A 72,089-nucleotide genomic window follows, 5' to 3' on the forward strand; every position below is an offset into this window, starting at 1 on the left:
GCAACTTTGAAAATTTTATAAGCTTTCAAAAGTGTTTTTTTTTTTACATTTTATTTATGATACATATTTGAATATTATCTATGCGTATTTCATTCTTTTATGCTGCATATGACTGTAAAAAAGATATTTTTTTACTACTTTAATGCAGATTGAATATCTATGAATATATACTTAAAATGGCAGTGCAAATTATTTTTCCAAAAACCATTTATTTCTACATTAGTCCTTAAGAAATAATCGACTACACAAAAAAAATAAGGTACATTTATTACTTATTACTTAATTAGTTTATTACCTAGACATGCATATTTTATAATTTTAAAACTGATTGTACGTGCAAATAAACACTACGATGTAGAAAAACGATCGATGTTAATTTCATTGAGAATTATTATACTCACCTAAGTTTGGATTCAAAAATTTTGAAAAATCATCAAAATATGCTAATGAAATAAATAGTTCATATAGTTAAATAAATATTATGTTTCTTATGTTTTAAATTAATTCAGCTAATAAGCTTAATAATATTTTACTCGAGTTACCAATACTGACCATAATATCGTATAAAATAACTTACTATATTTAAATGACGGAACTAAATTAAAAAATAAATATATATATATTTATACATAGGTACAATATATTATATGTATAATTCTTTTATACTTAATATTAAAAATTCATCATTTAAAAATCTCCACAAACGTCACATCAACATTGTTCATGAGCGGGTAGTGGACCAATGTTTTACAGGATTCTCCTGTAGTCCTGTGCCAAACTTTAAATACTTATAACTAGTAATAACTAAAAACCACGTAGGTAAAATAATACACAAAACATAAGCTATAGTTTTTATTTAAACCTTAACAATACTTACATACATTAGTTACTGATAATCTATTAAATTTAGCTGGTGTATCTAAAATATTATATTAATTATGTAGTGATATTAAATTATCATAATTTTTAGTAATCATTAACAGTCACTTGTAGATATATTTATATTAAGACCTATGTATATTATGTTATACAAAATTTATCATTCACGTAAACAAAATAGAAATAAATATTTCAAAGGATTATAATAGTACTTAATACTTATAATATAATATGTAAAAAATAAAATTACCATTAAAACCCTTTTCTAATAAAAAGCCTGTTAAAAAGGTTGAAAATAAAAATAATTAATTAGAATTAACCGAAATCGTTAAAACAGAACCTTTCACATTTATAATTTCCAATAATCTTTAAAAAATAATTAGTAATTGTTCTAGTTAAATTACAGTTTTTTTTTTGTTTAAATGTATATAAATTGTTTAGTTCCAAATGATTACGGTACTCTGCATGTGGATTTCAGGAAATATCGATTTCAAATTCTTTTTTAAGAACGAACCATGTTGTGAATCTATAACCTAATATTGTTTAACTTCTTAAAGTTTGTTTTATTATTAAAATTAATTGACTTATTATCAAACTAAAAAATTAGAATATTATCTGTTTTCAACATCATATGTTTTGATATTTTAATATTAAAGTAAGCTATGTATATTTTATACATTTTAGATTCTGAGAAGTGTGGTTAATGTTATGATTTTACAATGATGTACCTATTATTTTTTTTTTGTATCTGTGTATAGGTATTACTGTAGAAAAATAATTAATAATTTTTCAAAATAATCGGGGAAAAACAAAAATTTTTGTTTGATGCAAACCCAGTTTTTGGTGAAATATATTTTGTTTTTTTTATTTTTTGGTAGTAAATTTTCATAAATTATTCAATTTAGCATTTACAGCATCAAATACAATTTTCAAAAAAGTTTAACTTACTTTATGTCAATGGTGTTTAAAATGTCGAAAGTATTTTTAATTGATAACATTTTTGTTTGCGAGAAAAAAAGAAAAACTTGAAAAAGTTCCTTGTTAGTTGTTTCCCAATTAAATAATAAATCGAAAATACAGTTTAAGTCACAATTTTATTTTTATAGGACTTTTTAAGTTGAAATTTTGATGCAATATGATATTTAAACGAAATATAACACTTTTAGTTATTTTGTTATAACATAAATATGTATATAATAATTAATAATTGGGGACTTGATATTTTTGCCATTACGTATATTAATATTTATTATACACAATGAAGTTTTCAAAAACTTTAGATTATTTTTAACATATTTATGGAACAAATCTATATTAACACTGCATTTTAACAAAAAATAACTTTTTTAATGCTAAGAATACAGTCGTTTAATTAGTTATTTTGAAAGGTTCTGTTCTAACTTTAAATATAATTATGGTTCTTTTGGATCAGTTTTAATTATAGACTTAGTATTCTTAACTTTAACAAAAAAAATATTTTGATAATATATTCAATTGTATAATTAAATATAGTACTAATACCAAATTTACTAATATTTTATTGCAATATGAAGTCTTACTGTAACAAGCTAGAACACGAAAATAAATCTTTTATTAATAGGTATTGAATAAATACATACAAGTTAAATTTTAATTAGCAATTCAATTTAGTATTACAAATGATGATTTTAGAATTATTTATACATTTCATTGTAACAATTATTTGATAGCATAAATAAATATTTTTAAAGAATACCGATGTTGACCGACTTGACCGAGAAATGAGCGTAGTTAAAATTTTAATTTTAAATATTTACAATGCTCCGTTAAAATATTTGAAACCTGTAGGCACTCATTTTATCTGTTCCCATACATAATACATATCACAAATAGTTCTAAATATTAAAGATTTTCTTTATTATATATTATTTTATTCTGATAAAAAAAAAAAACAGTACTATACAATTTCTAATAATTTCTATATTTACCTAATATTAGGTACATTTTATTAAATAAATATAAAATAATTGAATGTGTATTAAATAAACATAAAAAATTACTTCATTGAGAAAATACATAGATTTAAATTAATAAACATAAAATATAACAAATTTTTTTCGATTGAGATATTTTTTATGGGTACCCCAAAACAGTAAAATCTGTAGACCCGGGTGTAATGTAGCGCCTAATAATGATTAACCCGACATTCAGTATAAGAATATGCTTAATCATTAATTCTCAATAGAACAATAAGATAATAGTTATACTACATAAATTATTTATTATTAATTTTAAACACTTGAAACACATTCTCTAATCATATTAAATACATGCAATTATTATAAATGGAACTAATATAGTAATAACACTAATAACTTTATACAAATGTATTATAATACACTAGAATTTATTAAAACTATATTATCTGAAGTACAAAAAATTAAATTTCTTGCTAAACTATTATTTACCTTGAATCGCACACCAAGTCAATGGAGTTCGTCTAAAAACTACGAATAAAAAAATTGAATATAATATATATAATATGTATATATGTATGTATTAACAGTGTAGTAGTGTACACGTTCGTATTATATTTAAATATATACTAACGCAGTTAATTATGTAAAATATTTACCACTTAAAAAATAATAATGTTAAAGAACTAAAGAATTAAAATTGAAAATTGTCTTTGTATTTGGAGTATTATTTATACATTTTGAAATTTCACTAATTCTACATCTATTAGCCGTTTATACAGTCTTTTACATAGGTACTTATATCTTTTTTATAACGACTTTAATATTTATCACTCACTCGTCTATCGATATTTATCAACCACAGTTTATAATAATTGTAATTTATAATAATATTTTAAATTATTAAAAATCTTTTATTCGTTTTTTTTCAACTAGTTATTTACATAAATATGTCTTTATTTTAACATTTTCACTAATATACCTATCAAAGTTTATAATTATTTCTGATTCACTTGAATACTTATTTTCCATGCTTTCTTTACAATCTTTTCGTACTTCTTTTAGTAACCGGAAATCTCTAGTTCCGGTCCCTCTCCATAATTATAATCCCATTAATACAACCTAATCTCAATTTACTTTAATTATATCATATGAATAAATAATTAAAATAATCAACTAAACTATAATAGTAATAAATATTATTTTATAAGTTTAACCGCATCTAATCATCAGAAAAATATCAAAACTTTTTAATCACATCTTGCAATTCATATTTACTCGTTAGTTAACGTTTTATCTAATCTTGATATTAAAATTCAATCAGTATACTTAAAATTGTACGTAAGAAATATATTTATCACATTTTCAATAAAAAATATTACCAATAATTATTATTTTCATTTAATACTTTAATAATTAACATTTAGAATTATATACGTCATATTTTACACGAATTATTATTATTATTAAAATAACTTTAAAGTATTAATTATTTTATTTATTTTTTAAAGTATACTTACACGTCTTTTTATAACTGTTTACACTTTTATCGAATACCATTCGAAATCCTAAAATATTTTTTACCATTATATTTATGTAATACATAATTGTTTTAATTTGATATACTATAAGTATAAAGAATAGTAAAGTATGAGATCAGATGTGATACGATTTGCAGTAGCGTCGCGATAATCTAAAGAGAATTGGGGAAAGAGGTCGTTCGGATTACCTATGGGCTATGACTTTGCTCACGTGGGGCCATTTTCATTTACTTTTTTCGACAAAAATAAAATCACTATAAACTAACGATCACTAAAAAGTATAACACGCGACTAACAATCGTTATCGACGTATATTATGAAATCTTTATAACGATGCACACGTATGATATGGAGTCGTAATAATCATTATTTTTATTGATCTTTATTATAAGTACAATAATAGAACGATGGCGATATACACTCGAAGCCGTTCGGATTACCACATCTTTAGGATTAGTATATGACGTGTGAATTACCACGACGCTACTACTAATTAAATAGTTATTCATTATAATAAAAGAATACATTTTTCAAAAATACAAATCAAAATAGACATTTTCGAAAAATTAGGATATCTATACTAAAATTAACTTACCAGTCACGCCTAAAATTTGAAATCAAATATAAATAGATGAAATTATTTTATTGTTTAAATTATTACGTAATTAAACCATTTAACCTTTAATTTAAACTCCACAGCCCTTCGTTAAATTTTAAATAAATTATTATCTGAATAAGTTCAATAATCAATTTTTACTAATATTTTGTTTTTATTTAATTTTTTTTTTCTAATTATATATCAAAAATAAAATTAAAAAAGCATGTTTTTGAAATATTTTCTTTAGATAATTTAAAATTATTACAAAATAACCTAACATTAAAAAAAATATATATTCTACAATTTGTGAAGTTAATATTATATCTATTTTTCTTTATCATCATTATTTTCACAACATTAATACATTATTAATTTCATAATATTAAACAGAATATTTTCTTGGAAATGTTGAACGAGATTAATTACTTATAAAGTTATAACTAATATAATTTAAACTGTATATTGAAATTTTAAAATTAATAACTCAAAAATTAAAACAACAAAAAATAATAGTTATTCAAAAATGTTGTTTTGTAATAACATCAAATTAAGTAAAAAAAAAAAAAAACGTTTTCTTAATACATTTTAATTTTTCCAGTATTTACTATTAAAATTAATATGTTATGGTATTTTATACATAATTCATCTGTGAATTTATGATCGTGTACTTCTAAAGTAGATAATTTGAACGTTTTCAATAAAAATTATATCAAGAGATTCCTTGATATTCGGACGATGTTTATACTGTTCATATCAAATCATGTTTTTTTTATTATTTATTTTAACATATAACCCATACCGTGGAACGATTTAGTTTCTTTAATTTCTTCTTTTATTTTATTGTTTTTCTTTTTTTCATCTAAATCACAGTAAAAATATTTTTTTGTAAGATATACTTTGTGTTTTCTGTATTTTTATTAGCAGTCAATAATTTTCTTTTAATATATTTCACTATAGTTAATAAAATAATTTTATAATTTTTTAATGTATTAAAATATAAGTCCTATTATTATACCACAAAATTTATGAGTTACATACATTTTTACATGATGTTTAATTTTTAATGTTTTTATCATAGAGAGTATATTTAATTTAAAATACACGATGGTAATAAGAAATATACCCCAAAAACAATGATTCAACCATAATATTATGTAATACATCTTTGCTATAAATAAATATAAATATTGGCAGTATTAAATTGTGAATGAGTGGTGATTTGCAACAAACATTAAGTATGTTAGGTACACTGCTATACACTACTGATGTGGTCTGGGTAAAGATACTCGTTCAATTCCTAGAGCATAATACGCTATGATTCGTGAAGTGCGTTTGAAGAAATTTTACAGTGGACTGAAAATAATTATACTATACGATTCTAATGGGTACCCGGTAGTCGGTACCAAAGATTATAACGTGCGTATTAACCGTATTATATTATTATTACCGAAACGAATAACAATAATGTTTGATGACAATATTATTGTTGCTGTTTAATATTTTTAAAACAGCTGGCTATAATCTATTGATTATTAATAACAATTATTACTGTTAGTTATTGTCGCAAATCGATAGATTTGTTTATACAAGTATAGAATATATTGCCACATTCAATATAAATACAAAATATGTCCAAATAAGTATCACCATTGAGTATAGATAGTACTATCTATACTCAATGGTATCACTAAAACTAAAAATCACTTACCTGCTAAGATAATGGCTGAAAATATAAAAATTAAAAACAGATATCATAATACGCAATATTATCAATTGCATATGATAACATACTAAATTAATCATAAACTATAGATTTATTATGGGTTTAAATCAAATAACAATTCTATATAATTATAAAACATTTACTTCACTTTTAGACGTACAGTCTTCATGTCCATACACTCCGCTTTGGAGAACAAACGCAGGAGTGCCTTATATATTAGTGTTTAATTTACACTTAAAAATCGTTTTGCAACACTCTTTCCGCCTACCCTCTCCCACACTTAATCAGGGGATTAGCCCCTTGGAAATATTCAAAAACAAAGCCATACTATAATTGTACGGTAAGTTACTAAAACTAAATGTATATAACTATCGTGTAAATTTTATCACCTCCAACATATGACCCATATCGCCATATCTAGTTTCTATCTTCGTTATAACCAAATTATTAAAAAATAGCCTAAAATACCAAAATCTAAAATATGTTATAATATAAATCGCATCGTTTCTCAGCTCGTTATCCTTATATCAGATGTATAGAGTAAATTAATTCCAGTAGCTCACCAGAGTGGTAATAAATGTGATCATAATAAAATAAAAAGTAAATATAAATAACATTAAGACAAATTAGATATTCTGAAAATATTTTTTTTCTTTTGGAATTATCTTCAATAAACAATAATAAATAGGTATGTTAACTAGGATGGTCAATGGTGTGATTTCGCCTTATCGTAATAATTTTTTTTCTTCAAATATGGCAAAATTTATCACTTGGAATAATTATTACTTATTTAATATTTTTATAAATATTAAAATGTATTAAAAAAAAAAAAAAAAAAAATTAAAAATTAATATTATATATTATACGACTATATCTATTTATATTATATTTATTTACATTTTTTTAAATGTATTTTATTATTGGTACCAACATTTTAATGTAGTTATAGTTAAAAAACTTACGTATATCTATCGGAGTTATTAACTTATCTAAAATAATGTAAATTTAAAATACATGCAGACAACAAAATTACATAACTAAAATTATTTGCTTAAATTGCACGAACATTAATATCATATTATAATTGCTTTGATATTAATTTTCTACTAATTAATGTGAACATACAAAAACAATGTTGAATGTATGTAAAAGTAAAAATAATTGTTGTGCAAGCAACATATCTTCTGAATCATGTGCAATGTTTAATAAATAACTAGGTACTATTATATTTTAAAATTGGTGATACATTTCGTTATTAATTAATGTATATTCTTACCGTGGCAGACTAGAATCGTGATGAAACAAAAAAAAAAAAATTGTAAATTTCAAACTTAAGCATTTTAAAATAAAGTTTAGGGTACATTTTTTTTTCTTTTTTTAAACGAGACTTTTAAAATAATAATAATTTAAAACGATATTATAGACTCCGAAATATTGCCTGGCTTATAAAAGAATCAAAACAACGGTGTATTAATTTTAATAGACACAAACATAATATAATAATAAAACCATATAAGTAAAAATATCAGTAAAATAATAAAAGACAAAATAAAATAATAATGTATACAATAACCGTGGCAATTATGGGAAATAATGGAACATTGATATAGTAATAATACATCGAATAAACGATAGGAGGCCACTGATCAGTGATAATATATTTGTAATTAATTGTAGTAACTAAATTTTTTCGTATACCAAATAATTTTTTAAGAGTGTATCAGGAGGATACTATTTTTATTAACTGCTGATAATTTATTACAATATAAATCATAACAATTTATACCTACTCTTATGAACTGTATAAATGCATAACACCATTGATTATAATATAATACACTATAACTATATGATCAATGATAATACACACTTTTGACGCTACAAATGACATAAATTATATATTTCATAGGTATTTTTTTTCTACATTGAAAATAATCTACCCAATATAGGTAAATACTACAAAATATAAAAATAATATCGAAATTTTTGATTATTTACCTTTAATAGAACAATAAGGAATATATGTGGAGTTTTTGTCTGGAAAAAATAAAAATTAAACAAACGATTTCATTATATTTTTTTAATAATAAATTATGTTTAATCATTTTAGGTACAATGTAAATAAATGATAGACCAGCCATATGATGAGCTAATAGTAGTTGATCTACTTTATCGATCCGTCAATGGAACTCATGCAGTCATGCGTATAAAGTAAAAAGGCTATTCGTGGACTGGTTAGTTGATTTCTATTTATATGTTTTTCTGAAAAAACTGAAGCTATTTGATAACTAATGAGTGAATTTTTTTTTTAAATTTAAATGTTAACCAAACATCTTATAAGGAGATTGTCGTTTGTATTATTATTCTTTTCGACGGATTTTACAAACATATAATACATAATACTAGAATAATAACATAATATTATACTATTATATTAACAATGTTTTTTAGTGACTATCAGATAAACCAAAACTTATTCTAACAATACACAAAACATCCACATTTGTAAAAATAATTCGTAAGAATCTACATATTATATTCCGTCAAAGTCGCAATCCATTGTTATTTGTAAGAATAAAAAAAGCGCAAATTCAGCCCTGATAATCCTTTTATTCAGAATTCAAATAAAATATATAATATATAATAATCGGTCCAAAAATTAAGTAAATTACATTTAGCTCTTACTTATTGAATATGATATATTACTAATATATTTTCCAAATTGTGTAGCTAAAACATAATTATTAACAGTTAACTATAAATTAATATCAAACAAATAAAAATTGTGGACAACTAAATACCATTCTGCTGTACTTTAAGTGTCGAGTGGGTCACTTTAATGGATGTTTTAAATTTGAATTATATGGCATATCATTGTATATAATATATGAAAAATAATACTGAGTAAACACGGTATGTCAGTCTATTTCACTAGGTATATGCCAGTATGCCACTATAAGTGTCTTGGTATAGCTATTAAAAGCATTTATTTTACTATTAACAATACAGTAGGTCGATTTAATTATTACTGAAAACATTGCATTAATTTATTATACCATAAATCTTTAATTAATTATTGAGTTGATACCACTTTACCGTAAAACAGTATAAATAGGTTTATGATATAAATAGGTAGTATCTTAAAATTAATCTAAATATTTTGAAATTTTATTGCGTAAAATGAAATTCGTAATATACATAAATGTTAAGTCCCCACGAATAATATTTTTAATTATAACAAAATAATGAACTTAATAACTTAAACATGTAATTTTATCCGAATTTGAAATTTAAAATTTAATGTCTACAAAAAATTATTATGTTTATATGTACATTTTTCAAGTTTTTTAGATCAAGTATGATTAAGTGAACTTAATAAGTACAGCATTGTATTAAAATGTAATAATATATATTATATCTAGATAATAAATTGCTGTGATTTTACTATTTTAAAAAAATTGAACTTAAAATGCATTTAAAAAAAATTATGCATTTGCAATATTAATAACAATGTAAGAACAACATATAATACAAAATATTTCAAAAATTTTATACAAAATAATATTATAAAATAAACGTTTGCTAAAAATTTACATTTATTCGATTTTTAATAACAATAAAAATCATTTGAGGAAAAATAGTTATTATACGGATGGATATTAGATATCCTCTGACATCAAAATGTGAATTTCTGTCATTCATATACACTTTTTAATATATTAAGTAAAAAACTAATAAGGATTCTTGTACTAAAATTTCAAATTGTAGGTATGAAAAAAAAATTTTTTATGAATTTTTTACTAAAAATAATTTTTTAATTGTCAAAATGTTGATAAAATTTTTCAAAATTAAATTTGAAATTTTGACAATTATCTTGTTAGAATCGAAAATATCTTGTAAAACGTTAGAAAAAAATTTTATAGCTATAAATTGTCAATATTTTTTAACTGATAAATGAAGAATTTATGCTGAATCTTCTATTAAATGTTTAAGTATTTTTACTCAGTTATAACTTTTTATTGATATTTATAAAAAAAAACTAAAAAAATTAAATATGTCTAGTGTCTATAAACAGATCAAAAAAAGTAAAAATATTTTTAAAATTAAACTATGAGTTAAAAATATTCAACATCGAAAAAACAAAATTAATACATTTATCGCTCCGCAAAGTCTACGATTATAATCAATTTTACGTAAAAACTAAAGGAACTAAATATTTATTTAGAGTTTCTTATAGATATTATTTTATATTATATTACAGATTATTAGCTTGTAACATTTCTTAAGCTATAATTATATTTAAAGTTTTTTCAAGGAATAGTTATCAGTGTTCCTATTAAAAACTCTTACACACATTTTAATTAATTATCAACCAATCAGTATAAAAATTGTGATGGCGTCATGTTGAATCAATATATTATTAATATTTTAAAATATAATTTAAAATTATATTAATAAATAATATTCATGCAAGTGTATACCTGATTTTGATTTCGTATCTGTATCACATTCTAAAACGGTAATAAAATATTAAACGCAAAATTTAACTTATCTTAATTTATAAAATTTATACATTTCATAATAATAATATTATACGAAATATTTCCAATTATTCCGTACACACTTTGTGAATGAACCAATGAGTGAAGTAGAATACCTATTTTTCTTTATGTAAATGCGGGATTTTAAAGATACTCACGGTATTTATCTCATTAAATCTTAAATTTTAAATTTCAATATAATAATAAATACATCAAGAGCATTTTTGGGGTACAACACGATAACGTAAAGGGTTTCGCCTGATAAAATCACATTACAGTTGCGCACCAAATGATAAACTATGTATAATTTATGTGTAACACAAATTAATAAAATATCAATGAATGAGTATTTGTAGGCAATGGGACCATGTTTTTGTGATAGTCACCACTAACCAAGTATAATTCTTTAAGGACAAAAAAATATATACATTCAACTTAGAAATAAAAACAAATTTTAACCAAGCCAATGATGATAATTTTTTATCATAGTTATAATTTTTATTGTAGGTATATATTATTGTTTTAGATTTTGAACGAAGTGAGGAATGTATTGATTTTACAATAAGTATGTTTTTTTTTTTGTGTGTGTCTGTCATCACGTTTTGGAGTAGAAATAATGTTTTGATTTTTGACTTCAGCCCTTTTCTTTGAAAAGGAAAATGAATCTAGTTGGTACTTTGGGGGGTCAAAAGTAAAAAGCATTAGGAAAATACCCTTTTTTATGTTGTGTATAAAATATACATTGTACCTTTATACACAACACATATCATTTGGTGCGAAATTGTGTTGTAAATAATCGGGTCAAAAATCGAAAAAGTGGTGCAACCATGTTGTAGTGGAATTTTTATTCGTCAAAAATAGTAACAGATATGTTGGTATCTACTTCTCTCATTGACATTAATTTATTTCAATTCAATTTATAATTTTATCAACTTAAATTCTTATCATATACTAAATCATCATATTTCTACTTAATCAATACATTTTTTAAGTCTTTGAATTTTTTTTTTTAATTTAAAAATGCGTTTTTTTTATTACAGAAAAATCAAAAAATAATTACTTAAACACCACAAAGTAATTATTAGGTTTTTAATTACTTAATTTTAATTAAAGACAAAGAATAAAAGTAATATTATCAATTTATTTTAAAATATATTGAGTATTAATTAAATATTTATATTATAGCTTAATTAATGTTCTATTCGGTATAAAATATGTTTATTTATTTTTAAATCTACACTAAGAAACTTCATAAAATAACTATAAAATGAATGAATTGTTTTAATTCTCAGCATTTAAAATATGCATTGTAAAATTAAATTTTGAATTTAATTAAATACTTATTATTAAAATTAATACTTGTCTATATGTTGTAAAAAATTTAACAGCCTTATTTATATATTGTTGGAAAACAATTTGTTTAATTTCTATGAAACACAAGACACATAATACTATTATTGTAGTGATTTACCTAAAATTTCACACCATGTTTCGGGTGGTAACATTCGTTCTAAAAAAAAATTCCCATTTTAAAAAATACTTAATTTTATACATTATAGTATTATGATATATTTATATATATAATACGAGTATAAATGTTCAAAATTAAATATTTAAGTGTATAATTGTAAAAAATAAACGCTATAATTCAGATTCAGTCTCGACAATTACAAAAACGTTCACACTTTTTATTATTTCGTTTCACTTGTAATAAACTTTGAATAGGAAAGTATATATAATAAAATGTTAATAAACCTACAAATAAAATTGTTAAATTATTAATGATATTTTTAATTAATTATATAATATTATAAACTGTAAAACTAACTAACAAATTTGATACAATAATGTATGTATTGAATAAATAAATAATATATAAATATATAACTAAGTACATAATAATTCTGTTTTATTTATTTTAATGGTATGCTATCAAATACATAATATGTAAAAATGTAGAAAAAATATTAAATAAGATTATGAGTTTACTTTCGGCGTTTTAAATTAAAATATCATTAATATAGAAATATTATAAAATATTAATTTATAGAATGGACATTTTTATTAATTATGATTTATGTTCTTTAATCAATAGATATATGGGTACCTATATAATGATATCTTTAAATATAAACACTCGCATTCTTGGAAAGTTTTTACATTATAAAAAAACTTTTTTATATGATTTGAAGTCATCACAAAAGAATATATTATTATATTCCATTTTTATTTTTAAAATTTTTTTAATTTTTACTTCTTTGAATAGCGCATACATTTTAATTTTATATTCCAGAGCAGAATATTTTCCTGAAAGTATACAAAAATTGAATTTTCATCAAATAAGTTGTAAATATTTAAAGGTAATTAACAAAGTATTTGGGTGTCCATTATTACTAAATAATACAAAATGAATTACTCGTTCAAAATTAAAATTATATGTGAAATTCTCAGTATAATATTCTACTTTTAAACATAAAATAAAAATGTATGTTGCCATTCAAAAAAGTAAAAATTACTTGCGATTATTTTAAAAAAGTATTTCTAAAAACTTTTATATTTTTCAAAAAATGGAGTGTTTATCTTTTTAAAAAAATTACCCTCATGGTCAAAATTGACCGTTATAAATAACAATATTTTTTTAATTACCAAACATATTGGAGATAATAATATGTTATAGGTACATACCGGGTCTTTTAACAAAAGTTTTAAGATGGTCCACATAGCTCTGTCCATAGGCTAAAATTTAGGTATATGTAAATAATACATAATAATATGTTATCATAATTATGTTTTGTCATAACTTCATCACGGTAAAATAAAAATATTCGAACTGTGAAAAATTAAATTTTATTTGTAGACTGAAATATTTTAATTTAATTTTGTTGTGCTTTTGACTTTTGATTATAGTTAAAATCTTTTACACAATCGTCAATATACAAGTCCACATTCAAGTTACCCCCAACGAAATTATTAAACTAGAAATAAAAACTAACTACAAACTTTATGTATAACGGTACAACTACAGTTCATGTAAATATTTTTTATAACTATTAATAATTATTAAAACCATAGCAAGTCTTGCATTCACTTAAAAATTGTGAAAGACCATACATAAATCGAACTTTTCAGGATTAAGAGGGTATTTCAAATTAAACAGTTGTATTCCCAAGTGGCTTAGCCAGCATAAGCAATAGTATACAAATTGGATAATATATTTGTCAACGTCGTGTTTCGTGATTTACGTTTATAGTACAATTTTCAACATGTCTTATTACATATAAATCTTATATGCACGGCCCAGTGGAACAAAATATAATATGATGTATAATCATGTAATAAACTATGCATTTAGAGGATTTTCCGATTTCATTAAACTATTAAAATAGAAATGATTAAATAATTTAATATGATCTAAATCTATAAAATATTATGTAAAAAATATTTAGGTAAACTAAAATTATAATTATTAAAATCATTAATTGAACCATATTAAAATATAAGAAACTTCAAAAAAAGTGATTGAAATGATAACTTACAACTTAATTTTTCGAAGCCAACAAATTCATCTAAAATCATCAATATTTTATAATTATATTTACAACATAATCTCCAAGAGATCGTAATAAATTCACATTATTCATGTTGTTACTTAAATTTTTATATTATAAGCTGAGTAATTTAAAAAAAAATTACTGACTACACTGAAAGCTCTACTCAGAGGATATGAGTAGGATACAAACACATAAACACATACAGTAGGCAATGGAACCACAAACACCACAGTCAACAATTCGATTTATTTTCAACACGTAGTATTGCAGCCACCACATTTATTATTCCTTTTAATTACTGTACCATCAACTTGATTGTTTTAAAAGCCTTTGTATACTTATTTAATCTCATCGATGATTCCACAGCTCCGTGTTTTTTATTCTACTATACATTGTATACGTAAGTTTTTATCGTTTGTTATGATAACGTTTTTGTAATGACGTTTATACTTGGCGAATTTAAACAAACATCTTATTTATAACGACCACGGATCATATTATTGATAGTTTATGACAAAGATAATTATTTTCAATATAAGGCAAAATGTTTAGCGATTCGTATCAAATCATATGAGGCCATTAATAATATAAGTTCAAAAACATACTTTGAAAAATTAAAAACGAACATGATTTTTATTAGAAAAAAAAACCCTGTTACAAACTAAACTAAGATATTTGTACAATATGTAGTACCTATAATAAATATTAATATTTAATAATACGCATTAGAATTTAGAGTAAACATTTAGTGATTAAAATTTAATATTTTGATATTTTTCCCTTGGAATATATTGAGAATCCAAACTCGAATGCCAGAAAAACTTGCATCTGTCTTGGATTGAATATTTACCATACTTTATTAGTAATCAGCTGACGTACAACTATTTCGATAAACTATTTTACTTACCAAATAAGTTTTCAACTTTGTTTTTGACTAAAACAAATTAAATTAAGTTATTTTTCTTAACTCCAACACTCTAATTATAGTTACTATGTCACAAACAAAGAGATCTTTAATCGTGCAATACGAGTATGTACGCATATCTATATGCCTATTAACCTATTACTTCAATCAGTATTGTTTTAATATCATTAAAAGCTCAACGAACAAAAGCCAATACAGAAAAATAAAATATAATGGTTGCCTGAGAGCCGGTTTGAAGGTTTTTCTGGGTTAATTATAAATTATAGTTGCAATAAAAATAAATTTGATCTGAGCACCAAACTTTTCTAACATAAAATCTAAAAATCATCGGCCTAAAAAAATACATTTTAGTTGTCCTAGTTTACCAACCCAAAATGTGTACACGAATTTATTAGATTACAATACTATAATAATGATGAGCCGGTCACATTTTGTATTTGGTATCTTATTAATACGTTTGAAATCGGAACAAATTAATGATTGTCTAACTATCTAACGAATTTGGTTATATAATGATATAACATAATATGATGCGCTTTTGAATTATTAAATAAGAGCTCAATTTTTTCTACAAAAATTACAGTATCTTTATATTATATTGGAAACTCAACAAAGCTTTCCGTTGTTTGACATGTCCTTTTAGGTAAGATAAATATATTCTAGCTGTTAAGTGACTAAGCATGCCACAGCCCAGTTCTTCTGTCTTTCATATGGTGGAATCGATTTCGATGGTATGGATCAATATTGAGAAGAATCGTTTTGTTCATTTGCTGGACAGAGTATTGTAACTTGTTAGTAATTGCTGAAGAAATTATTAATAAAGAAAAAACGTATAGATAACTGCAAAGAAATGTAAAAAAAGCGTCTGTTTATAATTTAATCCCTTTGGTAAGCCAATGTTCACTTAAAACCATTTTCAGGGCCAAACAGCTTATTAATTTATAATTTAAAAACACCTGTTTCTCGGCACATTTCTTCGAACTATAAGAGTCTATAGATAGTGTCTGAGTCTGACTTAAAAAATTGCACCGTAATATACACACCGTAATATACACCTTAAGCATCAGAAACTATCATATTATTACCTTCTTAATAAATATAATATTGTAACTATTTGAATAAACTGTAACTTACGTTCATCGGATACATTGAAATCACTATCTTCATATTTTACTTCTAAACAATTGGAATTATAAATTAACGATAGATAATTTTTGTTCAATTTTGATTGAAAATGTAGTATAATATATTAATTTGTTGTAACAAATAATAATCCAACTTTAAAACTTTCGACTTTAGTGGTGTTCTTTTAGTATCGACTTAAGCCAACATAAATTTACTATAGGTAAGTTATAAGTTGAATGATTAAGTATACAGAGCAGATATTCTAACGGTAAACACTCATTATTCCAGACAATATGTTCTGAAAAAATGCTATGCAACTATTATTTTAATTAGATGCAAAACAATATTATACTTCCCACCCCCCAAGAGAACATACTTCTGAAAAATGTATATAATATTTGGCCTAGTATTTTGTTCTAGACATTAAACATAGCTATTATTAGTATTATATAATAAAATAATAATTGTATATTAATTAAATTAAAAGTTATTATATATTTTGTTGATTACATTTGTCAGCTATTCTCGTTGCATATTGCATAATAAATAGTATAAATTATAGCCTAACCACTTCATTTTAATAAACAATATTTTTTGTAAAAATGCCTAGTGCCTACGTATAAGGACATAAGGTATAAATATTAAATAATTATACTAATTGTTAATTTTTTGAGTTAAAATTCATATTATTATTTTAATTTCAATTAAAAATAAAGAAATGAGAAAGGAAAATTCATTATATAATTATTTATATATACCTCAATCAATCCACCTCAAATGTTAAATTTAAAATATTAATTTTTTTCAAATGAAAAATTGCAATGTACAAAGACAATGGCACACAAATCACTTCTATTTTAAACCCCATGATTAATTTAAATTATGCATTTAATAAAATTTAGATTTTTAGAATTTTTATGTATTTTAACAGATGATATTTTAGATTTAAAAACGGAGCGATGAATGTATTGATTTTATCGTGGTGTGTTTTTCTTTGTATACCTATGTCTATGTGAGTACACGAAAATTGTCGATAAAATGCTTCAGTTTTCAAAAATGGGGGATAGTCATACATATCTTATTGGATCTAGTTTATTCTTTAAACAGGCCCAACTTAAAAATTCCTAGTACTTATTTTTTAATTGAAAAAAACTCAAAAAACAAACTAAGTTAAAAATAATTTTGATGCAAATCCAATTTTTGTCAAAATCGACTTTATTTTTTTGATGTAACTCGAAAACGAATAACGTTATCACTTTTAATCACGTTTTTCACCAAATGTTTATATTATTATTTTAATTATATGATAAAATTTTCAAAAATTTTCAATTTTTTTATATATAATTGCTGATTAAAAATTATCTGCTGGGTAGAAATGCTTGAAAATATAATACAAAGTTCCTCGTAAACTGTTAATTATTCAAATCAAAGTATTTTATTGACAACTTATCATGTATTCATATCTCAAACACAAAAAAAACACCATGATAAAATCAATCCGTTCAAAATCTTAAATAAATAATAACATTAATAAGTATAATAACTAAATAAAATAAGTACTAAGTACATCATTTTAAACGTAAAATGCTTGGATTAGTATGCGAAGACAATACATTAAGGTACAATGTCCTCTTATTAAGCAAGTGGATACATTGAAAAATATCAAATACCAATGATAATTAATGGACAATAAGAAGTTAATTATTTACACTGTATCAAAATATAAGTTTTAACTTATTATTCTGTTATAAAAACAAATTTTACAAATATTATATCAATTGTTAATTATATCATACATGTGACATACCAATATTAGCAATTTTGGATGCAAGATTTTGGAAGCCTGTCGGTTCTAAAAAAAATTAAAATTATAACACTTTCACCAATATAAATTAAAAACAGCAACTTCTATGTAAAAACAATAAACTATAAACTTGTGTTATTATATGTAGAAAATCCAACATTATACCTAATATAGTTAAGTAGTTAGTTACAGTAATGTTGATCATTCGATTAAAAAAAATATTAGATACGAAAATTACCTGTATAGTAATTACCGAGTTTGTGATTTTATTAACTATAAATTAAACATATATAAAGGATACAATAAAACTTACTATCTAATCCGTCATTTATTAGAAATTCTAATAAACATTTCAGATAACAACAATTTTAATATTTTAATATAAAGTTTAGTTATTTAAGTACTAATTAATTTAATTTAAAATAATAATTTTATGAATATAGAATAATTAACCATAAGAATCTCACATAACTGGAATCTATATAATCTTACCCATACATAAGTGTTTATCACCTAGAACGTAAAACAATAGACATTATATTAAAAATAGTGTCTTCATTATTGTTTGATAATTCAATGACAAAAATTTGGATTAATAAACACATTATACAGTTTGTGGACTACAGAAATCACTTAACTGCACATACATATATTGTACTTATAATTAACGGTTATCTGAGAAACAAATTGCTGCACTTGGCGTACAAATATTTAAATTGTTTATTTATTTTAGTTAAAATTGCATTGGCATAAATAAATAAATATTACATTTTAACAAACTTATTTAATTTTTTTTTTTACAGATGATCATAAATCTAATCTAAAATAGTCAGATTGTATTTATTCTTGTATAGAGAATGCGTAAATTAATTACAAAGGTATTTTATGTAACTTTATTATAAAATAAATAATTACCATTGACTTTCCGGTGAAAAATAACAAGTACCATCACAACCCTGATCAATACATTATATTTAAAAATCATTTTAATTATTTTAACTTGGGTATTAATTATTATAAGTAACTATTATTTCCAACGAATGACTAACATAGAATTTTATATTTTTTCAGAATTTTAGTTCTTTTTTTATAACACATTTTCTATCTAATCAACTGTGTACACAAATAATACAACCTGTATTAATTTTATCATAACATAAATTGCAAGCTGTGTTATGGCATGTGTTCTCACTTCTCAAATATTCTAACATTTTATAGTCTAAAAAAGTCTACTGTAGTTTTAAAACTACTAATAGATAGAGTTTTAAAAATACTAATAGATACGTCAACTATACAATATTATCATCATAATTTTGTTTAATCAAGTGACAAATCAAGAGAAAGTTATTTGTTACCCCTCCCCCTAAATTAATTTTTAAAGATTTAATAATATTTTGAATTTAAAAAAATTGGCAAGTCGATATTAAAAAAGTGGACAAGTGGGTATCGCTCTGCTGTATAGTAGAGATGGAGAGTAGGTCACTAGAATGGATGTGTTAAATTTGAATGCAATGACGGGTATCATTGTATACGAAAAACGATTCTGAACGAAGATGATTTGTTAGTCAATGATAATTAGTTGGATATATTTTATTATTACATATATTTAAACCGTAATATATCGTTATTTTATGCGATTTCGTAAAAAATTAAATTTCATACGCTCATAAAATGTTTTCTATATTGACGCTGGAATTATGTTTTACTGTTACTTGAAGGAAAACTTATGGATAACCTTGTATTGGATTTTTGAACCTTAAGTATAAATCACAAAAATTTTATGAATTTTCAACTTCAAAATTCCTTGCAAATTTTCGCGGTTTTGATATATTTCGTAAACATTTGAACTTTAAATGCTTATAAACAAAAATTGTGATTACCGATTTTTGATTTTTTTTTTTTTTTTTACTACGATAAATACAACTTATAATAAACCTTGATTTTAAAGATTTTTTGGGTATGACATTATTGCCATAATAAATTATAAAAAGTAAATACCGTATTTTTATTTGTTTTAAGTTTAAATACAACCGTGTTTGTATATAATAACAATGCTTAGATTTGTGTCTAAAAGTAATAACGGTATTATAAAATGTAAAAAAAATTCTGCAAATATGCAAAAAACATTACAGGGGGCACCCGGGTTTGAACCGGGGACCTCTCGATCTGCAGTCGAATGCTCTACCACTGAGCTATACCCCCGCCACGTCTAAAAGAGGATATTTTTAACTTACTTAAGAGAATGTTAGCGCATGTGAAATTCAATCACAAACTTTATTATGCAAAGACAAACTTGGTAAAATTATCAAATGGTAACACCACTAATCAAAATATAAAAGTGAACAGTGAACATTATCTAAGAATTACAATAGTATATTATTGAATTCAAATACACGACCACATGTCCACATTCATTGCCATTAGATACAGCTGATAATACTATAGTACGAGTAGCTAGTACTCGATACCTTCATGCATACTTAGATACCAACTATAAAAAAATACAGCACACTATAAAATGTCAATACATGTGCGTATACTTTTTTCCAAACGATTAACAATAAATAAGCAATAAAAACAAATTTCTTCATTGATTTTATTTTGTCAAGCTATTATTTATGTACCTATTCAAATCATCATCATTTATGAATCATAATTTGTTTCTATTTATTTTTTATTTTAAATACCATAGTAACCATTATAACATATTAGATGACAGATGTACAATAAATCACTTGTATTGTTTAATTACTGATTAATATTTTTAAGTATAATTTTATGTTTATTCTTATATTAATATAAAAATATTAAAAGGAAATACAAAACTTAAAATGGAAAATGAAGATTACGAAGCAATAACATTTAACAATGTCCCAGTGAAAAATTTAATTGACTCTAGAAAATATTGTGATCGAAGAAAGATATTAGAAAATAAAGATAATTTTTTAATTAATGGTAAAACACGAAATAAAATTATGTTACTTTTACTTATCATATAAAATGATATATAATTAAATAAAATGCACTAATATAAAATAAAAAGCAAATCGATTATATACTTAATAAATAATACAATACATACATCATAATAATATGTTACTTAGCACTTATGTAGTTAAGTACCTATATAATAATGTATATGATTCCAAAACAATTTACTTTTCTTAAAATAATTTCCGAATAAAAAATTTTATATTTTTTGAGATCTTGTGTGTCTATAATTCTTTATTTTATAGAATTTTTTTTTTTAATTTATTACGTTTATCGAGCGATAAATGTCTAATACAATAATATCTTGTGTATTTATTTTTATCAGCCCTCCTGTTTTAGAGCAACAAAAATGCTTCAAACTTCAACTTTGAAAGTGGTTTCTGATAGGAAATTGGATCTATTTGTTACTTATATACCTAAATACTTAGTTAGGAAAAACTGAAAAAAATATGAAAAAACGTGAATAGCTCTTTCAACAAAAACCAGTTTTTGACAAAATGAATCATGTTTTTTGTTGAAAATCAATTATTTATTATCATACATTGGAAATTTTCACCGAATATTTCTATTAGTTTTTTAATAAATAATATAATTTTGTAAATATTTCATATCTTTTTAAGTTATCCATTTTTAAACAATGGAAATGTTTTATTTTTAAATATTTTGATTAATGTTGCTTTTTCTCTAAACCAAAAAGCTGGAAAATGTAATATAAAGTTCTTCTTTAGTGGTTCCTACAACAATTAATTATTTTCGAAATACATATAGTTCTTTGAAATCCACTATACAGCTAAGTGAATTTCCTAATTCGTATCGTTAGATTCGAGGTTACTTAGACTATTCTGTTGAATCTCGTTTAATTGTATTAAATAAATAATTAAATAATTTTAGATTATAAAAAAAGTTATTTTCTAATAAAATAACAATATCATAAATAATGAATTAATTAAAAAAAATTAATTTTTCTAAAATATTAATTGGTAAGTATAACTAAATCAACCAAAATATTGTTCTTCTTAACAGAAGATTGGAGTCATTCCAGTATTTTTTTTCTTTTATAAAGGTTCTGTAATTTATAACAGAGGTTACAAACATTTTATTCCAGAGCCATATAAAAAACTAAAACCTACTAAGATATACAACTTAGAACTGAGTTACTGAGTACTGATGAAATAAAATATCTTTAACAAATGGTATTTAATTAAAAGTTTACCCCTAAAAAAGTTGTACCCATAAAACTAATTTCTATCTTTTAAACTAATTAGTGACTCTATTTGAAGGTTATTTCAATTAATATTTTGTAGTTCACGATGATGCATCACGAATCAATATTGATGCAGTACACAAAAAAAGTGAAAATGAGGATTCGGATGAAAATTTAATTGTTTTAGAAAAAAAAGAAAGAAAAGTACTTAGAAAATGTAACATTTGGAGACGTCAAAATATCGAGAGGTAAAATTTGTATTATTTTATGATTATCTTTTATAAAAATAAAACCACAACGAAACTTTTAACATATTAAACTAGTATCAAAAATGCAGTGGCTAAGCGAAAACATCAACAAAAAATGATCGTACAACAACCTGTTGTTGATAAAATTGAAAACAGTGAATTTGAATTAGGCAATATTATGGAAGAATTAAATAACTTTATTGAAGGGAAATGTTTAATTTTCGATACAAATGAATATGAACGTAAATGGAACGACAAAAATGTCAATCAGGAGAGATTAACTGAAGTTAAAAATACTTTAATTGAAATAAATAAAAAAAGTATGGTCATTTATAATGAATTAGAAAAAACTAGTAATAAAGAAGATATACTAGTAATACACGAAGATATTGTTTCACTAAAAAGTAAATTTAAATTAGTATAGTATAGCAAAATTTAAATTATTATAAATATATTGTTTTAGAGGTCAAAATTCCCAGTATTTTTTTTTTAAATTATTGGGAAAAACAAAAAAATAAATGTTACTCCAAAGGAATAACCTTAGATACTTAAAATTTTCACTAAATTTGAATGTTAGCAATTCCTGTAGGTACATAGTATAGTTTTCAAAATATTTCGACTCTTTCTAAGTTGTTTATTTAACTTATTTTAAAAATAAGTTTTTTTCTATAAATATTAATAAAAAGTTGTTCACGCATTAAAAATTCTTAAAAAAACTAATACAAAACCCGACATAATTTTTTCTTATATATTATGTAAGAATACCTATATAGACATACTTTTATTTTACATGAATTATTTGAAGTTAAATTTTTTACAATATTCGTCAAAATCACGAAGATTACAAACTATAAGTATTTTGTAGTAGAACATTTATAACATTTTTAAAGCTAAGATTTGAACATTAAATACAATGTACTTCTATGTATTTAATATTGGAACAAAAAATTTTAAATATATACAAATACAATCATCTTATTAATACTATAAATGTATATTATTAAATAATTGAATACTAACAATTTAATAAACACAATATTTTGGGCCTAAAGTAATACTTTATAATACTTATAATAAAATAAATTACTTTAATCACATACTCATTACAGTGATCTACTCTCGACACCTAATGTGCAGCAGAGTGGTACCCATTGCCTACCTTTTTTTTTTTTTTTTTAGAAGAAAGTTTAGATCTTCTTAAGGAAAAAGACGATATTATTGATAAACTATTAGAAGAACTAGAAGAATTATTAACCAAATCTTTTAATGAAACTTCTTCTAATTCGAATGATCTGGATAAATTGAATGAAATCGCAAATAACAAATTAAAAATCCTCAAAGAAGAGCATAAAAAGTACTACTTAGCTATTACCGTAAGTAGACATTAAATAATAATAATAATAATAGTTATACAATGTACATGCTGTATTATCATATTTATATACATAAGTAGACAATAAGTTAATGACAGCTGTCAGCTAGTTAATATTTATACTTAAACATCATAAATTACATTTAAAGAAATTGATCGAAGATACGAAAAATAACAAAAATAACAAAGATTCTACTGAATGGAGAATTTTAATGGATAAAATCATTAATAAAATATCAAGTGTAACATTAAAACGATTTGTATTAATTGAAAAGAACAACTTTGAATTATTAAAGCTATACAAGACTAATGAAGAGGAATTAAAAAACTTTAGAATAGAAACAACTGAGAATTATATTGTAAGTTATACGTACAAAAAATAATGTAAATAAAAAAAAATAAAATTATAGTTTATGTTTATACAACATAAATAATTATATATATATAATATATATATATATTAGTAATTCACAATTCAATGAACAGTGCTCTTATATTATTATTTATTACTATTAAATATAAGCGATGTCCTTTATTGTTTATTAATTTAAACAATTGAGATATTTATAACTTGTAAGTTGAAGGGCGCAATTTAAATTTTATTAATTTTTTCAGGAGACATACAAACATATTAAATAGAACTAAATATTTTATTCACACGTAGATTTAGTGTTAGATATATTAAAATATGCAGGTACCTATATATTACATTAATGATTAATGTATGAGTTATTTATTATAGGGAGTTGATACCGATTTGGAGTTTGTAAAAATCAGATGCTCAACAAACATAAAAAAACTTAAATATAATTGTTATGTTTTAAAAAAAAAAATAGAAGATAATAATTTGAGAATAGTCAATCAAAAAAGAAGAATCAATTTGTAAGTATATCGAACAAAAATCCAATACGTTTATATTAATAATACAACTAGCACTCAATAGTTTGCAAGAAACTGTTTATAACTTGAGAGAAAAATGTAAGAAAATTGAATCAGATCATACAACTCAAATATCTACAGTTGAAAAACAAATAATAAATATTAACAAAAAAATCGATCAACAAGAAAAAAGAGCTGACTCTATTGCAAAGAAGGATAATGACGATTATATACAATTATGGGACTTTCAACTGAATCAGATCATACGTTACATTAATAGTGTATAACATTTATATTTCTACTTTAAAAATTGATTTTACGTAAATTTTTTTTTTCAGATTCGTGAAATCGATTGTTTTATACGTGATTATTTAAGTTTTAGTGTCAAGACAACACATTTCGGCGAAAAGCTAATTTTAAATGACGACGATACAATAGTGCCACTTCTGAAACACATTAATAATCTAATATTATATGAGCCTGCACACAACAGTTCAGATTCGAATTATTATGAACATATTAGAGACAAAGCTCTAAATAATCTGTTATTGGATTTCATTGTTAAGAACTCGAGTTTTATATTTGACCATAACTTACATGGAATTCTTGGCACAAATTCAATACGGAATTCATCATATGCTTATAACGCTTTGAGTGAATTAAAACTAAGTAAAGAATTTTGGCAGCTCATGAAATCTAAATTTAAACCATATATAACATGTATTGTTTGTAATTCTCAAATAAATTGGGAATCGGGTAAAATTATTGAAGAATCGAACAGTGAACAAAAAATTTTTAAAAACATAATATCAGATAATTGGTACCTACTTGTAGTTTTCAAACAAATCATTAACTAAGCCACTCAGACGCTTATAATAATTATTAATATCTGGTTTTGTTGATAGCATCAACAAATTGAAATCGAATAAATATTTATACTTTGAGCAGTTATGTAGAAATATATCTCAGCATAATAAAAATATTAACAAACTTATAAAAATAGATCCGTCTCATCAATTTATCAATGACACGTAAGTATTTTAAATGAAAATTAAACGTAATTCCTAATAGATTAAAACGTTATAGAAAAAAAATAAAATAACTAATAAATATAGTAAATTATATCCATTACATACAAATTTTTAGTTTCTTAAATAACTTTATAGTTATAGTTAGCTAATAAATGACTTTGTATATGTTTAATACCAATTTATTAACCCCCTAAGCAATAGTATAATACTACTTATTATATAACCACCAATAGGTACCAAGACCGTAACTGAAAAAAATTCAGGGGGTCTAACATTTTTTTTTTAATATACTCGTAGATACTGAAATTTTATAGTCAATAAACTATATTCACCACTAAAATATTTGTACTTTTAAAAATTTCAGGGGGGCGGACCCCTGGACCTTACGCCCCAGTTACGACCTTTTCTATTAGCTATTACTTTTAAAACAACTTAATGAATTACAATGCTGAAATAATTAAATACAAATTATATTATTTGTTTGTAATTAACAGTGCATGTACAAACTATATTACTTTTGAAAATATTGATGAAGAACAAAATGATAAATATTCTACAATTTTAGTTGGTGGTACGTAATAACTTAACAATTAAATTAAACTAAGACAAACAATTAGTTAAGACATTTATAATGATTAATGAATTGTGCTTTAATTAATATATAACTCATATATCCTCACTCATCCCGTCATTCGATTATTATTATTATAGTTTACTCTTGATGCATTCATATTTAACTATTGTGTTTTAAAAACAAATCTTAAATTTTAATAAAATTAGTAAAATAAAAATAAGTATATCTAATTAAAACTTTATATATCTATGTATGAATTAAATTAAATTCAAATAGTACATTTAAAAAGTAAAATATTGTATTGTATTATTTTAACCATTCAATTTATTTAGAAAATACACCATTTAATCATGCTCGATGTGAAAATTTGAATCACGAATTATTCATTGACAACGAGCAATTCATACGTATAATGAAAGAGATAATAAAAGAATCGCGATCAACATATGTCCCAAAACCCAAGTCATTATACCATAGATTAAAAAAAGAATATAATTTTATACAGTGGAAGATCAGTGAAAATGATTTACAAGAATATTGGTCTCGAATCGTTAAATATATACCAAGTAGTGTTGATTTGTGGAAAATGTACTACGAGGAACTTGGTCGATATTATAAATTTATAGTCGGTAAATTAATATTATAGACCTCTAAAATATTATAAAATATTTCGTTGTTTAAATAATGCTTATAGTACGCCGGAAAAAAATGCTAATTGCAAAAACGTTACAAACTGAAAATATGAGACTGAAAAAAACAGTACATGAATTAGAGAATACAACATTAAGAAATATAATTATATGAACTTATGTCTGATATACCAAATATCTTAATAAATGTTTCACCGTCGCAATATATGTGAATAAATTTATTAAAAATCAAAGCTAATAACCATCACGGACATTGTAGGTATGTCTCATCATACAGCGACGCCATTTATGGTATCGCAAGGTATAAATACATTGGTGACCATATTTTTTCCTGTAGGTAACATGTTGGCCTACTTAAATTCTATGCAGCAGCAGTACCGCTAAAATGTAATAAATACACTAGAGATTTTGAATTTCGAAACTTCAAATTGTATTTTACTGTTACATAAGCCATAACACATACAAAAACGTAAAAACTCACTTTTTGTCTTGTATAGCCAACGATCACCTGTTGATGGTTTTAAGAAAAAAAACTGATTTTACGTCTTTTGAAGAGTGTATGGTGTTTGTTAGACTTCTCCCAAAATTTTATAATATTCAAGGGACCGTTGGCATATTCTGCACATGAAATAAAACCCATGAATGAATCCGGCCTTATGATTGGTCTATACATCTGGAGCGGAAATTTAAATTATTAGCGACTTATTAAACTTAATATGGTTTAAGTTCTCGTAATATGATAACACACAGTTTTATATTTGATTACATTCCATAGCAAGAGTATAATTAAGGGGTGATGAGGGGGGATAGATTTTGCAATACTTATAATTTAATATTAATCCAACTATAATATTATAATAAATTATTATAATATTGTTATTAATAGAGTTTAAGATTGTTTTTTTTTTTTTTTTTGAGTCATATAGAATTTACAGTTTTCGACAGATAAATCATAGAGTACAGTTTTTAATCTTTCTTTACCGAAATCTATGTAAATATCAAATTTATATTAAGAAAAGCATTTGTTAGATAAGTCTTCGTGGGCCCCTGAACAAGCGTACAAAGTGCGGTCCATTATTCTGTTCAAATAAATAAATGAAAGGTAAGTACTATATTTTCATTTTTCATGGAGTAGATAATGGTAGATCAGTAAAAATTTGTAAAATTTAAATTTAATACTACCTACCTATTGTATTATGGAATACACTGATTTTATTATCTGTTTTTTTCAAAAAAAAAAAATTTTTGTCTTTTTAAGAGTAAAGAGTAATTGCGAGACAGAAATTGTTGTCTAAAATTACAAATAGATACACTTTGCGGTGAACTCTCTAAGTTCACTCACTAAGTATTGTGAAATCGGGACAAAGTCATGATAAATAAACAGTGATTAAAATACGGAATAATCCACGATACTGTGATTGTACCTACGAGGGAATTTAATATTTATTATTTATTATATATTTTGTTATATTTTTTTATCTTTATTAATTATTTAACTATATTACAATAAATACTATCGTATATGGTATGTCTATCGACTGTCGTCTATATATTTATTTAAACTACCGCCTGTATTTATTAACCTGAATAAATTTATTTATTAACTATTTAATTTTAATTTTTTTAAGAAAATAAAAATTCTGTAATTAATCGCCAACGACCATACCATGTTGAATACACCAGTTCTCGTCCGATCACTGAAGTTAAGCAACATCGGGCGTAGTTAGTACTTGGATGGGTGACCGCTTGGGAACACTACGTGCCGTTGGCAATTTTATATTATACACTATTTTAGAACATAATAAATTATATATAATATATATAATAATATGATAATCATAACATTTTTAGTTTGTATAACGCTTTTTTTTCAATCGAACCAATTATTTTTTAAATGGTGGATAGAAACATAAGAATTAAAATTAAAAAAAATTTTAAAAATCCTAAATAATTATTATTTTTATTCTAAAATTTAGAATTATAAATGTTTAATACATACAACATTAATTATTAATTTATATAAATGAATTTTGATTTTCTTGTAACTTACTGTAAATATCAATTTTAAACTAAACATAGTATTGTAAGGTGCTTATATAATATATATTCTGCAGTGGCGAACTTAAGAGTCACAGAGCCTCAGTGCAACTACTAAAGAAGGAATCTTTTTTTCTTTTTTTTGGTACTTGACTGGGGGCCTGAGCCCTGGAAATTTAAAGGCCCCTAGGCAGCTGCCCAATTTGCTTAGGCAGAAGTTCGGCCCTGTATATACTATTATTTATTTATGTCTAGTACCTAATACTATCTATTGTATAATAGGTATTATATATACCTTTATTGGCTTTATTATATGCCAAATAATGGTTACTTATTAATACATAGCATAAAATAATAATTATTCTATTGCAGATATTTTATTAATTTGTTATTGCTATGCTGATATATCATAATTTTCTTGATTGTATAAACAATTTGAATACAATAAATAAATAACGGTCAAGTTGTTGCGCGCAGAGAGGTAATGATTAATTTCAATAAACATCCTTTGTCACTGGTGAAAGGGACGATTTACACTGTAAGAGCATGTAGAAACTCGCGCGTGTTTGTGATAATGTGGCGCGTGACGTGTGCATTTCTCGTGTGACGCCAGAGACAAGGGATGGCCCAATGAGGGTCTCTGCCACCAAGGCCAAAGCTAAATCCTTGGAAACGCAGGTGTCTTTGATAGGGCCGCCAGCCGCTCTGGTCAGCATAACCATCACGTCGCCTTTCTCATCAGTGCATGCGGTGCACATACGATCGCACCGGTCATATTATAAACATCTTTCAACACTGGATGATGCTAGCGACAATTGGGCCTGTTTTTGAACGAACTGAGACAGTGTTGTTTTTACTCGGATTTCCGTGTTCAGTTTTTTATTTCTGTCACCTTATTATATCATTGCATAACATATACTGCTGCGAGTCAGGTAAGGAACATGATAATTGATAATAATATATTATATTATTACATTACTATTTACTATTACAATCAAGACATATATTCTATGTACTTGATAATATTCTCGAATACACTACCTTGAGAGCCCTCCGACTACTAGGAGGAAGGTAATAGCGTAAGTCTACAGTTGATTTGAAAAATAATACGTTAGGGTTAAATTAAAATCATGTTTATACACGGTATTTGCAACTTATAAAAAAATAATAAAAAGAAATTATTGTGTATAATAATTATAATATAATATGCTGATTTCTAAATACCTAATACATAGTTAATACTTAAATACCTGTAGGGATATTTTTTTAAATTACTTGACAATACCAATAATAAATAGTTTTTAATATTTTTTTCGATGGCTACAAAGCACGATTTAAGATGATAATATCTTAAATGGTACTACGAAGTAATGCAGGCTACTCATAAAAATCCATTGAAATTAACAAATTTATTGAAAACGTAGTTGAAGAATTTGGAAAAACCCCTAACTATTATAAAAAAAAAAATAAGTTAGTAGATAATTATTATTATATAACATAAAATATCACTAACGTTCAATTGTTTTTAAATGTCAGTGGTTACAAGTACACCCCCCTCGCGGCGCCTGTGAGTATACTGTATAATATATAATCAAGGGTAGTAACCAGAAGGTTTAATACCACGGTATTAGATGAAAAGGTCGGGCAACTTTACTTTATCTTCTAAGATTATTGCTTGGCCGAATGAGAAATATGTTATCAACCTTATTGTTTTGTTCAATTATCAATTGGAGTGATAATAATTCCCGGTGTCCCGCCATAATGATAATATATTATTCTCGTACCTATGTTCTCAACCTAAGAGTTGAATATATAGTAAAATTTAAAATAATATCTTAAATCTTACTTTGTGATACATGGTATTATTGTTTTCATCGTCAGTTTATCGGATATTCTTTAAAAGGAATTTTCAATTACTAGGAACTGAGATCAAACAACAATACCAAAATGTAGACATTTACATCATGGTGTTACTAATAAGTTACTTACACAAGCAATGATCAGTGGATGCATGACTGGTATCATTTTATGATGTTTTATTATGAATAGTACTATAATAGGAACCTATTGTAATTCATCATATATTTTTATTGTAAGTAACTTATTACCTGTACTTAGAAGGAATTTTAAAAAAATATTATTTTATATACTACGATTTTTAGATAATAATAGATATTTCTTATTTTTTAGTGTCTGCAATAAATTAAAAATGGAAAACATTGAACAGAGTATGCCTAGTTGTGCTCTTAAATGTCTTCGAAACGTTGAAGATGTTTCTCAAAATGTACATAAAATCAAATATGGAGTGGTACGTATTTACATTGAATGTGCTATTATAGATATTACTGATTAATTTTGAAATACTTTGTGTAATATTTATTATTTAGATATATTACCTAGGTTTTTCTTTATTTTATATCTAATACAGCTTAATCAACCTAATCTTATAAGTTATAAGTATTGAATTATGATTAGTAAAAAAAAATCGACTTTCAACGTAATTGAAAAAAATGATTGAACTAAATTTAGTATAATTATACTAATTGTATTTAATAAATTTAACTAGAAATTGTTGTTAATTTAATCAAATTTATGTTTATAAGTAGAATTTATTTTCAAATTTTATCTTAAAAATTGTTTTATATTCTTAAATCAAAGTAATAAACTAATATGATATTTAAGAATATTTTTATTCAAACTAAGGTGTTATTTTTGTTAAATCTTTTGTATTTTATTGTATTTAGAATACTATTGGAAGAGGATTAAACAATGATATCATACTCAAAAATTTAAATGTATCAAGAACTCATTGTCACTTACGGGTTGAAAAAAAAGAATCTAAGGATATTGCATATATCAAGGATTTAGGTGTAAGTTTACTGTTTTACTCATAATACATATTATTTTATATACAAAAAATTTTATATTGAAGTATATACATTTTAGATACTATATTGCAAATACTAAGTATAGAATTAGAATAAGATAATTTTAATATTCTACATAATTTTTGTTTTCCCTTATACTAAAATAATTACTGAATAATTTTAAATATTGCATCATTTAGTTATGATTTATTAATAGATAGGATTATCAGAAACATATAACAGTTTTCAGTGTTAAAGTAACAACAGAAATATAAAAGAAATACTTTCTTTTCTTCGCTGATAATCTAAATAATAATTATTATTTTAACAATGTTTTATATATTATGATACCATCTAATTATTTATAAGTTATTACTTTTGAGATATATATATTTTATAACACTAGATATCTAGATAATATTAATTATCAACCTGATATAAACCCTCTAAAAAAATTATTTACAACAAACAAAGTTGACAACAATAGCCAGATTTAAAAATTACTTTTTAATGAGTAGATTTTAGAACAGGGTTAAAAAAAATTGAATATTTTCCTATTATAATTTATAATTCAAATCTTAAATTACATTATTAAATTAATTATTACTAAATATGATCAAATTTAAATTCGAGAAAGCCTGTAAAATATGTAAAAATGGATTTAATATTAACATTTTTGATGTGCTTACTATTACATTATTATTATAATCAGGGCTCGGGACTTAAAGCATTTGCTTATTTTTATGGATTGACTTAAAATGTAGCAGAGTGCTATGGAAGTGTATGACATGTTAAAACACGTTTAATTATGAAATTTGAAAGTGCTTTTTTTTTGCTTTTTTCAACAATTTTTTAAAAATATGATTGTTTCCAGTTTTTCTGATTATTTTTGCTTTTTTGACCAATTTTTCTACTTTTTATGGTTTTTTTTCAGAAATCCCTCTGAAAATCTATAAACAATAAAGCAAAATGTCTCAAAAATGAAGTTTGATTTTTTTATAATATAAAGATTTATTTATTTATTTATGATTTTTTAGTGAGAAACTTTTCCTAATCATTTTGTTTCAATATTTTTTCTAGTGTTTAATTATATTATTTTTAACACAGTTACAAATTATGACTAGTACCTACCTACTTTATCATGTAAAAAGAAAGTTTTATTTTTATTAAATATTTTTACTCAAATTTAAGTTTTTTAAATGCTTATTTGATTGCTTATAATGATGTTTTTAAGAACTTATTTTAAAGATTTTAAGTGCTATAAGTCTTGAGCCCTGATTATAATTATTAGTTATTTAATTTAACTATACATTTTAAATAATTCCATAATTTAGTTAAAAATGATTTTAAAATTATATTTTAATTTATATTCATTTTAATAACAGTCGATATAATTATTTTTTCAGACATCAAATGGGACTTCTGTTGGCAATATAAATTTAATTGAATTTGAAGAACATCAGTTGAATGATTTAGATATGATTGTGTTAGCTAGTGGTGACGAAGGAGTCGTTTTACAATATATTGATCAAATAGATCGTACTATTAGTTTTTCAAATATATGTGTGAGTTTAATTTGTTATTTTTATGAATATTTAATATTATAATATATAACAGATACAATTATGTATGTATTATGTAGAATAATAAAAGAAAAGTACTTACTGAAGAAAATGTAGATGATGAATCAACTGCTGTAAAAATTCCAAAATTAGGTATGTTTTCATAAGTATACATTATTGTCAATAACTAAGTAATTCTGTCAATTCTGATATTCAAAGACTCTAGCATTAGTTGTATAACTTAGGATATAAAAAAAAAATCCAGAGAGCGGAGAAAATATTGAATTTTTTTTTATTTAAACTGCTATTTGATACATTATAGTACTATGTTTCATTACAATTTGGTTTTAGTTCTGGAAAAGGGTGTTGATTTCATTGTGCTGATGAGTGAATAAATCTTAATCCGATCCATGATTTGTAATTATTTTTTACTAGATAGGATTATTATAACCCAAAAATAGAAATTAAATAATCTTTTTAAATATCCTAAAAAATTATAATAATTATTACTATTTATATAAATCGTAACTACTGATTGTAGTTGCTAGTAAAAAATATGGTGTATGATGATTTTATCAATACCATATAGTTTTATTTTATTAAAATTGTGTTTATCTTTAAATATTTTAATAATTTATTTTTCAGTTGCAGCTCCAGATGAATGTAAGATATTAAAGAAACCATTTTCAAATCCAGATACCAATCTATCAAATGCATTGAACATTTTGCCTAATGTTACTAATAATTTACAACATGCAGATTTAAATCAGTCGACATTAGTCGATGCTATTTTGAATCCTAATATAAATTCTGATGATCAAAATTTATCAGCTAAAGACCTCAAAATAATTCCTACAAATAATTTAGAACCTTCCTGTTCTTATTATAAAGATAATATATTTAGTTCAGTGAAAATAAAAATTGAACCTGATACAATAAATAATGTATTTAGTCAAGGAACATATCGCAATGAAGAAGATAGTGTTATTGTAGTTTATTCGTCAGATGAAGAAAATGAAATAAATAAAAATGGTTTAGAATTATCAAGCAATATAATTGACAAACAAAAAGAAATTAACATAAAACATTCATGTCCGTCTACTTCAAAAATAGAAAATAATTTGAACCTTCCAGAATTGTTTCAATGTCAAAGAAATGAAACACCGAGTGATAATAAAGATGATTTGATTTACATACCACCATATCCGCCTTGCATACCACCTAACTCGAATTCAAATAATATAAATCCTGCGATAAGTGATAGTGATAGTGAAAATGAAAGTGATAACACTAGTAAATACCCTAAAATCATTGATCCTTTTCCAATGAAAGTTAATAAAAGGGGACAAACAAAGCTACTAGTTGAGAATAAATATATAATAAAAACTCGAGCTAAATCAGAAAAAAAAATTCAAGATAAAAAGAAAGCAGAAGAAGAAATTGTTGATCAAAATAAACAATTTATTCAAGAAAGACAATTAAGACTTAAGAAATTGGCTACTAATAACTCATCTAATGAATCTCCAAAAATAATAAATGAAAATCCATCAACTAATGACCCTTTTATTGATAACCCTTCAACAATTGGTCAATTAAAAAAAAAAAAAAGAGTATCTAGATTAGAACAAATAAATAATGATAATTGCATGCCAAGTACATCAAAATCTCATTTACCTAAGCAAGAGATTAAAAAAAAAGTTGAATTCAATTGTCAAAAAATAACACCAACCATAAATGTTCAAAATGATCAATATTCATTCTCTAATTGTAAAAATGTAGGCTCTTCGGCTATACCAATTATCAAACCAATTAATTTTGTTTTTTATGATACACTTAGTAAAATATGTAAGTGGAATGCAGTTTGGTTATATGTAAGTTACATTAAAATTACAATTTACATATTTTTTGTTTTAAGTTTTTATCTATTTTATTTTGGTATTTTTATATAGGAGGAAAAATTTGTTGATACATCTCCACCGTTGGTAAAAATTATCTATAAAATGAAAGAACAATTTGATACTCCATCTGAATATTTATCTACAATGAAATCAATATTGTTCTATGAAATTTGGTCAAAAATAAGTGAATCATATCATATGGTACTTAGTAAAGATCCTAATTTGGAAAAGTGTATTTTTGAAAAATCTTCGAAAAAGTAATTTTTTATTTTAATAATTATATTTAGTTATACTAACATTTTATTGTGATATAGTAAAATATTTAAGTTCATGATAGTCTCATGTCTATTGTTTAATGAAACTTATTATGCTCAACAATATTAAATATATATTTTTTTTTGATAAATACACCAAGCTACTCCAACTAGGCAGGCTTATTTTAGTTAATGTTTCCCAACAATTTTAGTGTGCAAGCCCACAAATTTAACGTCTGTTGGGTGAAAAAAATTAAGTATGCTATAATTTAGTGATCAAAATTCAGTGTTTAACTTCATCAATTTTATTATAAGCAGTTTTATTATTTAATTTTAGAAAAATGCAATACTGAATAATGAATTCATAATTCTATTAAATATAAAAATTATTTTTAAATTTAAATTCATTTTTCATTTTTCTTGTTATTAGTTTATGAATAGCAACCTATCAAAAATAATTAATGATCCAATCTCGTTTCACAACACATCATCTGTACTCTGTAGGTTGAGAAACACTAGTATAGAGTGTAAACACTTTTATAAATTAGTTGTTATTACATCTATGAATTATTTTATATTTTAGATAATATTTTTTTTTAAATTATGATAATTAATATTTTAATTTTTTAATGTTTCTTCTTTATGAATGTATAATTTTTTATTTATTATATCTTATTGATTTTAATGTAATTTATGTTTTCTAGAAATTTACCTCTCCCTAAATTTGATATCCAATCTGTCAATAAAGAATATTCCTCATCAGTGCCAGCATTAAAATCTATTAATCAGCCATTATGGATCTTAAAATGTATAGGTAAGTGACATTATTATTATTATTACGTGTAATAATATGTAATATGCATAAATTTAATTTATAATAAAAATAGATGAAGAAATCATAATTTTATCTTGTTGGCTATATTAATTAAATCATGTTTGCTTTGAATCTAACTAAAAGTAGTTATTGGTGATGGCTAGATTTGAAACATGAATCATCAATAGTATTCACCCCAGACACTTTAGAAATGCCTGGTCTGTGGGCTGCATATAAAATTATATACTAATGATAACCATATTAGATTTGGACCCAATATAAAAAAATAAAAATAAACATATTTTTTAAAAGTATGATAGACTTGACATGCCATAAAATTATAAATTATCCAAGAGAATGCAACTCGTGGGCCCATAGGTTGGCCACTAATGTAAGGCTACAACTTAATTTAAATGAAGGTATTTAATGAACAATCAATATAGTTATATGTTTATGGTTCATTATTAATGTTAAATTAGTTATGTATACATTTAACCCAATGTTATGTAAATGAAAAGTTGCCATGTGTGTTATAGGATTGTTCAAGCTTTTAAACTTTAAAAAACTTATTTATAACAAAAAAAAAATCTCAATTCAATAAATAAAATAATATAAACAAAGCAAATTATTTAATAATTCATACAAAAAATTAATAAAAGAATAATATATATATTGGTCAGCACTAAGAAAATTAAGTACTGAAAAATTTCTATTTTTAACACCTAATAATACTATACGTGAGTACCATGGCCGCGACTCGCGACACACCTACAGCTAGTTCGCAGAACACCGGTTGAAAAACACTGCTCTAAAATCTCGGACTTTCCTAGTATTTCTAAGAACAATCTGTAAAATTATTTAAATCAGATTTGTACTTGTTGAGTCTATAAATGAAATACAATCACACTCATTTGTCTTTTATGTAATATAATAGAGATAATATTTTTTCTTTAGGAACGAATAAGAACATTGAAACTTTAACGGGATCAAGAAATTCACTAAAGGGATGTTTATGTATTATTATAGTACAGTCAGAACACTTTGAAACAGATGTTGTAAATAAAAAACCAATGAAATCTAAAAATATTTTTTTTGCTTACGTTAATAATGCAAAAAAAATTGGTAAATAATTGTCAATTTAAAATATTTGCATTGTATTAAATTGTTATTTTTGATTTTTTAGGGTATCACTCAAATTCTCAATTGTACATAGAACTTATTGTGACAAAAAAGACTGAAAATATTCCAAATGGAACACATATTCACTTGATGGTAAAAACTAAAGAATTTATTAAAAATTAATATTTTAACTATTATTAACATATTATGTACTTCCTATAGTGAATAAAGTGAATTCATAATTAATAATATAAAAAGTTAACCCAATTTTCTTTGTAGGTATGTGCTCTAAAGACAAACTAAAATTTTAAATATAAAATAAATCAACAATCAATAATAATATTTTTATAAAAATGAAAATAACTGTTTTTAATTGTTTGGTATGAATATAACTGAATATAAAATTAAAACTAATACATAATATATGTATAAATATATTTAATTTAATTTGTTTACTTTCATATACAGTGTACTCTCGATTATCCGCGAGAAAGGGTGGCAGGGCACCCACGGATAATCCAAAAAATTACAAATTAAACGTTTCAACAATTAACAAAAGTATTAATATGTATTAAACAAGCGTATTGTATTTTACGTCGTTATCGAGTAATTGGCTATCACAACCCAATTAAACTGATAATTATGTATAATGTTAAAATATATTTTTTTTTTTTTTTTGTATACATAAAGGTATGTAAATGATTCCGCGGATAGTCCGCTCACGGATAATCGAGAGTAAACTGTAAATGTAAATATATACATATTAGAAGCTATTGTACAATTATTATAATATGTTGTTAGGTATGAAATGTATTTTAAAAAAACTGAAAATACATTCAATGTGTATATAATTTGTTAGAAAAAAAAATTTTAATTCATCTCTATGGGTTATTATTTGAAACTGATACAATGAGTACACCAAAATAATAACTAATTTAATAAACTATATTATTAATTTTAGGAGATATTTTATTTGCACTCGGAAATGCGTTTATTTCAAGCTTTAAATAATGTGACAACATCTTCACTATGCAAGGCACTCATCACTCCACAATTGCATAACTACAGTATTGATTCTTCAAAAGTTAATTTAAAAAATTATAATATAAATGTAAATATTGCAACATCTTAAGTTAATTGGTTATAATAATTTATTTTTATTATGATTATAATTTTCTTTAGAGTTTATTACTGAACAACAGTCAAAAAGAAGCAATAAAAATGGCTATAACAATTTGCAATTCTGTAGAACCAAATGTAGGTTTGATAATTGGACCTCCGGGCACAGGAAAAACTAACGTTATCTGTAATATTATTTTAAGTTTAATGTCTAACAAATTGACCAAAACTAAGACTAAACCTAAACTTCTTATATGTGCACCTTCTAATGAAGCTGCTGATGTGATAGTTAGACGAATAATAGAAATTAAAAAAGACTTAAAACGTAAGTTTCTATTTATTTTGTTTCATAAAATAAAAGTATAACTAAAATTAAGATTTATTAATTCAGATGAAGCACAATTTGATGTAATACGAGTGAGTAGTGGACAAAAATATGATCCAAATTCACCAATTTTTAATGTACTGCTGGATACTGTAATCAAACAAAGAATGGAGAATCCTTTAAATGAAGCTGGTGTAAGATATAAATATATTGCTTTTATTATATTTAAAATTTAAAATAATTTAGCATGATTATTTAATTAGCGACAAGGTCAAACAAATAATTCGTTCATATACACCAATAAAAAAGATCTTGAAAATAAAATACTTCTAAATGCTGAAGTTGTTGTAACAACATTAAACTCCTGTTTTTCTAAGACAATGGAGGAAACTTTCAAGCCTTCCAATATTAAGTACATTTTTTTTTTTCATATTTAAATAATAATTTAATATTTTATGTTTATTAATTGTATTATTTATCATTGAATAGTTGTCATTTTACTGCCTGTATAGTAGATGAAGCTGGACAATCTATAGAACCTCTAATTTATGTTCCGTTACTACTTGGTATTGATAAATTAATTTTGGTTGGGGATGATAAACAGCTTCAACCATTAGTAAAGAGTAAGGTAAGTTAAGTATATTAATATATTCATTACAAAATAAAATAAAACATATAGTTTTAAAATTTTTATGCTTTTCCTACAAACTAATTTACTGAATCTGAACAACATATTATAACATTTATAAATTAAATATCTTTAGGTGGCCAAAGATAATGGCCTTGGTATTTCTCTTTTCAAACGGCTTATATCATGGTTTGAACATAAACGCTCCACACGAAAAAGTTTTCCAGTTACTATGTTGAATACACAATATCGAATGCACTATGAAATTTGTTTATTTCCATCAACATACTTTTATAAAGGCATAGTTAAAACTGCACCATCTGTCAAAACAAGAAAGCAACTGCCATTTCAGCCATACATGATCCTAGAACATGAAAGTCAACAAGATAATACTGGGTATACTATATTATACATATTTTTAAAAATTGTCTGATCAAAAAATTTTATTTGCCTTTAGTGAGTTAAATATTGGTGAAGCATATATGATTGTAAGTTTGGTAGAAATTTTACTCAACTCGGAATGTCAATCACTGACCGTTGCAGTCTTAACACCTTACCATAAACAAAGAGAGCAAATAAATGGGTTGTTAAAGAATAAGTAAGAAGTCTAATTTTGTATATTATTATATTAATTTTCTTCTAACACAAATATTTTTAAAGGAAGATCTCAATAAATGTCAATACAATAGATTCATTTCAAGGTGGTGAATGTGATGTATTATTGATTTCAACAGTTCGTACTAATGGAGTCGGATTTATGGATGATATTTGTCGTTTAAATGTTGCTTTAACACGTGCTAAGCAATCATTAATAATATGTGGAAACTTCATGTCTTTGAGAGTGAGCTATTTTTATAAAAGTATTTCTCTTTTAACAAGAATATAGTAGTTTTAGTAATCCTTCAGCTATGTGACAATCTTATACATTTATACTCTGTTCAATTTAAGAGTACACTAGTTCATGCATATACTTCTGACTATTGTATGTTGCCAGACCCTCTGATTGATCATTTGATAACAACCGTTACCAACTGTACGACGGTATGATGGAAAAACAGGTAATGATAGCTGTAGTAGTGCCAGTAGTGGTGATGATCGGTGAATAGATTCTAGAATCAATTACTAGTAGTGGGTAGACATATGCAAACACAGCGAGTTTTCGTCTGCCGCCCAGTGTACTCTTAAACTGAATAAAGTATAATAATCTCTAGCCCCTTTTATTTTTTATAGCAATAAGCAATTATCTTATAACATCAATAAATTTAACTGACTATCCAAATAAATCAATTAGATATTTTATCCAAAAATCCACTTGAATCATACAGAATCATAATTACTAATAAGACTAATTAAATTTAAGAATATTCCACAGCCAAGCTTTCCAACTTCATTATTAGATCCTCTTAAAGCAAAATTGTTTACGCTACAAAATCTAACACAATCAATTACAAATTTTAAATTAAAATATGTCTCCATTTATCCTTTTTATTTTTCATTTCAATTTCCAATACATGATCAATTCTATTACTTTTTAAATTTGTATTTACATTTTTCCACTTAAACATATTCATACGATGTTTGTTGCTATTTTCATGGACAGGTATTTTTGGATTTAGTTTTTCCAATTATTAAATCCATGTTTTGGATTTGTAATTGCTGGTGAAGTAATTGTTTTATTAGCAAAAAGCATACATGGAAAACAGTATAAAGATTTGATTTTATTGCTGTACATTAACCAAGAACGCTCAACTTTTTCACCTTTTGAAAGGATTTTAGTAAATCAATTGATAGTGAAACGTCTTACAATTTACATCTTACATACTATACTTATAATAGAACAATTATAATTGTGATTATTGTACTTAAAAATTTTTGAAATAAAAACAATATTTTGTTAAGATATTGCTGTATACTAGGTGTATAGTATAATACACTATATTATACTATACACATTATAAAATCATTCCAATGGGCAATGAAATTTTTGATGCCCTCTTTAAATTTGCACCTGGGGCACAGGCCTCCTTTACCTCCCCCCCCCTCTACGGCACGGCTATGGATATGTACATATTTATTTAATAATGTATGTACTATGTATATGTATATATTTATAGGGAGAACGAGTATGGTCTGATTTATTAGAAGATGCAAGAAAACGTAAATTGATTAAAAAAGTATCAAAAAAAGTCATTACTAATTCTAGGGCTTTGCTTGCTATGATAAGATATTAATATATATTTGATATGTATGAAGTTTATTACAACCTTTAATATAAATTATAAATTGTAATACTTTTTACCTTATATGAAATTGTTTTTCTCAACATAAATTTCATAGATTATTTATAATACATAATTTATTAAATTTGTTGTACTAAGAAATATTTTAATGATGTAATAATTACTAGGTACCTGAATAAAAAGTATATTCTCAGAAATATACATATAATTGTATATATTTTAGTAATGACTGTTTATATGACTATTTTATTATTTTATTCTCCATTTACAAAGTGATCATTAATTTGTTTTGTTACTTCTTGCTTGATATGCATATTTTTTTTATTATTATTTTTATTATTATATTACATTCAAAATGTATTAGAGTAAATTTGACAATAAATTATACTTAAAATATTAATTTGTTTTAAGTATTCATATAAGTTACTAAATGTTAAAATCCCAATTGAATCTGGTATTAATTAATATTTAACACAATATGAATACTGGCAAGTACTTACAGTTTGGTTTGGTACAATAAATCAAATCTTAAACAGGAGACAGCAAAAATTTAGTATGAAATTCTCAATTCATACTAAGAATAAATTTAATAATGCTGTGAAAATGATAAATGACAAAGGCTGTGTTTTTATGATTTTTGTTGTTTTGTAAGCATGATAATGTTTTAGATCCAAAATATTTACCACAGAATGCAGTAAATAAAGATTATTCTAGAACCTAATATTACCTGTTCTGTATACAACCATATGACCAACAACATCTTACTTTCAACAATAATATAATAGCATACATTAATTTAAAAAAAATATTTGTAAATATTATGACTCCCCATATAAGCTTAAGTTTATACTGGAGACATGGTTACTATCAATTTAAGTAGATATGTTTACAATAATTAAAAATTACAATATGTATTTATAAATTTATAATAGTTATTAATTAGACGACAATCAAAAAAGTCAATTTTTATATATATAAACAAAAGATATCATGTATGTAAAATGAAAATTACAAACTGGGTAAATCTAAATTTTTGTATTATATTTTTTGAGTAACATTACGTTTTAGATTCTAAACATAATGATGAATGTAATGATTTCACAATGATGTATGTTTTTTTTTGTCTGTCATCACGTTTTGGAGTGGTTATAGACTTATAGTGCTTTGATTTTTGACTTCAGCCCCTCTTTGAAAAGGAAAATGAATCTAGTTGGTACTTTGGGGGGGGGTCAAAAGTAAAATAATTTCAGTAATTTTTTAAAAGTGTCATGAAAACCCTAAAAAAGTAACGAAAAATCGGTATTTTTACGCATAATCAGTTTCGACAAAATCGATTTTTTTATTTTGCTTTAACTCAAAAACGAATCATTTTAAATACATGAAATTTCCACCAAATGTTTAAATTAGTGTTATCACTGTTATCTATTTATGATTAAATTTTAAAAATATTTTGACTTTTTAAGCTATTTATAGAGAATTGAAATTTTCGATTTTTCTGTTTTTTTTTTTTTTTGAAATGCCTATAAAAAAAAATTTGGCAATCCAAAAAATCTTTAAAATTTAATACTAAGTTAATTATAAGTTGTTCTTATCGTAGTAAAAAAAATCAAATATCGTTAGTCACAATTTTTGTTTATAAGCATTTAAAGTAATAAGTAATAGAAATACATCAAAATCGCGAAAATTTGCAAGGAATTTTGAAGTTACCTAAGCATACCTAAGGTTAAAAAACCCAATGCAAGATTCTCCATAACTTTTTCTTCAAATAACTGTAAAAAAAAATTTTAACAATATAGAAAAAATTTTATGAGCGTATGAAATTTAATTTTTTACGAAATCACGTAAAATAACGATATATTACAATTTAAATATAGGTAATAATATAATATATCCTACTAATTATCCTAGACTGACAAATCATCTCCGTTTAGAATCGTATTTCGTATACCGTATGTCCATTGTCCATATACTTACAATGATAACTTTCATTGCATTCAAATTTAACACACCCATTATTATAGTGACTTACTCTCCAACCTACTTCTCTACTATACAGCAGAGCGATATCCACATGCCCACTCTTTTTTAAATTGTTTAAATTGATATTTAGTGGATGACATAAATTCAAACCCATATATAACACACTTTGACTTTATTGTCCAAATAATTTGTTAAATAAAAAATATTGTATAATTGTATAGTGCATACTGTAATGTATAATTTTTCAAATTTTTGTTTTAATTTTTCTTCTCTGGGATTATTATATAAATATAATAATAATAATATTATATACATCAACAACGCGCGATCCAACGGCGAAAATCGAAACAATCAAACAAAATAATAAATACCTTTATACCTGAATGTGAGATACTGAGATAGCAATAATGAAATGCGTCGTAATGGATTGGGAGGGCCGGTCCGCAAATCAACGCGAGATGCGGCCGCCGTGATTCTAGTTTTCATAATAATTTCTTATTAAAAAGTTTGCACGTTTCATTTAATAACTTAATTTCCAACCGTATGATTTCGATGGTTTTTGCAAAAGGATCATCTATACAATTTTTCTGATTTTTTACAATTTATTAGGTATTAATTGATTCAGTAGATAATTAATTAGGTCCGGTTAAAAAAAAAAAACACCAAAATGTACACTGTTTAAATGGGCCGATCCTGCTTCGAGATAAACACTGTCGTGCCGCCGCTATATTTTTTTTACTTATTAGCTCGCGTCACGACCGCCACGCTGGATATCATAATTATTTATTTATTTATTTAAGTATTACTTCATTGGTTTTGTTTTTTTCTGAATTGTGTTCATAATATTAGTTAATAGGTACTATAGTCTATAAGTCACGAAGAAATTATTTAAAATGGATAAGTTCCACGGTAAGGATAACACTGAACATTTAGGTATGTATTAATATAATAGGTAATTTTATTTGTAACTTTAAAAATATACATGTAGGGGAAAGCGGGGTAATATACCGTAAGTGGGGCGAGATCATATAGACCATAGACCTTCACCTTATACTATAAATTATAATATATAAGTAGTATGGTTGAGATAAATATGTGACTAATTGCTATAATGCATGTGCAGTAGAGACCATATAATTGGCTACTCGTCGCTAACATCATGTACATCGTCGACATATGTGTAATCTATAGGCCAGGGGTTTTTGGAACCTTTTCGTAGGAAAGAGCCATTTTTTCAAAAAATTACAAAACCGTGATGTCCAAAGAGCCGCACAAGGTTTGAACAACCTTTTTTTTTTAGTTGCAGTTGTAACTTTATAAGTTTACCTATGGAATATTAGAATAAAGATAGTATTATTATTTCATTGAGAAATTGGTAGATAGGCATTAAAAACATATAATACGTTTTAAATTTGGAGAATATATACCTAATAACCTAATATATAATATTATTTAACTCAGAAATATTATAACTATAAAAACGCAGGTATAATATAATTTATATTTTACGGGTCTCGATATATTGATGAATTTTCCAAAGAGCCGCAAATTGCATGTTAAAGAGCTGCAGGTTCCCGATTCATGGCTCTATCCATTGTATATGATCTAGATTCTGGGTAACTGATCTAAGGGCAAAATCGTATAGTTAAACACCATACGGTTTTACCACATTTATATTTTGACTATTACCATACTAATTACATACTACATTAACTATTTAACCATAGTTCAATTTAACCAAGCATTTTAATAGTATTGAAGTGTGTTGATAATTTGTTAACATTTTCAAAGATTAAAAATATTGTTAAAGTAAATTTTTAATTAACAAAGTTGAAAACAGTTAAAGTTTAGACCCCGACCCCCCCTGAAATTTCATTTCAAGAAGATTTCTTATATTATTACATAATATAACAAATTTATACTCAAACTCCACCCTCCAAATATTTTGCTGGATACGGCCTTGATTGGGGTACTAATTCTTCCAGGCTCGACCGGAACGACGTTATTATTATTTATTTCATTAGACATTTGCGAGTATTTTATTAGTTATTATGATATTATTATGAATAATATTAATTTAACCATTTAGGTAGGTATATTTTAATAGTTCATGAAATAAATTTCTTGTCATTTTTATACATATAGAGTTGCTTTGCGAGAAGAGCAAATTTTGTCATCAAATTGAATGTTTAATATCGTCAATCGATCGAATAAACAACGATCCAATGGTCAAAGAACGCCTCGATAAACTTAAGAACTCTATTGAAAAATGTGTGGAAAATTCTGGACGAGTTTATATTTTTGGCTCCCGTTTGTATGGCATTGCGAATGCCGGTAGTGATGTAGATTTGTATTTCGATACTGGTAAGCTGATAATTGTTTATATTCAATATCGAGCATATTAATCTATACATATACATATATATATATACCGTATATAATAACATATATCTTTATTATTTACTGATTCATCATCGCTTAGTCAGAATAACTATTGAATAAGATTTTTTTCAAATTCAAATAAAGGGGTAAAAATAAAAAAAATTCGCCTATAGTCGGTATTAGATGAAAATGGAAAAGTTTTTTCTTGGTTTGATTTTCCGGAAAGGGCGAAAAAAATTATAACTTCTTATCATATAGTTATTGGCATTAATGCTTGAAGCTTCCGGCAAACGTGCTCAAGACCATTAATCTCGGCGCCGTCATTTACAATCCAGGAAAATTATAAAATTTTGTATAGAATCCCGAACCTCAATGATGTTTAGTATGTTACAACGACATCCTAAGACTTTTCAAATGTTTAGAAGTGTATCCACAAACGGCACAAACAGTTGTTTTTTTCTACCTATTTAATTAATTAATATCAATAATAGTAATACAATAATGATCTAAAGACAACCTATATATATATATATATAATATATATTATATATTAGTACTTTTGTAGTATTATTTATTAACATAATGTATAATAAGTGTTTATGAATTATGTTAATTATGATATACCTGTATACGGCTATACGTAGTATATCTACTATTAGTTCTATATAGTTCTATACTTCTATGAAATAATATGTAATAACTAAAGTACTTCTTAACTATTTATTTTGGTCTCTTAGGTGATTATTTTTCAGGAAAAATTGCAGACGATTACACGCGACAACTACAACTTACAGATTTATTTTCTAAAGGCGCGAATAAAGAATTTATTGGAGTGAAAATTATTACAGAAACGCGAATACCAATTGTACGCTTTAAACACGATCCTACAAATTTTGATTGTGATTTGCATTTTCGGAGTGGTCTTTCTGTGCTTAACTCGGAACTTATCAAGTATGACAATTATGTAAACAAATTTTGAGTAATAAAATACATTTATACTACCTATCATCATAATTATTAAGGCTGTGAATTTGTAGGAAACTAGAAAAGTGCATTTCTTTTTGGTAATTGTGAAACGTAGCTTTATTAGTATACATATAATTTGAGTTATGTAATAACAAATCCATTTATGAAACTTTTATTTTGCATTTTTATGCATTTTTCGACATTTTTAATTTTTTAGGTCATATTTTCCTTTTTAAGTTTATTTTCCAGTATTTTTAATTAAATTTCGTCAATTAACATATTTAAAAACATTTAAAAAAAATGTTTCAGCCGTTTCAGGCGAATGGCATTATTTAAGAATCAATCAACTTCAAAATCAAAATTCAAATAAAATCAACTTTTTTATAATTTTTTTTTTTTATTAAATAAATACATTTTTATGCATATAATATACTAATATCAATATAAATGTTAAATTAAAAACCATTTTAAGTGCATTTTATACCATAATTTTCGGCATTTTAAATGCATTTTTTAAGGTTTTTAGTGCATTAAATTCACAGCCCCAATCATAATTGTTTAAGTTCAATACTTAAACTTGAAGACATTGAAGTTCCAATAAAATATAAATTATACAATAGTTCTTTGTCCGCTCGTCGCTCGTGGCTTTTCGTAACTGGTCTTATTATGCATTCAACAATTACAAAAGCCTATAAATTAGCACCTAACTCGAAAAACTAAAATATTTGATGGATATAAAAATCAACATCAATACACCATATTGCACAAACGATAAATATTCATTATTCCGCTCAGTATATAAAAAACTTTGAATTTCGCCTTACCTAGTATTTAAAGTTTCTAATTAAATTTTATGAAATAATATAATATTTCATTAACTATAATATTATATATTAATTTTATTAGATTGTATTTATCCATGGATGAAAGAGTACGTTGGGTAGTCATCGCAGTAAAACATTGGGCTGTTTCTTATAAACTCTTATCAGATGATTTTTCAACCTATTCCCTAATTTGGCTTGTGTTATTTGTCATGATGCAATACAAAATTGTTCCACCCATTATAGATTTATGGAGAATGCATCACAAACATGTACCAAATTATATCGAAGGTAAAAAAATTTTTTCAGTAGAAATTTACAAGACTACAAAAATATAGGGTAAATAAATTGTTGATATTGTGCAGCAATTTCGTTTATAATGTTTATAAGAATTATATTTTAAAAAGTTTATCTGTGTTTTATATTATATAGGTAGAGGCATCTTCCGAATTTGTATAAATAATTAAATATTATGAAAATTATAAATGTAAAATAATAAATATCATAATTTATTTTAGATTGTCCCGCGAAACACACTACACACTTTAGGGAAGATTGAATTATATAGGTAACCTATAATTGGTTGTAATATTTATAACGTCAATTTATATTTATGTGATTCTGTGACTTTGTGAAATATAAATAAGTTATTTAATCTGTACGTATATTATTAATTAGTATATCTATATTTTATAGTAATTTTTTTTATTGCCTTTAAAATACGATAAATCGTTGATATTTATTAGTTTATCATTTATATACTTTATGTATAATGCTATTACTGTATAGCTATATTAAACTTATTTAATACTATATTATGCAATTGTGTGTAATACTGTAATGCATTTAGTTATTAACTTAATTATGTAAAACAAATATGTAATGATATATATGTTTAATATTTAAATTATATAGGTATATATAAATTATGTATATACTTATATTATATTATTATGAGTTGTGACTAACAATAATTATTGATAAATAATAATAATTAATTATTGGTATATATATATATATATATATATTTTTTTTTTAGGTTGGGATACACGTATTTGTTTTAATAATGATCAATTAAAATCAAAAATGTTTTCCAAATCAAATCTTTCAAAATGGAAATTACTTCGTAATGTTTTTAAATTTTACTCAGACTCGATCAAATTACAAAATTATGTGCTATGTACTGTACTTGGTGAATTACTTTCAAAAAAAACATTTCATTCAACATTTATAACTAAAGTTAATGCCATGGGCAATTATCAATGTCAAATTGAGAAGTTTGAAAAAAGTGAAACTTTGATAAACACTAATTTTGGCAGTTTCAACAGAATCGAACTACAGAACCCATTGAAATTATGTAACAATGTTATTCCTTGGCTCAGTGATAAAAATATGAATTTATTTATAGATTTGTGTACGAAATCTGGCAACTCAATGTGAAACACTAATAAATTGTTTAATCTCATAGTATTGTATTAAGACATTAAGTCAAAGTTCATAAGTAGATACCTACCTATCTATATTCTATAGTTCTATAATAATAAATATAATTACATGAATCCAACAAAATTATTATACTTTATATACATAATACATTTATACATGCATATAAACTATTCTAATTCTATAGATAGTAACATTAATATAATATTTGGCAATTAGTAGGTAATCTAGTAAAAAATAAAAGATTATTTTTAGTATAAGTATACTAATTTATAGCCTACATAATTTATTTGTATACTACCTACCTTATTTACTTAATAGTAAATTATAATTGATTATTTATATTATTATATTTTTAACTAATCTAACCGTCATATTTGACAGGATAAATTAACCGTACAGTATACAACTATATAATATGGAGAATATGGTATATCTATTACAACATGTTTCCGTTTAATGTTTAAAGGTACCTACATAAGTACATAACACGAAATATTTTTGTCCAGTAACCTCAGATTGAAATGGGGCTTTCGGGAGAAGCTAGAGAAATACTGAAATACACATTTTTAATGACTTTTACATTTTTAACACTCATTATGTGTTTTTAATAAGTACTTATATAGTTATAACACGTATTTTTAACACTAGATTTGGATTTCCCATTTCCATTGAGACATTTTGTCATTTTGATGTTTTAAGGGTTTCAAACGTAATATGATGACTTTAAAACCAAAATTTACTGAATTACAAAGAGTTATGTAATTTCAATTTTAGTAAGTAGGTAACTGAAATTTTGTATTTTACAATGATTTTCCAAATTTCCATTCAAATTTGCTATACCTTATACCTAACACGTTATTGTAATTTAATCTATTAGGTACAGACGTACAGTGAAACTTTTAAATAGCAGACACTCTAGGTCACCAAGATTTTGTCCACTATTCAAAGAGGGTACATTTTTAAAATTTATAAAGGGTAAATGCGTAAGAGGAAAAATATGCGCTCGGCTAAATTAAATGATATTATTATTTAATGTTTTAATGTTATAATAATTCTAATATTTTAATAATACATAGGTACTTAAATAAACATAAAAATATATATAAAAAGGAATGCTTACACTATATGTACCTATATTATACTGATGTACCTCAATTAATACACATAATATAATAATATTAATAATATATTACATTTTGTAATTCGTAAACCGTAATTAAGTACTAATAAGTTTTATGATAACATTTAAAAAAATCTATACCTAATCAATGAATACTATTGATACCTAGAATAAAAAAAAAATTTTAGGTAGGTAAATTATAAACTAAATTGAAATAACTTAGTACCATTTTACCTATAATGATAAACTATAAGCATCAACAATTGCATCAAATAATTTTTCAAGAATCTAATCTAACTGGTAATAAATTGAGCTAGAGATTAGGCACTGAAATATACATTTTTGATGATTTTTCAATCTTGTTACATTTTCATAATGCGCATACTTAGGTAATGAAATTAAAATGTATTTTTTTTTTATAGGTATTTTTTGTAAATACTAAATTGTAATACGCACTTTCAACATCGGATTTGGATAGACCATTTCTGATATGGTACCAAGTTATTTCAATTTAGTTTTTAATTTAAACATTTTTTTTATCCTAGGTAGGTATCATAATAGTATTCATCGATTAGGTATATTTTTTAAGATGTTATCATAAAACTTATTAGTACTTAATTACAATTTACGAATTACAAATGTAATAAATTATTAATATTATTATATTAGGTGTATTATATGAGGTATATCAATATCAGTATATAGGTACATACAGTGTAATTATAATATACTACTATTAGAATTTATTTAGACTATAAAAAAATACAATCTGAATACACCCGATGTCAGGTTATCACTATCAACTTTTCTTATCTATTTAATATGATAATTTAATATTTTTATCTCTTTCTTTTTATGATTGCATATTTCACTAACTTGTGGTATATTTTTATATATTTCTAAACACCTTTGAACTCCCACCAGATCGTTCAATAGTTGTAATAGTCAGGTCGTCGAATACACCAAATTAATATTATTCTCTAGTTTGGAATAGTAACTCGATCCAGTGTAGATCAACAAATTACTTGACAATTATGGACAACAAAGATGATGAACTACCTGACAAAGATGCAGCCAAAGAATTTTATGCCAGATATGAACCCAAAGAAATATTGGGCAGGTATGTTGTTATTCATTGTATTAATACAATCAACTGTTCAACAAATATATTGGATTTATAATTTTATACCGTAGAGGCGTTAGTTCAACTGTACGGCGATGTGTAGAAAAAGAGACTGGCATGGAATTTGCGGCTAAAATTATAGATCTCAGTAACGATCCCGAAAATAGAGGAGCTACTTTAGAAGAAATCAATATACTAAGAATGGTTATTGGACACCAATATATTAGTAAGTATTATATTATTTATGTTAATATAAATTACTAAATATTTAATGATGTTTTAAAAATTGATTTCAGTACATTTGCATGATGTATTCGAGTCGGAGACATTCATATTTTTGGTATTTGAACTTTGCAGAAATGGCGAGTTGTTTGATTATTTAACCAATGTTGTGACATTGTCTGAGAAAAAAACTAGATACATAATGAGACAATTATTTGAAGCTTTGCAACACGTTCATAGACAAGGTGTTGTACATAGAGATATTAAACCTGAAAATATTTTGCTTGATGATGCACTGGATATAAAGCTCACTGATTTTGGATTTGCAAGTGTTTTAAAACCTAATCAAACACTCAGAGGTGAGTTCAAATAATTTATTACTGTTTAATATGTCATACATGAGTGGTTAAACTTTTTCATTGCCATATTAGGATTACAATTCTAACTTAACTATAAAATATAAATGTTTAACATTTGAAATTACTATTAAAAAATCTTTTATTATATATATATATATATTTGTGTACAATTATTTTAGGTTCTATATTTTTATAATTTTTAAAAGTTCCTACCATTTACCAAATATTTTTAAGAAATTTTTGTTTATATGTTTACTATTAAAATTCTATACATTTGTTATTTGTTCAATTGTGTTCTAACTGTTGATATTTAAGTAATGTTAGGAATAATATGTTTAGATTCTGAGTAGGGCGATGGGTGTATTTGTTTTATTGTTAATTTTTAAGTTATTCTTAATGGTTAAAAGAGGAGTATTCTATAAATGTCCATTTGCCTTTTCTGTTACCCATGTTCTTGAAAATTGATCTAATTTAATAATTTGAGTTTAATGAAGTCAATTTTTTATTTTTTTTTCTGTAGTTTCTCTTAATTTGTTATGAAACAATAACAATGGCGACAACCTTCAAAACAACTTTGATTAAATATCAATAAGTATGTTCAGAATTGTTATTTTAATGTTATATGATTAATTTCTAAACTTACATCTCTGCAGAAATAGAATATTCCCTTATCAATAATTTATTACCGATTTTTTATCTGTAATTTTTTTGTTTTATTGTCATTTATCACCCTTTTTTTTTTAGATTTATGTGGTACACCAAATTATTTAGCTCCTGAAGTATTAAAAGTAAATATGTTTGATGATGCTGATGGATATGGATTCTCATGTGATCTGTAATTATAAAATTAAAAACTATAAACTAATTTAATTTTAAAATTATTTTATTACCAGTAGTTTTATATTAAAATTCTTATTTATGTAACTATATAACATATTTAAAGCTGTAACCATAATATTTTTATTTCTGGAATTCACTATCTCCATTTTTTTTTTAATGGAATATTTGAGTTAATTTTATAAATAAAACATGTTGTCTATTTTTCCCTACTGAAATTGGCTATTTAGTTTTGTAATTTTCTTTAAACTTGCAATTAACCTTACCTTCAATAAGTAATGCTTTGCTCAGAATCTTTTTTTTAATGCAATAATTTATAGAACTATTTATATATTATTATATAATCACTTACTAATTACCTCATATAAAGGAATTGTTTTTTTTTATTATTATTTCAAATGTTAAATAATATTTTAATGGTATAAAATTATTATTTCTTAATTTTCGTTTCACGTTTGTACTAGCCATAAGGATAAAGATATTCTATTCAGAATAATAGTGAATCGCTCTTGAACTTGCTAATTAAGCCTCTAAACTAGATTTATCTCTAAATTTACAGCTAAGCAATTTGACATAAAGCATTAGCTGTTAATCATTATACAATGCATATATCCATTGTCACTCTCCTATGTATGCATGTACATAAGTTCAATGAATCTATATTCTATTTAAAATATTACATCATATTTAAACTAGTGTCTACTAGAGTATACTTTTTTTCTGAATAGAATATAGATTCACTGGTACAACTATTATAGTTTCATTCTTATCTTGAATAGATTGTAGGGTTAAAGAGTTTGAACTACAATTGCAGAAAACATTTTAATAAAAGTTTATTGTTAAACTGCCACTAGTGTATCTGGCTATGATATAAATGTTATTTTCTTTTTTTTCTTTTTCTTATATTTTTAAAAAAGATCTGGTTTAAATTGTGTTTAGTTTAATACATCCATATATTTACATATGTATACATAATTAGTTTAAAATTTAAAATTTTCAAGTCTAATTCCTAATTCAAATTACTCGTTAATATATTTATAATTAAATGTTATATTAAACATAATATACAATATTCAAAATGATAAAATGTATATGTATTATATTGACAATATGACTATGACCTAAGTATATGCTTAATATTCAATTAAATAAATATAAAATTAGAAGAAATGAATAGCCAATTTTAAAATACTTTAAATGTACATAATTTGTATTTGTTTACGTATTTGTACAAAATTTAATACACTTTTTAATAAGTAATATTTATAAACTGTTTATTTTTATATTATATAACAAAAAGACTGTTCAATCTTATATAATGTGGGTTTAAATAGTCCTCACTTTAACCAAAGCTTTAATTGTGGTAAAGATATACAATGTAACAATATAAACTGTTTTAATGAGTGTATTGCACTTATACTAGTCATCTTTACTAAAACTGAGAATTAATGGGTACATATAAACATGACATTATGGGTGTTTTTTTTTTATATAATCTTAGTAATATTAACCATTAACATAAACCAACATTTTGGATAATTCAATATTAACCAGTTAATGTTGACATTACATTTACATGGTTAGGTTTAACAATTTTATAAAATTTTAATATTATTCAATAATATTAAATATATTAAATGTATATCAAATACATATTAAGTATTAATATTGTGTATTTCATATTATGTGATTCTTGTAAATTGTTAAAGTTTATTATTAAACTTGTGTATAATATGCAAAGTACATAAATATTATTGCAATAAATGATTTTAATTGTCATAACTATTTTTATTTTTAGGTGGGCATGCGGTGTAGTCATGTATACACTGTAAGTAATTTTATTAGTTATGTTATCTAAAAAATAATATTTATCATTTTAAATAAAATTATTAATGGTATGATTTCATTTCAGATTAATTGGTTGTCCTCCATTTTGGCACCGTAAACAGATGATTATGTTAAGAAATATAATGGAAGGAAAATACACTTTTAATTCTCCAGAATGGCAAGATATTTCTGGTAAACAAAAATAGTTAGTCTAAATTTAAAATAAACTATTTAATGAAATAAATAAATAATAATATTAGTATTTTTTATGTAAATATTTTTAGAGGCACCAAAAGATTTAATTAGAAAACTTTTAGTTTTGAATCCAAATGAAAGGTTGACAGTAGATGAAGCTCTGGAGCATCCATTTTTTAATATTAAAGTAAGTTAATTTCAATTTGAAATATAAATAATTTTTAGCACACATGTCATATTAATATGTTATCTATAAAAATGTATACATACCTTGATATTCTTACCTTTATTTAATTGAAATCTATTATTTAATAGTTCATAATTTCATTGAAGTATGTGACTAAACAGTAAACAATTGTCTTATAAAAAAATTTGAATATTCTCGTCAGATTAACTGATTACCACTATTATTCTTGTAATTGTTTTTCGAGTAAGTCCATATAATCTTATATTTCACATTAATGTGTTTCAATAAACGTTTAATTATTTGAGTTTGAGCCTTTATTGACAGGTCTATGTAGTACTTGCTATAGTTAATCTTGTTTAAAATTATCTAGTAAATTCATTATTATGAATAAAACGTAAAAATTGTTCAATTAGTACCAAATACACATTAACAACCATAAGAATTAAAAGTACAGACAGTCATATTTTGTAATATAGGTATATAATTAGTATGTTATGAGAAAAAAAGTAGTGAATATTAATAAAATTTGATTTGAATTATTTTAAACTTAAGGGTTTTTTTTATAAGTAATATCATTATCTAGGAATATAATAGAGTACAACATTAGATAGTAGATAGCATGCCATACATGTGCCTAATTTTTAAATAATATTAACTTTTATTTTAGATGTTTGATCAAGATATTGCTCCACTGAAGAGAACACTAAGCCTGTGTTCATCAAAATTCAATCAAATTTCAAAATTGGCTAAACAAATTAAAGTGAGACCATTTAATGCTCGTAAGAAATTTTTATATGCTATCTTAGTAGTGCGTGTGGTGATAAGGTTATTACAATTATTACCATGTTCAACTGGTAAGATTTCTATACAATTGGTTAAACAAGATCCATACAGGCATAAAATTTTGAGAAAAGTAAGTGAAAGCTGGTTGTAAGTTTTTTAAAAATTATATTAATAATTTTAAAATGTTATAGCTTACTGATGCAATGGCATTTAGAGTTTATGGACACTGGATTAAAAAAGGAGAAGGGCAAAATAGAGCTGCTCTTTTTGAAAATATACATAAGACTGAGTTAAAAGTAATTTACATGAGTAATTTATCACCATCATTATAGATATTTTATTAATGTAATTGTTATATTTATGATAGTCAATTTAGAGACTGTGTTGTTAAATTATATTATTAAAATAATCAATTAAGTTTTATTTAAATGAATGTCTTCCATTGTGAACTTTTTATTAGTTTTGTTGTATTATTGATGTTAAACATTATAAATTTATAATTAAGTACTAGTGATTAATTTTAGTATAATTGTTATAAATTGGTTGAATAATAATAAAATTTGATTTGAATTATTTTAAATCTAAGGTTTTTTTTTATAAGAATTAACATTAATATAGGTATTTAAAAAAGCGATCAAATACTTTAATCTTAATTTTTAAGGAGATGTCTCTCCCGCATGTGTTGTCTCTGTCTTACACACGTACGACATAGTAAATTTTTGTTCACCAGTTTCAATAGTGTGCTTTTAGTTTTAATATTAGAGTGAATTGACCTATTGTCAAACTTTTAGGTAAAAACATTATCTGTGTTTTCTCATCGGTTTTTTACAATATTTTAATTTTTAAGTGAACTATGAGCATTTTCAAATATTTAATAATTTCCTACTCATAACTCACCTAAAAATTAAAATATCGTACAAATCCAACCAAAGAACACATATAATGTTCTCACCTAAAAGTTTGATAATAGGTCAAATCACTCTAATATTAAAACTAAAAGCACATTATTGAAACTGGTGAATGAAAATTTACTATGTTGTACGTATGTAAGACGGAGACAATACATGCGAATGAGAAGTCCTCTTAAAGTAAACATAAAATTTATCACGGCAAGGATGCTAGATTAACATAGTTCATTGTGAGGCTTCATAAATACTAGTTAATACTTATATAAGTGTACAATAAGTAAATATTTGTAATTTTATCTGATTTTTTAATCGAATAACATTTTGAATTATTATAGTTAGGTATTGACTTTTTTTAACCATACTTTTCTTAAATAATAAATCAATTTTATTATAATGCTGTTAAATAATTAATATAAATCAAAGACGAGTATGTCAAAATAATTCTTTGAGGACTAATAAATGAATATGTTTCACATGGAAATTACTGTATATTATTGTACTGTATTATTTTTTAAAAATGTATATCAGTTAAAATTTAATACTTTGATAATATAGATAATAATACTCATTATTTGTTTATAAATGTATGCATTATGTTCTCCAACATTCAGTTCATTGCATGACTATATGCTGTTAAATGGTTATCGACATTTCAACCATTATCAATTATTATTCATTATTATTAATGTTAATTATTCACCATAGAAATTAAGATAGTTACAATTATTTGAAAAGTACAAGTTTTTAAATCCACTACATTGATTTCTTAAATACCCTCATAGTACATTATATATTTGTAATACATCTTTTAAGTGTTTTTTGACTAATATTAATTATGTTTCTGAATCAAGAGATACTAATTTTCAGTAAATGCTATCATCTTTCCACTCTTGAAATGAGAAAAAAAAGAAAGGTAGTTCCATATTAATTTTCACAACTTTGAACTATTTTAAAATGTTTTGAAATGGTACATGATTTTGTAGACTTGCATAATGAAGAAAATTGTTGTATAAAATTGTATTATTTTAATTTTAAAATACTTATTTTATTTAATAATATGTTTTTTAGGCTTTAAACAAAAATATAATTCAATTTTGATCTGTAAGTAATAAAAATTGTAAAACAAATTTAATAGTATTAGAATATTAGAAAATAAATAAATTTTACTTATTTCAATCTGTTATTTGGTAATTTTACTGAAAATAAAGTTTTTTTTTATACATTTAAACTTTTACTAGGTATATTTAGGTATAATTAATCATATAATATAATTAAACAATTATTAAGAAAAATCAAATATTTTAATATACTATAACTGTATACAAATACAGCTACAACAATAAAGTTCTAAATAAGTCATTTAACTAATTTTAGAGGATGTTAGCATATATTTTTTTTCTTTATCTATCATAAAAAAACAAGTTTGTATTTGTCATTTCATTTAAAATTAGGAGTACATAATGTTTCTCAAACTATTAAAAATGTGTTAATTCAATGTCCTTAGTAAATGTTTTCAATATTTAAGTTACTAAAGTAAAACAACTTATATTAGAAAGCTAATACGTTAATAAATAATGAAAGATAAAATATGTATATGTATGCCTACTTGGTATGACAGCCGTCAGCCGTAGTATATCATATTGAAAAAATGAAATTATGTGTCCACGCATAATACTTTATTGTACTGTAAACACTAAACTTACTCTAAAAAAATTAATGATTTGCAGGGTAGCAGTGGTGTCATTTCAGTTTACAATAAAAGAGGCATATTTTTTGATCAGTTAAAGTAGGAAACTTAAAAAAAAACCCACCTTGCACTCCCTACCACTAACATCATTGATCATAGCTCGTAATATGGACTCGGTAGTTAGCCCAAAGCTACTTTAAAATCTAGGGTTGTGCAAATGCATACTCCTCCACCCCTCCAATAATGTCCCTGTGGCCTGCATAGTAGTCAACAGTACTAGGTAATTTATTTAACTTTTTTCCTTTTGTTACAATTAGTCCACGCATAAGATAGGTAATTGAAAATATCAACACAGGCAATAGATATACTATTATTACTTAAGAATCTTTGTAATAAATTGTCATTATGTATAATTTGAAAAATTTCTTTACAAATTAAAAAATACGAAGCGCAGTATATTTTACTAAAGATTCTGTATTTTGTTGATTATATAACAAACATCGTTCTGAAATCTTTACCTATTGCCTATTGGTGATTGGTAAATTAAATTTTTTTAGTATTTAGTATTTATACCTATTTATTGAACGTAATCTGTCCGCTGTCCCTTTATTTAAACTTAATTGACTTAAATTTGACACAAAAATTAATCTAAAATATTTTAAAGTTTTTAATGAAAGTAAACACAACATAATAATATGAAATATCTAGTGGCCTAGTGGCTAGTTGGTTTAGTCTTATACAAGTATACTACTATACACAAGTATAATGATTTATGTGCAGAAAAAATGTTTGTATCTATTTAATACATATGAAATAAACACTTAAGAAGGTTCTTAATTTTTCATGATAAATAAATAACTATATTTAATATGGTCTATAATATCTATATTTGAAATATAATTAATACCAATTTTTAGGTATTTATAATATTATAAAAAAGCATTCAGTAGCAGCTTGGACATTATAATATATACCTAACAATAGCAATTCATTTATTCAATCCCATTAGCTAATTGTTATTATATGATGGCACTTAGTTATAATATTGTTATGAATTTATTATGTAAATGAGTATGTCACATGTTGTTATGTAAATTTACAAAATTGAAAAAAAAAACAAAGTACCAATTTATTTTAAATTGAAGTATTGTCTGTATTTTATTATTATGATAATTGATCGATAATAATTTCAATACCTACCTACTTGTTATACAAAATAAATCGAAAATATTCAAGTCGCATTATAGTATCATATCAAGACGTGTTTTTTTATTGTGTTAATGACGTAAAATAATAAATGGTTTTCAGAAAAATGTTAATAGTAGATTAAAAATGGCTGTTTATGTTAATCACTACTTAATATTTAGAATAATTTGTTATAGGTATAATTTATGGTCCCAAATAATTTTACTTTTCAAATGATATTAAATACATGGAAACAAATTAAGTAATATTCATACATTTATTATTATCCGTATTTTTTTCTTGTAGTTCCTTGAAAATTGTCTCAGTAGTTATTAATTATTTCTATTGTATATTTGTATATTGCACCATTTGTACCTATTTAGGCATTATATAGGTATTAAAGGCACTATTATATGTAATATATGTATTTATATATGTACCTATATTATATTATTATATTCAGAATAATAACCAACTTTTACAGACCCTGGCTGTTGACTTGAAATGTTTTAAATACAATGAACTATGAAGGTCCTCAAAGTCACTCAATGTGAGAAACTAAAGTGATTGAGAAGTGAGAAGAGTTTTTGTTGTTTGCCGAGAAGAAAATTTCAACCAGTCAACGAGTAGGTACGTACAACGTACTAATGTATTGTGTGAACTGTGAACATTTAAGAGGTTGACATTTCAGTAGCTAACTGCTCAGTGCACGACCCAATGATTTTATATATTTCTTTTCATTTCAGTGCACACTGACACCAGAGTGGCGATACTAATAATTGAATAATCTACCTATAATAATACATATTATGTTGACGCGGTGACCTCTGAAGCAATTTCCAAAATTTTGGCCGCCACGTGACAAATTTTATTTCTAACAACAGGTAGGAATAATATAAAATACGTGTGTATTACATTTAAACACCGTCTAAATATAGATAATCGAAATCCCCCTCCCACACACACACACAAACGCCACCACTCGTCATATACTCATATCACTGCGTTCCCTTGACCCAATTGCCGGTCGACGACGTACAATTTGATATTTTATTTTATTTTTTATTTTTGCATACTTATTCCCCTCCAACCCCCTGACGACCCCCTGAAATTCGAGTCTCGCGCTCACATGCACGCACACAGGGGACAACTCGCGTAACATTCCACTTTCCACCCCACCGTCGACCCGTAATTTACACTCTATAGTACTATATACCATCTACATACTAGGTATTGCCCCCATACTGGTGTTATTATTATTATATGGTTAGCAGTTACAGCGTACGACGACAACACTGCACTGCTGCAGTGCCACTACTAATCTACTATATGTATATATATATATATTACTATTTACTATTAAACCGTATACGTACGCGCAATAATAATAATATTATTGCTCGGCGCGCGCACGTATTATTATTTCCCATAATATATCGTACCCGTATGATATTATACTATTGCGCTATCGGCCGTAGTCGGTACAGTAAAATCGAAACGTTGCCGCTTTGCCAGTTCAACGACTATGACCGCGTTCGTTTCGGCGGAATGATGAAGTAGAAAAAAAAAAAATAAGAAATGGTAGGTACGACTCGGCGGCGAGCACACTTACACTGAGCGTCGACTGAGCAGACTCGTACCGAGCCGGTATAGCGACGGTCGTAGAACGCGACGGCCGCCGCGTATACGTAATAACGTTATTATAATAGTTGAATTATTATTATTATTATTATTATTACAGTGGCGGGTATTATAATAACGTCGCAGGGAGATCGCCATTTTATTTCCGATCTACGTGTGTAGCGGCGCGGCGGTGCGTGTACGACACGATCCGTCGTCGCCCGACGGAATATTATTTTAATATATTTTGTAGTTACACCTATTACGAGTAGTACTATGCCTACAAAAACAGAGTCTCGTCGGTACGGCAGAGAGGGAAAAACAATAGCGCGAGACGATATTTCGATTTGACTCGTATCATTGTAACGACCGTAATAAACACGTAAAATCGTAATGTAGTATAATGTAGCGTACACACACACACACACACACACATATATATATATATATATATATATATATCATCACAATATTGTTGTCGTCGTCGTCGTCTTGTCGTACTCGTGGGGCTCGCGTGGGCGACGTTTACACCGCGCGCTACACATGGACGACCAGCCCGCATGACGTTGTTATTACGATTGATATTAGTACATAGACATAATGTTCTATATCTATACATTATAATATAATATATAATATTATTGTTATTTACAAAAGGCCGAGGTGGACAACGTGTGCGCGCGCGTAAAAAAAATCAACGACGCGGCGCACACGCGCGCGCGCGCGGCAAATTACACACAAAAGTGAAACGAGTGTTGTCCGCCGAGTTTTGCCGCGCGCTCGCCTCTCCCCCGTCCGGGTGTGCGCGTCTCGTCGCGGCCGTCGTCGCCACGCCGTGCCGTCACCGTCGCGATCGTCGTCGTAATAAACGTACGCACACGACTCGATACGGCCGCCGCCGCCGCCGGACGCCACGCCCACCCGGTGGACTTGTACGCGCCGGATTGGACGGCGGCCCGGACACGTGAGCAACTGCCAGCGTGCAGCGCCCGGGCCCCGCCGCCGATCATTTCGACTCGCGAAAATCCTACGCGCACCACGTAGCCCGTCGCGCACCCGGCACCGCACAGCCAGTAGCCTCAGCGGCACAGCGACGACCGACCTGTGGGCACGTCATTAGCGGTTATTATTTTTAATTTTTTTTTCGTTTTAGTTTTCGTTTTCACGCGCGGGCCGTCTAGTTTCGTTATTGTTATTGTTATTATTATTATTATTATTATCATTATTATCATTATTGTTATTATTAAAAAAAAAAAAAAAAAAATTACGATTTAAAATAATTATTACTCGTACCGCAAGCGTCGACGCGTGTGCCACCGCCGCTCGTTTACGAATACACTGCCGGTTCGTACGCCTGGAAATTGGAATAAATTTCGTTCGACCGTTCCCGTCGCGCGACACGAGTAGGAAAAATTTTAAAAGCCCGTCGTCGTCCGCGTGACGTTTTCGATCGGTCTCCCGCGTCGCCAGCGGTCCGCGCGCGTCACATCCGAAGACATGAAGCGACCGCGGCGATCGTGACTCAGCACGGCAGGGCGTCTCGCGATTGTGTAAATGGTGTTTGCGTCCAGGGCACTGTGATATGTTTGCGGTTGACACGTGGACGACGACGACGGAGGAGGTGGCTTGCCCGGGCCAGCATGAGCATGAGATGCGGGCTACAGACACTGCTTGAGGCTGCCCGATTCGTCGAGTTACAGGAAGAGTTCGAAAAACAACAGTTGGTCACCTTACATGCAGCCGGTAACGATTATAATAATATGTATACGATATAATTCATTGTCTTGCGACGTATAATGTTTTGTAATGCAATAAAATCGTTTTCTGTTCGACGCGACGACCGCCTGCCAACGAGTTGTGGGAAAATCATTTTTTCTCGTTTTTCCCGGTCACGCAAAATTTGTATTTATTTATTTTTTTCACAGCCGACCACCTCCTCTCCGCGGCGGCGTTACTCTCGCGCGCTCGCCGCCGTGCGTTGTACGTGTAGAACGGTGCACGAGCACGACGAAAGTCTACGGGGCTGATGAGGAGGGGGGGAGGCGATGCGTATTTGGTGCCGGTCGGAGGGTTGGCCGGGCGCGGAGGTGTGTAGACCGTGGGTCCCCTGGGGTGGAGGGGGGCAACGAAGATTCCGTGAACGGATAGAGAGCGGGCGTGGCAGGGCGCACTGTATTTGTGGAATGACCTTCGTTGTCCTCTCTCTCACAACGTGCGACGCGGTACGGTGGTCTCTGTTGCCGCCGCCGCCGCCGCTGCCGTCGTCGTTGTTTGTACTTTTGTAGTCGTCACTCGTCATTGCCGTAGTGGCCGCAGTTGCCAGAGCGTGGTGGATTCTTGTGTGCCGGCCCGAAGACGCACACCAGTCCAGTGTCGCGAAGGTCACGTGCTGCGGGAAAACTCGCCCTCTCCCTCGTCGTCGGCCCGCCGACTGTAATACAACGCGGCGTGCATGTGCGCGTGTGCGTGTAAACATTTGCCACATGGCTCTCCCACTCTTCTGCCACACGCCGCCTGTCCGACACTCTCCCCTCGCTCGGCGGCTTTCCTCTTCCCGTCGAAAATGCATTTTTTTTTTTTTTATTCATATTAATTTCAATTATTACTTATAATATAAATATCGCGTGCATATCGGAACATTATAATATATTAATGTCGTGTTTTTTAGCCGCTGTGTTGGCCATCCTGTTGGTAGCACACGGTCGACCACGTGGAGTTTGCTGCCTGGCAGTGTCCGTCGTCGTCAATGCGATTTTATTATTATTATTATTATTATTAAACTATGGGCCTCTCTCCGTCCACCACCACCCACCTCCTACGACGTTCGTTTTGGACGTGCGTGTACGTATACGTTGTGATACGAGATCGATTCGAAATGGAAACGTTCACAACGTTTGTGTTTTAGGTTTTATGTTTTTATTTCTTCTCGTAAAGTCTGTGTGTGTGTGTGGATTGTACGTAGGTTGGCGCCTTCCTACTCGTCCAACAAATCAAACGCTCTCCACCCCAGGAACCTAGGTATATGACGTATAGACGATTGACGTGGACACATGTACGCGTTACCGACTGATCGGGTCGGTTTTGACTATATTAACCAGAACAATATACTGTATTCGGCCGTCTCGCGGATATTTCTCTTTCTCTAGACGAACGCGATTGTTATATTATAAAAATATATACGTTAACGAATATTGGCAAAGGTGAAAGCGCGAACTCTGGTTCCCGCAACACCAACTAATTAGTGATTGGTTCCTAATTTTCCAGCAAGCGTTCTCGGCTTGGTTGGCGAACCTGGGTTTCCCTAACTTGTGTTTCCCCCCTTTACCGATACTCGCACGTGGGGGGGCCGCCGGTGATGATGTTCCGACGACTGTGACCAATCTCGTTGTCTCTGTTGCAATTCACTATACCATCTACCCGGTTAAACGTTATTGTTCACCTGGTTCCTCTTGGTTATTCGTCGGCGATGCCGCGAACGCCGATGACCGGCCGTGCCGCCGTGGATGGGAATCGCGAAAAAAAGAACGCCGCACTCGTTTTGCCACAATCGGCCTAGAAAAAGGCCTAAAGCTTTCGGTCGTGTCCGAATCGTCCGATTAGGATTACCGAACATCCATCCCAATTGCATACGATGATGTTTATATATGACGCGAACACATGAGATTAATATATGTTATTATTACAGTGTCGTGTACGAGCGTTTAATCGTAATCGTGTATTTCATTAGTTGTATTAATTATCGTATAAAATACCATTAAAGTATCACTAATGAATAATGATTATTTAATAATTAACATGCGTTGACTCGCGTTATTTTCAAAAGAAATCTACAAAAGTTTGTATTGTAATAAGGTTAGGACGAATATTACTACTCTGCACTCAAATATATTGTTATCGATGTTTATAAATCGTAACTCTTTCTGCGTTATGCGTATATATTATTATAAAGTATAAAAATTATGATCGTTCATAAATTATGTATCGGGTAAATAAAACGTACTGAGCAGTAGTGAGCACAACAAATGTGGACTTTATATATTGTATTATATTTATTATTTACCTTTGGGTGTGTTTACTTTTTGCGATTCTATCCTTATGTTTTAAACTATTAAACTTATAAATGATTATAAATGTATTTCTTAAAACGAAACAAAGTAGTATATATTAAATCACAGTACAATAGTTCGTTATTTACTATTTTTATTAATATTGTCGTCAGTTTTTTATTTAGTCTATTTTATTGATGCGTTAAAAGTTATGTAATGTCATTTGACCGTTGCCTCATTAGGAGGTAAGATACTGAAATATAAACATCATTGTATTAATGTGTTATTGATTGAATTACGTATTTTTTTCACGTCATAAAGCATTTATTTGCTCAAATATTATAACTTATAAGGTACATAATAATATAATGGTTTACTATATAATCAGTACTGTTGTTTATATCTAAATTATAACAAAAATATCATATTAAGAGTTAATTTATTACTCTCTCTATATAGTATTATTATTCATATTGATAACAAATTGTGAATTTATACGTTATACCACTAAACATAATTTAAATTTTGTGTATCGTGATATTCTTACAGACTATCGTTTAACCGCTTCCGGCATTCATATTTAGGTACGAAAATTATGAATGCTAGGGGCCTAGGATCCATTATTTATTAGTAAGGCAAAGACAGAGTGATAGATGAGAGTAGTGATAATAAATATTATACTGATAATATTTTAGTTTAATTTTTTTATGTCCATAGAGCTATAATGTTGTTTAAAATTTTCATAATTGTTTAGTTGATATCAGGACTTGATATTTTAATGTGAAATAGGTTTAGTGATCTTTGACATTAATCATCCGAATGCAAAGAAATAAAGTAATTAATATTTTTTGAACAATTAACATTAGATGAACTTCGAATTGTTTTTATTATTCATACCATTATAAATAATGATACATTAATATTATATAATCGATTAATAATTTAGTATTTATAAATATAGTCAACGAATGTAAATCAATGTCTATTCATGGAGCTATTGTGAATTTTACAGATTAATAATTTACTATTATGATTAATCTATAATTCATATTACTATATTAAGTATAGATATTGTGTTAAACGTTAGTTCAATTACATATATCCTTTTCTTATTATTTTGTAAAAATTACATGATTATTTAGTAAACTCATTATGAATCGTAGAAAGTTATTTATTTTTTTTTACAAATATTTATTTTTAATAGGTACTTCAATATCTTAAAAATAAATAATTTAATTTTTTTAATATTTGGGCAATTAATCATTTTATAAAATATTAAATGAATCTATTTATACATTTACCATTAGAAAGATTTGTATTTCTCGTTTATAAAATTCGTAAACAGTTGTTAAAAATACTTAGGTACGTTTTAAACTTAATTTATATTGAGAGTTAATTTTTGAAAAGTCGATATACGATTTTACTTTAGTGCATCATTTATTTAAATTAGTGCTGTACACCGGGCCTAAAATGTTGAGTTGTATCTACTACATATATTATAATATGTATTATATACAGTAGGTATACACTAGTATTTACTACTAAATTTTACGACATCATTAAAAAACATAAAAGAGTAATTTAACTATAATTGATTGTAATTATACACCATTAATTATTTTATTTTCCAGTATAAAATTCTATACCAATTTTTCTTGTTTTGATTCAATATAGAAACTAATTTATCAAGTTAGATTTATTTATATTTTACATTAATACATTTTCAAGTTTATTAACGTTATAAATTTATAATTCCATGATTTACTATCCTAATATAATATATATTATTAATTATTATGTATTCATAAATAAAATATTCTTGGACGTTCGGAGCAGGTCATGTACTGAGTGTATATTATTTGTACTGGATACAACATATTACATAATATAAATATATAATATATTATAGGTACTAATTATTTCTTAAACCATTTCTAAAAAGCAATAATTATATATGTATAGTGATAATATTTTTACTTAACGATATTTTTGTGTACTTATTTAATAATTAATATTTTCTAATGTTTTATGGCTATATTGTATTAAAAAAAAAGATTTACAGAACTGAGCTATGGCCTAATATGAATAGTTCTGTGTAAAATGCGTGTTTCAAGTTTCGAACATAATATATTATACATATATATATATATTTATTAAGTACTATTGAATACAATTATAACTATTTAAATATTAATATCTAATCATTTTAAATTTCACATTTCTTAATAATAATTAAATTTACTTTTTAAGTTTATGATAAAAAATGAATATATACTTCATATTTTAAGGTGAATTATTACACTGACTTATTATTATACTGACTATATTATGGTAAATTGGGAATTTGATTTTTCAAATAATTTGTGCCTTATATTATTATAGTAAGTATTCGTATGTATATGATGTATAGTAAAATAATAATTTATGTACTGCAATATTATATTTTATTATGCATATTGATAAAATAGGATTTGTATTGGAGAGTGATTGCCTTTTTTATCCGCAAGTATATTTGAAATACTATACCTCTGGTCCCTGCTGTGAAAAGGCAGTCGTAGAGTCTTTGAGAAATAGTAAATCGATAACGAAACACTAAATCAAATAAAAATAATTTATGAAAATAAATAAATTTGGTAATACCACGCGTGGTGGACTTGAATTTCAGTCCGTGAGGAAATCATAACAAATCTGTGACTCGAGTTTTTCGTAATTTCCCAAAAACCGTATTCTGTACTTTAGTACGAGTAGTAGCGCCGACGTCGTCCATGGTGTTGGAATATACAGCGCAATTTTATTATGTGCGTTTTTCTCGTCGATAAAAACTACTACTGTGCACCGGAGAAATGACTAATGCCGCCGCCCTCAAGACTGACGTCACGACGACGGTGGCCGACGTTTATTTCAATAATGATGAAATTTTTTCCCATCATAAAACGCAGGTGTTATATTAGGATACAGCATACCAATAAACTCAATCGATTTAGTGTTTAAACTTTAAAGCACTAAAACATTTGAATGCATTGAATTCTAAATGTACTAACAAAAATACAAATTATAAACTTTGAAACAAAAAAAGCATTGTTTCATTCTAATTTTTAGATTCTTATGTTCTTACATTCCAAATAAAAGTAGATTTCTTTTAAATTTAGGTACATTTTAAAGTATTTATAATATTATTTTTGTTTTTCAAATTTTCAATAAATACGTATTATTTTAAAATAAATATTAAGTCACTTCTAAGTAAATTTTAGAACACGACCTAAAATCAATGTATATTTGTAATGTACACCTTCTTTTGAATATTTGCCATAATATATTATATATTATAGTCAATTTCTGTCTAAAATCGTCAATTGTGCACTAAAAATTCTCCAAATTATAATATGTACTATTATGTTTGATATTTCATTTACAAGGCCGTGAAACTAATGTTAAATGTGTAACTAGCAATTTATCTAATAACCTTCCCCTCCATAAAAAAATTCAAGCCCTATTTATTAATATTTTGATTTTTTCGTGTTGACCGCCTTGTTGTGAATTCATGTTTGTTTTTATTCTTTTTTTTTTTTACAATACCATTCATTAGGGAAAACAATGGCAAAGGAAAAAAATCAGTTTCTCATTAAAAAACCGTCGAAGTTGAGTTTTTTTTTAAATAATTTTTTAATACCTACCTACCTTTAGATATCGTATAGAAAGCTAATGAACGGTCGGGACGAGGTGTTTGGGTCGAAAGAGACATCGTTGTCGTTGCCGCGACTCGGTGGGAGACGGGAGTGCTGGTCGGTTGGCGGCGGCAAAGCTACGATCAGGAGTGGGGCGACGATCGTGCCGCGCGATCTGCGGAGGGGCTGCCGCCGACCGCCGTGCACCGCGGTGAAGCACATGGGCTCGGTTATATTGTTGTTGCGCATGTACTGGCTGTCGCCGCGCCGCACCTCCACCGTATGATCCGCCGCCGCCGCCGCCACCACCACCACCACCACCACCGCCGTCGCCGCCTGATCGACGTTACTGAGCAACACAACACGTTGTTGTCTGCTGCCGGCGGCGGCGACGGCGTGCTCGCCGCCCGATGATACACGCGGGCACACGGGCACCAGACCGCCGCCGGGATTTGGAGTAATCAATGCGACGTTGCCGCTCCGCGCGATTCGGCGGCCGCCCACCGCCGTGCACGAAATCGGCAACCGTCGAGCCGAGTCGTGACCGTTTTCGAGTGTTGTCGTTGTGTGTGTGTGTGAGTTTGCCAACTCGTTTTCTGTCGGTCGTGTTTTCCGCTCGCACTCGACGGACACTTGCACGCCGTTTGCGGATTTTTTTTTTAAATTTTCTTCTCGGTCCTGAGCGACGGCCGGCCATACGCGCGCACACGTGAACCGTCGGCGGACGGGTTGGGTGAGGTGCTGTAAACGCGCGCGCGAATCGACGGCGTCGGTCGGTCGTCTCCGCCGTCGTCCGGCAGGTGGACTTGGGCCGCGCGCGCACCGCAATAAAAACGCGCCGCGGACGCTGTAAAATACTATTACAATATAATAATAATTACGGTACAACTGTCATTTTTGACTATGCAGTGTGCAGAATATTACGACCGTGCGTCGTGTAATAATAACGAAATTAGAAATTATATTAGTTCCCCCCCCCCATCCGGACGGAGACCACCCTTTTGATCACAGCGGGCGCCGCGATACCTTTTCTCGTACCGTTTTTTTTCACCGGCCGCCTTTGGATCGACAGAGTTGGCTTTTTGTCAAACTGGCAGAAGTCTCGTTTCGAAAATACGCTAGATCGTATTGAACACATTATTAATATTATTTCAATACTACTACTACTACTACTACTATATGGCGTGTACAGAAATGCAAAATGTAAGCTGAGTGCTGACTGGTCGTTTACGCGCGTTTCTCGCAGTGTTGTTTATATTCTACTGTTATTAATTATCCGCTGTTATAGAATACACAGTTACGGGCTGTAATGGTAGTTATTGTTTTTTGGTACCGACCGAGTTATTACGCGTCTTAATCACATTAATATTGTTGCAATAATACCATCGAATCATAATAATAATATTATTTTGTGGTAATATTACGACGATAACCTGTTGGTATGGAGGGGGGTTACGAGAAATAAAAAAACAGGCTGATAGTTTTTGTAAAATAACATCTTAGTTGTATACTATAATTCTAGTTGGTATTTGGTAGTTTTAGTACGGTTGATGGTTGTATAATATTATGTTGTTGTTTTTGTTATTATTATTATTAGTAGTATTATTACTGTTATATCTTTGCTAACAATGTGTGGATCTTTAATGAAAACATCCTGTGATATACAGAACACAGCTTTGCTTTTAATGTTTTTCTTATTGTATGCACCAATGAGCAATTATTGACACATTCGATGTTTATGCGTACCAGTATATTATAAAATAGATTGAAAAATAAATTAATGTTCATCACAATTTGTTATATGAAGTGAACACGGTTATTTAAAGCAGTCATGTAATTGCAAATATTTCATTTATCGAACGTTTCCTGTCCTACCGTCGTTCGCAAATGAATATGTCGACTTTTATAACCGATGTGTATGAGAAGTTGCATTGAGACGAGTACAAAATTGTACACATTTCTTCTTGTTTTAAAGCCCCCTTATTTTGATGTTAAATTTGTAATGTTATAACTTATAAGTATACTTATAATTTTGATTCTCTAAGCGTGCTTACCCCCTCCATTTTTTTTCATTTAATAATGAATTTATTCAAATCCTTATTCTTGGAATTTTTAAATACATCTAAAGACCATATTTTCAAATTTTTAAGATTCTTTGTTCTACTTAAGGACACTCCAATGGTACAGACTTTTGTTTTTCAATTGAGGACTTTCCTTTTTACTGTAAATTATTTAGTGTATATAATGTGTTTCTATTAATTTTGATTTACTAAATT

At 26.2% G+C, this 72,089-nt stretch overlaps 5 protein-coding genes, 1 long non-coding RNA gene and 2 other non-coding genes across 14 annotated transcripts in view; 6 read left to right on the forward strand and 2 right to left on the reverse strand.

Annotated features, from left to right (window-relative positions):
• Positions 1-13,927: 13,927 nt before the first annotated feature.
• LOC132923328 (uncharacterized) lies at positions 13,928-15,722 on the reverse strand. The gene is made up of 3 exons (XR_009661160.1): positions 15,696-15,722; positions 14,774-14,803; positions 13,928-13,973 (listed from the first exon to the last, which is right to left on the reverse strand). It is a non-coding gene; the product is annotated as an uncharacterized LOC132923328 (long non-coding RNA).
• A 5,050-nt stretch (positions 15,723-20,772) lies between these two features.
• On the reverse strand, positions 20,773-20,844 carry Trnac-gca (transfer RNA cysteine (anticodon GCA)). Its single transcript has one exon. It is a non-coding gene; the product is annotated as a tRNA-Cys (tRNA).
• A 629-nt stretch (positions 20,845-21,473) lies between these two features.
• Positions 21,474-27,745, forward strand: LOC132918704 (uncharacterized). The gene is given in 12 exon segments (XM_060980125.1): positions 21,474-21,597; positions 22,914-23,085; positions 23,161-23,489; positions 24,265-24,458; positions 24,607-24,816; positions 25,200-25,339; positions 25,401-25,617; positions 25,675-26,156; positions 26,242-26,367; positions 26,862-26,938; positions 27,274-27,570; positions 27,636-27,745. Coding segments are annotated over 12 exon segments (2,478 nt in total).
• A 1,498-nt stretch (positions 27,746-29,243) lies between these two features.
• LOC132918753 (5S ribosomal RNA) lies at positions 29,244-29,362 on the forward strand. The gene has a single exon (XR_009660550.1). It is a non-coding gene; the product is annotated as a 5S ribosomal RNA (ribosomal RNA).
• A 1,046-nt stretch (positions 29,363-30,408) lies between these two features.
• On the forward strand, positions 30,409-42,667 carry LOC132916969 (uncharacterized). 4 transcript variants are annotated; one of them, XM_060977448.1, is made up of 19 exons: positions 30,409-30,560; positions 31,819-31,936; positions 32,373-32,498; positions 33,902-34,060; positions 34,138-34,210; positions 34,703-35,928; positions 36,007-36,212; positions 36,914-37,023; positions 37,978-38,145; positions 38,207-38,295; positions 39,104-39,253; positions 39,325-39,586; positions 39,653-39,780; positions 39,850-39,998; positions 40,076-40,214; positions 40,351-40,610; positions 40,672-40,812; positions 40,875-41,055; positions 42,329-42,667. In XM_060977448.1, the coding sequence occupies exons 2-19, from the start codon at positions 31,838-31,840 to the stop codon at positions 42,443-42,445; spliced, it is 3,783 nt and encodes a 1,260-aa protein (XP_060833431.1). In that variant the 5' UTR covers positions 30,409-30,560; positions 31,819-31,837; the 3' UTR covers positions 42,446-42,667. The 4 variants fall into 4 exon arrangements, with proteins under 4 accessions (XP_060833431.1, XP_060833429.1, XP_060833432.1 ...); XM_060977446.1 differs by lacking the exon at positions 30,409-30,560 and adding an exon at positions 31,401-31,720; XM_060977449.1 differs by lacking the exons at positions 30,409-30,560; positions 42,329-42,667 and adding exons at positions 31,401-31,720; positions 41,815-42,284.
• Positions 42,668-44,839: 2,172 nt separating this feature from the next.
• Positions 44,840-50,070, forward strand: LOC132918022 (terminal uridylyltransferase Tailor-like). Of its 3 annotated transcripts, none has more exons than XM_060979072.1 (5): positions 44,840-45,367; positions 46,580-46,798; positions 47,554-47,767; positions 48,689-48,894; positions 49,643-50,070. In XM_060979072.1, exons 1-5 carry the CDS (start codon positions 45,328-45,330, stop codon positions 50,041-50,043), a joined length of 1,080 nt encoding a protein of 359 aa, XP_060835055.1. In that variant the 5' UTR covers positions 44,840-45,327; the 3' UTR covers positions 50,044-50,070. The 3 variants fall into 3 exon arrangements, with proteins under 3 accessions (XP_060835055.1, XP_060835056.1, XP_060835058.1); XM_060979073.1 differs by having other exon boundaries at positions 44,840-45,343; XM_060979075.1 differs by lacking the exon at positions 44,840-45,367 and adding an exon at positions 45,483-45,710.
• A 1,937-nt stretch (positions 50,071-52,007) lies between these two features.
• On the forward strand, positions 52,008-57,282 carry LOC132917523 (phosphorylase b kinase gamma catalytic chain, skeletal muscle/heart isoform). Its single transcript, XM_060978304.1, has 9 exons — positions 52,008-52,289; positions 52,364-52,518; positions 52,589-52,873; positions 53,618-53,708; positions 55,509-55,538; positions 55,623-55,729; positions 55,822-55,919; positions 56,587-56,832; positions 56,894-57,282. Exons 1-9 carry the CDS (start codon positions 52,204-52,206, stop codon positions 57,032-57,034), a joined length of 1,239 nt encoding a protein of 412 aa, XP_060834287.1. The 5' UTR covers positions 52,008-52,203; the 3' UTR covers positions 57,035-57,282.
• Positions 57,283-63,095: 5,813 nt separating this feature from the next.
• The window catches only part of LOC132917652 (max-binding protein MNT-like), a 27,161-nt gene continuing 18,167 nt past the window's right edge, over positions 63,096-72,089 (forward strand). Inside the window, exon 1 of one of the 2 annotated variants that reach the window (XM_060978488.1) lies at positions 63,096-63,845. In XM_060978488.1, the coding sequence (XP_060834471.1) occupies positions 63,743-63,845 (103 nt within the window). In that variant the 5' untranslated portion in view covers positions 63,096-63,742. The remainder of the gene's footprint in view (positions 63,846-72,089) is intronic. The other variant, XM_060978487.1, reaches the window with a different exon arrangement.

Source organism: Rhopalosiphum padi, chromosome 1 (genome assembly GCF_020882245.1).
Source record: "Rhopalosiphum padi isolate XX-2018 chromosome 1, ASM2088224v1, whole genome shotgun sequence".
Taxonomy (NCBI): domain Eukaryota; kingdom Metazoa; phylum Arthropoda; class Insecta; order Hemiptera; family Aphididae; genus Rhopalosiphum; species Rhopalosiphum padi.

Excerpts from the sequence above, each read along its gene's own strand:
- LOC132918022 (XM_060979072.1), top strand. The coding sequence starts at position 45,328 with ATGGATAAGTTCCACGGTAAGGATAACACTGAACATTTAG. Across the intron at positions 45,368-46,579 it reads GGATAACACTGAACATTTAG|AGTTGCTTTGCGAGAAGAGC; the intron begins GTATGTATTAAT and ends TTATACATATAG. Across the intron at positions 46,799-47,553 it reads AGATTTGTATTTCGATACTG|GTGATTATTTTTCAGGAAAA; the intron begins GTAAGCTGATAA and ends TTGGTCTCTTAG.
- LOC132916969 (XM_060977448.1), top strand. The coding sequence starts at position 31,838 with ATGGAAAACATTGAACAGAGTATGCCTAGTTGTGCTCTTAAATGTCTT. Across the intron at positions 40,215-40,350 it reads AACCATTAGTAAAGAGTAAG|GTGGCCAAAGATAATGGCCT; the intron begins GTAAGTTAAGTA and ends AAATATCTTTAG. Across the intron at positions 41,056-42,328 it reads GAAACTTCATGTCTTTGAGA|GGAGAACGAGTATGGTCTGA; the intron begins GTGAGCTATTTT and ends ATATATTTATAG.
- LOC132917523 (XM_060978304.1), top strand. The coding sequence starts at position 52,204 with ATGGACAACAAAGATGATGAACTACCTGACAAAGATGCAGCCAAAGAA. Across the intron at positions 52,519-52,588 it reads TATTGGACACCAATATATTA|TACATTTGCATGATGTATTC; the intron begins GTAAGTATTATA and ends AATTGATTTCAG. Across the intron at positions 55,539-55,622 it reads GGTGTAGTCATGTATACACT|ATTAATTGGTTGTCCTCCAT; the intron begins GTAAGTAATTTT and ends ATTTCATTTCAG.